At 40.9% G+C, this 72,089-nt stretch overlaps 1 non-coding gene across 1 annotated transcript; it reads right to left on the reverse strand.

Annotated features, from left to right (window-relative positions):
* Nucleotides 1-9,868: 9,868 nt before the first annotated feature.
* Nucleotides 9,869-9,993, reverse strand: LOC118830403. The gene has a single exon (XR_005009046.1). It is a non-coding gene; the product is annotated as a U6atac minor spliceosomal RNA (small nuclear RNA).
* Between the last annotated feature and the right edge of the window lie 62,096 nt (nucleotides 9,994-72,089).

Genomic DNA, 72,089 nt, shown 5'->3' on the forward strand with positions numbered 1-72,089 from the left:
ATACTAATTTGGTAAAATGAGAAAATGCTATTAGCTTTGTCAATATGGGTTGAAATAATAACAATACCAGCAACAATAACTGACTTTAACATAGCACTTTAAGATTTACAAAGTATTGTATATGTATTAACTCCTGCAAAACCTGATCATATTCTTACCTTTCCCTCCCCTGTAGTCCTTTTAATCTTGAAGCCTGTAATTCTAAGTAGAAAAAATTAGTGCCTCAAAGGAATTTTCCTGAATTTTTCAACCACTACTGAAACTACTCTGTTGGCTAAGCGTCCTTTGGGGGCCACTGGGTATAAGTGGGTAGGAACCAGAAGGAAGAATTTCCTTCTCTCCTGTGGCCTGGGCCATGAAATGGAATACTTTTCTCACTATAAAGCAGAGAATCAAATTCAATACCATTTCCTAATTCTAAATAGCATTATTCATTTTGCAAAGACACTCAATAGTTAATTGCTTTCCCTAGGTTTTTGGTGCTTTCCTGATACCTTCAACTGTTTGCCCATAGTTTAAGCCTACAAAAATAACATAGTTAATATTGAGAAGCACTCAGCTCACTGTTTGTGTCCAAAGGAGGCAGCCAAATGTTTTGGGAAGGAGTAGCGGTGTATTCATTTTTTAAGTGGGAACTAGATCCACCCACAAGAAACACTGATCATAAGTTTTCAGCCTTATGATTGGCTGTGAGAAAATGATGACAGCTCAGTGCAGTCTAATGCTGTGTGTGGGGTAAATGCTCATTGAATGAGTTATAGGAGTCTGAAGAGCAAAATCCTGGTGTGTTTGTGGAGCAAAAAGAGTCAACTTACCACATCTAGTTAAGTTACCTTTTGATAATCCTCTTGTTAATAGGAATATTTCTTCAGCTGATGTGGAATTTTTAAAAATCGAGGCCAAATAATTCAATAGGGTTGCAAAATTTTGGCTTCTGAGAATTAATATCTGAGTTTTATATTCTCTCTAGATGCTCTAAAATTTCTGGACATGGGTCAGATGAAATGATTGTGAAAATCACATCCTATATTAAACCTTTGATATCTATGTTTCTACAGTTACAAGGTCTTGTTCAGGCTATACCATATTCCTCTGTAGCAAAAGGAATGAACATTTCCCCATGAGGACATGCCTCATCCACTTGTGTGTTTTTTAGTGCCTAGGACAGTGCCTTGCACATGGTAGGCATTTAACAATGGCTTATTGAATTAAAATAAATTGAAGAGTAGGAAAAAAGCAAAGTTGTCGTTATGCTAGTGTTTAAGCAAAATAGAAAACAATAAAATTTTATAAGAAATAGATTTTTGTATTGAAAGGCTGATGCTTAAAAACAAATCGAGTTCAATTAGAGAAAGGTGCACGAAGACATCTGTGGAGATACTGCAGAAAACTTCTTGGCACTTTCAGTAGTTTTTAGCAAGTTTTTAGTACACTTTTTGGTGTGATGGACCCCTTTGGCCATCTGGTGAAGCTTATCAACCCCTTCTCAGAATGTCATTTAAATGTATAAAATACAATACATAGAATTACAGAGGAAAGTAATTGACATATGCTTATCGAGATATTTTAAAAAAACAAATTCATTAGTCCCAAGTTAGAATCTCAGCTTTAGAGGTCAGTAGCACCCATTATTTGTTGTCCCTAACTTCAGGAAAAAACAAATTGCTTTCCTTCTCCTTAATAATGTTATATTATTAGCACTAAATCTATGCTTATTAGCCATGATTAAGTTGTTTGTTTTTTTTTTTCCTGTCTGACAAAGAAAGAGGAGCGAAATAGCTTGGGAACTCACTGAGCTGTGAAAGACAGAAGAAAAAGGGACACATGACTTGTGCACAATCTCCCTGAGGGGAAGGAAAGAGGTGGTGTGGAAGAAGTAATGGGCCAGAGAATTCCTTGGTCTGTATGCCAAGCAGTGTGGTTGGCCCAGGCCTTGGTTGCTGAAGTGGGTGGGGATGGGTTAGAGATTTGAGGAGAGAGTTGTCAGCATGCAACAGAATGTACTGAAAGATTGAAAGTTCATTGTCCATAACCTGGAGAGTGCCTGTGCTTTTCATTGTCAGAGAAAAGAAAACTTTCATTTAAGAAATGAATATGGACCCTTCCAACTGAAAATATAGTTAGCATATTCCTTAGTGGTTCATTTGGCCATGAGGTAGAAGTGCCTTTACCCTCGGTAGAGTAAGCAAACTTGTGATTTGAAGAAAAATCTACACAAAGCTGTTTTCTTTTTAAGCGAAAGCTGTGTACATACACCATTAAAGATCAAAGCCAAAATACTTCCTCAATCAAAAACAGTGCTAGTCCAAAGCCAATCTTTAATTTTCCAAAACTTAACAGGCAAACATTATAGTAACCAAAACAAAATGAAACAAGAAGCTCCCAATATATACTCCAATGAGTAATCATGTTGGTATTTTACTTCTTAATCCTTTTCATTGAGTCCTGATGGCATTTAAATTAACCCTTTACCCCTCTTAAGGAAAAAGAACTCATGACTAGTTGGTGTTAGACACCGGAAGAGTTAGAACTAAACAGAAAAATTGTGCAGGTACTTCTAACTACCTTCCCTTGTTTATTCATCCCTCTTGTCCTCCAGGTATCACTCAACCTCTGAAAGTAATAGTGGAGTCAAATGGAAATTAAGGGCCTCAATACGCCACCCTTCTCAGCACACCTGCAAGTAGAATGTATCAGTTATGGAGAAAAATATTGGGTAGTAGTAGTGATGGAGACCGTTGAATCCGGGTCCTCATTCATGTCTCTCAACTTGGTGTGAGGTGAAACCACAGAGAGTTGTTTTGGTTTGCATTTCTCTTATTATTAACAAGTTGGAACATCCTTTCATATGGTTGTTAATGGTTTGCAATTCTTTTGAGAATTGCTTATTAATATCCTTTGCCTAATTATCTATTGGACAATGACTTTCAGTCTTACATATTTCTCTCCAACAAGCTTTTATCAAGTGCTCACTGTGCAAGGCACAGACCTACTTGTCCAGTCTTCTCTCTTGACTCTAGTCTCACATCTTCAACTGCCTATTCGATATCCCCAACTGGATGTCCTGTAGGCATCTTAAATTCAACATGTCCAAAACTGAACTTATCATCTCTCCTCTCAAACTCTCCCCTTGTCTCTGCTTTCTCATTACTCTCAAGAGGACTGCTGCTCTCCCAGTTACCCACTCCTCATTATTTTCCACTCCCTCTCCCCAGATCCAATCAGTTGTCAGTTCCTGTCATTTCTAACTTTGGAACATTTCTGATATATGTCTCCTTCTCTCCTCTGACACCGTCAATATCCTGGTACAGGCCCTCATCACCTCGTACTTAGACTGTTTCAATAGCTTGTTGGTTGGTCTCTCTGCTTCAAGTCTTCCCCTCCCCCCAACTCCAATCTCTTCCTCACTCACCTGTCACATTGATCTTTCTAGAGAACAGGCCTGACCATGTTATTTCCTTATTCAATAAACTCCAGTGACTTCCTATCGCCTCCAGGATCAAAAGTGAAATTCACTGTCTTTTAAAGCCATTTACAATCTGGCCCCTCTCCACCTTTCCAGTCTTCTTAATACCGTATTTCCCTTTACATACCCTGTGATCCAGTGACGTAGGTTTCCTTGCTATTCTTCACACAAGACACTTTATCACCAGCTCTGAGTCTTTTCACTGGCTGTCACCTATGCCTGGAACAGTCTTCTGCATCATCATCATCTCCACTTTCTAGGTTCCCTTGCTTCCTTTGGTTTCAGCTAAAATTCTACCTTCTGCATGAAGCTTTTCCCAGTCCTCCTTAATCTATCTTATTTGTACCTTGTTTGTTTACATATTATCTTCCCCCTATTGGACTATGAGCCCCATGAAAGCAGGGAATGGTTTTCTTTTTAAGCTTTCTTCATGTCCCCAGTTTAGCACAATGCCTGGCGCATAGTAGGCACTTAACAAATGCCAGTTGACTGATTAATTTCCTAACTGAGGAAGAGCTGAGTGAGACTCCTACCTTAGATAATTACCTGCTGTAGTGACCTTGGGCAAGGTTTTTAACCTCTTTGGGTCTCAAAGTCATATGCAAAATGGTGATAATTACAGATTTACCTCACAAGATTTTGTGGAAGAAGAAAAGAAATTATGTTTGTAAGGTACTTTATAAGCCTTAGCAGCTGTGGTGTGCTGGAGGTGGCTTCTACTAGAAAGCTGCCTGTTAAATTGTGATCATTTACACCTCAGAATCTCCAAATCAGGACTTAATTTATTGTTTTGTTGATTGTCAAGACTTAAGAGATGGAGAAAATATTAATAATGTACATTAAACTTAAAAGTGTGTTTGTATACATTATACCCTGGAAAATTACTTGGTAAACACCAGTATGCCTCTGACTTAGGGGGCTATATACAAGTGAATTACTAGTATTGTGGCATATTTTGTGTAGGACCAAACATCAGGCCAAATCCTAAAGTAGAAAAAGGATTGTTGCTTTCTCCTTTCCTGGTTCTCTCTATCCTCAGGGCCCTCGCCTGCCAATCCCTCTCTCTCCAAAGTTCACTTGGTTTTCACCTAACTAGAAAACCAAGTTTTTAACTGGATGATATAGTGAGGAATAAAGGGTGATTAATGAAACTGGGGAAGTTGTAAGGAGTGAAGTTAATGATATGTAACAAAGGCATTATCAGGGAGTTTTCCCTAATTTCTACTAAATGCTCGAAGTCCAGGTCAATGCCTTGGATATAATCAGTGTTTGATTCAATATGATCTAGGCTTAAAACCAAAGGAACCAAAAAATAAATGAGGACAATGAAAGGAAGCTTGAGAAAGGGTGAAATTATCAAGTTCTTAGAGAGATGATTTTTTTTTAGGGGGGGAAGTCACTAAAAAAATTAATGGATTCTTAATAACATTTTCTTTTTATTCTTTCCTTTGTAAGACATGTATACCCATTCTGACCATCAAGCACAAGAGGCAATGATTCATAAATCCTAGAAAAGGTGGGCAAAGATCTCCCACCAGCCCTTGGCCTCCGAGCCTTAAAATGAACTTGAAGAGGATAAGTCCAATTCTTACGTGATAACATTAAATATCAGTTCTTCCGCAATATGTCAAACAGGTACTTCTTCCTTTACAGACCATGTAGGCTAGCAGGGACCTCGTAGGCCATAGAGTCCAAGTCCTTCGTCTGAAAAGATGAGGAAAGTGAGGCTCAGACAGAAGTTAGGTGACTTGACCAGGGTCACATCGCTGGGAAGTATCTGAGGGGAAATTTGAACCCAAATTGACTCCAAGTCTAACCTTGTCTCCTTGACCCCATACTGGGCTAGTAGATGTTGTGGGTATGGGGTATTACTGCACAGGTAGAGCTGCTTAATTAGGGCACAGGCCTCCCTAAATCATGGGAGAAGTGAGCGAAGTTTGGGGGTGGGGCCTGGAATTTAAACTTAATGACACTGTCCCTTCAGCCTCCATCGGGAATAGTGCTGCTCACTTGGTCTTGAGCCTGGTCTATCTTTGGACCATGATGAGAGTTGAGGGTGGTAGGTATGAGTTGGTTGAGTGCTAATGAGCCATTTTGTCGAATCTTTATGAAGTCAAGGCACCTACACCTCCTTCCCAATCAGACATATACACATAGTTAAAATTGCTTTCTTGAGTCGAGTCAATAAACATTTATTTAGCACCTAATGTGTGCCAGGTACTGTGCTAAGAGCAGGGGACATGAATATGAAGAAAGAAAGATGGTCCCTTCCCTTAAGGAGCTTACTGTTTAATGGGAAATGTTGTTCAGTCATATCCAATGCTTTGTGACCCCACTGGGGGTTTTCTTGGCCAAGGTACTGGAATGATTTGCAATTTCCTTCTCCAGCTCATTTTACAGATGAGGAAATTGAGGGACGCAGGATTTAGTGACTCGCTGAGGTTTACACAGTAAGGAAGTGTCTGAGGCCAGATTTGAACTCAGAAAGAGTCTTCCTGACTCCAGGCCCAGCACTCTAGCCACTGCACCCCTTAGCTGCCCCAAAGTAATGTATAGAGAAAAGTTAAACAGGGCCTTGTTTTCTCCAGGATTAGGGGACTGAAAAGGCTGGGGGTGAGGTAGGGAGATACCCCACGTGGGAGCACAGTGAAGAAGTCAGTCAGAGAAGTCCTAAAATAATGCAACCAGGCGAGAAATAATGATATGTCCGAGTCCCTCAGAGGAATGGGGAAATCTTGGGTTTGTGATATAAAGAAGCTCAGTGTCCTTCCAACGACTTCCTTTGGGGCAGGGTCAACCCATGGGGTACATTGCTCAACTTCCTGCCTGGTGAAAAGTTCATAGGATCATAGACTCAGAGACCTCTGAGTGCAACCATGCTCATTTTACACAAGAGGAAACTGAGACCCAGGGAGATTGAGCGGCTTGCCCAAAGTCACACAGACAGTAAACCTCAGAAGTGACATTTGCACCTAGAACCTCTGGCTCTACAACTCATGTTCTTTCCACGGAACCGGGATGCCTTGTGGCATATGCGCCTTTGTTGGAGCTGAGAGAAGCGACCCTTATCCCTGATCTGGGGGAAGCCCTGGCTCTTCAAATGCCTTAGATAGGTGGGTGGGGATCCTGGCTAGAACACCTAGTAGTTGTGTCGATCTGGATCCCGCAGACAGAGACGATGCACGGGAATATTTAGGAACTTGTGGGGGTGGTGGGAGTGGGTGCCTTTGTTTCGAATCCAATCATTAAAAAGGCCCCCAGGCCAAGTAGAACCCCTGGCAGGCTAAAAATAAACCTGGGTTTGCTTTTGCCCGCGCAGACTCTCCCTCCCACAGCAGGCTGGCTGGGCATCCATGGAAAATGAAGTCTCTGAGTGTTGGCAATTCTGCGCCGGACTAGTCCCTGCGCGTCTCGTCTTCCCAGTTCCTACCCCACGGGAAGTCCCAGGAGAGGTGCCTCTCATTTAGGGGCAGTGCTTCGCTGCCAGCTCCCACCTCCGAGCTCCCTTTTAATCCCACCTCCCCAAGATCGAGTCTCCAACGAGGCTGGGCTCTGGAGCTGGGCGCCCGCCAGTCAGTCTGGCCAGAGAGGGAACTATTTTGGGAATTTTTATGATGGAACAATATTTTTTTGGTAAACAAATGGAAAGCTGCTAAATGGGGACGCTCACCCCTAGCTCCTGGTTCACCTCCCTCACTGCTGAGGTGTTACAGTAGCTGCACTGTCCAGCCTGGAGAATACCCCCCTTTCCTGCTACCTCTCTGGGAGGGGCAAGGTAAACAGTCATCAAGCGGGGAGGTGGGAGGGCAGGGCTTCCCTCTCACCTTACCCTCATCTGTCTCTGGACCCCTCAAAAACAGTAGCAATAGAAGAATACTGCCTGTGAAGTCGTTTTCGAAGTCTTGGGTGGTGATGGCTCGGGAACCAAGCGAATTAACTCTTGAGGTGCCTGAAGGTAAACTCAGTCTAGCAATCAATTTTCTTTAAACCACCCACCCTCTCCTCTGAATCATCAGAGACCGAACTGGTGAGGCACAGTATATCATGGTGGCTAGGTAGAGGGATTGATAGATTGGGATGGGGGGAAGAGAGAGACAGAGAGACAGAGAGAGACAGAAAGAGACAGAGAGACAGAGAGAGACAGAGACACAGAGACAGCGAGAGAGACAGAGACAGAGAGAAAGTGAGAAACAGAGAGACAGAGAGAGATAAAGAGAAGAGAGAGAGAGAGAGAGAGAAGGAGGGAAGGAGAGAGAGGGTAGGGGAAAGAGAGAAAGGGAGAGAGAGAGGGAGAGAGGGAGAGAGACAGAGACAGAGAGAGACAGAGAGAAAGGGAGAGAGAGAAAGGAGAAAGAAGGAGAGAGAGACACAGAGACAGGGAGAGAGAGAGAGAAAGAGAGAGAGAGAGAGAGAGAGAGAGAGAGAGAGAGAGACAGAGACAGAGAGAGACAGAGAGAGGCAGAGACTGACCGAGAAAGAGAAGAGAGAGAGTGGGGGGGAGAGAGAGAAAGGGAGAGAGAGTAGAAGGAGAGAGACACACAGAGATAGAGAGAGAGAGAGAGATTGAAATTGAGATTGAATACTTATTAAGCACTTACTCTGTGTCAAGCTGGGGAACCAATCAGAAACTAACAAGAAAACCTTCAAGGAGTTTATTCTAATGAAAGAAGACAAAACAGAAAAAGGAGCTGGATAAGGGAAAGGCGTTAAAGAGGGTACAAGGCTGTTCAAGAAGAGGAGGTGAAGTCCATAACTGAGTTGAGCAGGGAGTGAATGAAGTGAGCGTGGCTGAGACCCCTCATGAAATGGTGGTCCAGGCCAACTGGGAGAGCCTTAGGGCACTGGAACAATAAAAATCCAGAAGTCTCTACCTAATTCCATCACTGGCTTTTGAGCCCTGGTTTGGCACTGCCACTGACCTACCCTGCTCTTCAGTTATCCCATTTGACAAAATTAAATAGTCAATATTGTCTACTTCATAGGGATTCTCTCTCTCTCTCTCTCTCTCTCTGTATATATATACATACATATATATATATATATATATATATATATATATATATATACATATACATAGATCTTATTTGAAAAGATGGTTGATTGAGTATACTTGAGTATGACAGGTACGCAGTGTGGAAAATATTATACTATTTTATATCATTTTTAATTTCAACTAGACCCAGAGCCTGAATTAATGAGTAACTGGATGAAGATCCAGGACCTGGGCTTCTTTGTTCTCTCTAAAAGTTTGCTCAGGAAATACCCTTTCCACTGTCAACAAGGCCAGATACCTGTTAGCCTTTAAGGGATGAGACCCTAAACCCAAGAGAGACTACCTCGCTTAATATTAACTGACCTTTGTCAACATTCTTTCCATTAAGGAAAATCCTCTTCTTGTATCATGGTTAAATATACATGGGGGTCATAAAAAATGAGGTAATACAGGCTTGCTAAGTCTGCTAAAATAGCGTATATAAGTTTTCTCATTCCTTTGTTCAGACAGCCAGAGCCTATGCTCTGACTCCTTGTACGTACAAGTAAGCTAGCCTAGCTATGCTTTAAGGGAAAAATAATAAACAACATGGATTTTTCTATCACCTAGCTCTGTTGTTTCCTTCAACCAAATTTTCAGGTTTAACACCAGGAACACCCTCTGAAAAGGCCACACCCAAGGCTATGATAAGGGGCCAAGTGGTGCCCTGGTCCCAGGGGAAACTAAGAAGAAAATGTGCAATGTGTAAAAACTGGTTACAGGACAAAGACAGTCTTCTGTTCGTTTTTCTATTTGATTATTAGCTAGTCAACATGGCATAAACCCTTGAACTGGAACCATGATTATGGGGGAAAAAGTTTTTACTTGGATTCTAGATCTCCCTAGTGAACTAATGGGGCTAAGGGCCTGGACTTGTGATTCTCAGAAGAGACTGTGGGACGAAGAAACTCCTTTACTGATATAGGCTGGCACCTTCTTGGAAGCCTATAATCTTAGAGCATCAAGAAATTAAGTGACTCACCTAGGGTCACCAAATCAGTATATGCTGAAGGCAGGACTTAATCCCTGGTCTTCTTGGCTTGGAGACCTTTTCTCCATCCACTATCCCACAGCTGCTTATTGTATTTGTCCATCATTCTTGAAGAGGACCAAGACATCAGGGAGATGGTGCCATGACTTAGAGTTGACTTTGATTTGAGTGAGGGAGGGCTGTGCAAGGTCACCAGACTCACTTTCTCCTCCAGAGCCATCTGGGTCCAGTGGCCTGATATTCACCAGGATGACTAGAGATGGCCCAGGATACATTGGGAGACCCTGGCCCATTCAGGCGAAGGTCTTTTCAGGTTCTCCCTTTGAGCGAGGTAATGCCCATTCAGTGAATAGGCCTCTTTAAGAAGAAAGAAAACAAACCAAGCAGCGAACTAGATACCACAGAGTAGGTGCCAATACCTTAACCATCTCTGCATGGCAAAATTCACTAAGACTTCTCCATCCTCATCAAGGGAAGCTGTTAACCTCTCCCCTCATATAACACAACCAGTACCCAGTAGAGAAAATCCATACTCCTGTAAATCCACATTCATATGAAAAGAAAGGCAGTTTAATCTTTAAGCTACTAACTTCCTCCATTCTCCCTTGTGTTCTTTGTAAAGGACATGAATCCTAGGATTCTTGTCCTTTCTAGTAAAGGGACTTTAAGGCATTTAGGTGGTGCAGAAGGTAGAGAGCTAGGCCTGGAGCCACGAAGACCTGGGTTCAAATGTGGCCCCAGATACTGTGTGTCTTAACCTCTGGTTGCCTCAGTTTCTTCACATGTAAAGTGGGGGATAATAATAGCACCTACTTACCAGGGTTGTCATAAGGGTCAAATGAGATAATTTTAAAGTCCTTGGCATATTGCTGTTATTGTCTTTGTTCAGTCATGTCTGTCTTTATGACCCCATTTGGGGTTTTCTCAGCAAAGTTAATGGAGTGGTTTGCCATTTCTTCTCCAGCTCATTTAAGCACTATATAAATGGCAGCTAGGTGGTACAGTGGATAGCATGCAAGGCCGGAGGCAGGAAGACCTGAGTTCAAATCCGGCCCGACACTTACTAGCTGTGTGACCCTGGGCAAGTCATTTAACCCTGTTTGCCTCAGCTTTCTCATCTGTCAAATGAGATGGAGAAGGAAATAGCAAACCACTCTAGTATCTTTGCCAAGAAAATCCCAAATGGGGTCACAAAAAGTCTGACATGATTGAACAACAACATTACTATTATTATTTAAGCAAAGGCTGAGTAAACACTTGAAGCAGAGATGAAATCACCTCTGACGGCCCTCCTAGCTCTGGGATTTTGTGATTCTAGCCGTATGGCTTAGTGGAAGGAGCACTAAATTGGAGGTCAAGAGACGAAGGTCATTGCTGGGTGAGCTTGCAGATTCCACTTAGCCAGTCTAGTGAATTGACTCACCTTACCTGAGTGTATGATGGAAGGCTAGGGCATAGTCCATGCTCTAGGGAGCCTACAGTTTTGGCCTTCTGGAATCTTAAAAACTGTACAGCATAACGTAACTTAAATCCTTTTAATAGATATATGATGTCATTAATGTGAGTATGCCTTTCAGTGATGCAAATTAGAACCCACACATGCCAGCCCCATAAGTTCACCAGAGAATCCACTGAAGTTGCTTGGGAGACTTGCTTTCTCTTAGCAAAGTGAGGATGCCAGTGGACCACCCAGGCTCTTCATCGGTCAGCCTTCAATTTCACCGTCATTTTTCGTTTGATGTTTTCTGACGGCATGCTTAGTTTTGTTCCTCCTTCAGAATTCCCCACTAGTAGTACTGTGTGATAGACTACTCACCCTTAGCATGGGCTGTTCCGTCGTTGTTTGGCAATACTCCTTTTCAGCTTTTTTCAGATTAGCATTTCCATGTCTTATAGCCATACAACAATCGGCCACAGCTGGTCTACCCAGTTCTTTTGTGTTTCATGGATACCGCTGGAGGATGTAAGCTATCCATGGTTATCTCCCACTCTCACCATGTGACCAGCCTGATGTATTTTTTTCTTCTGGTCCTTCATTTCATAGAATCGTAGATTTAGAACTTGAAGGGAATGCTCATTTAACAGATGGGGAAACCAAGGCCCAGAGAAGTTAAGCAATTTGCCTGAGATCATGCGGGTGAAAGATGTAGGATGTGAACCTAATACTCTGATTCCAAAGACAGTTCTCTTGCCATTAGACCATTGCTTCTCTGATCATATCTTCACACTATTTCCTTTGTGCAGTTCTTCACTAGTTATATATTAGGGCCTGATTGTACTCACTATGTGCCTTTCCATTGACTTTTGGGAGATCTTCATTTCAGTTGTTCAGAAACTGTAGGTTTCAATGGATTTCCATCCTAAAACATCACTGGAAGACTTTTGATGCCAGTGGGAGGTGGTCTTATTCCAAGCATAGGTTTACCTAGGAATCCATGACTTCATATCCCTCTCCCTGATCCTCCAGGGCTCAGAAAGCCATCTTTGAACTTCTAGGCCAGCAGAGAGGAGAGGTCTAAAGGGGCACAGATCACCCTTCCAGTATAACTGCTGAGATCTGGCTCAGCAGTCAATTAAGAAAAATCTCACAGCTGATCTGGAGCAGGCAGAGGATCTCTGTGCTTGGACTGAAGTTGGGGTGGTGGTGGAGGATCCCCACATTGCCCATCTCCAAGAGGGCTGTATCACAGTACTCTAAGGTTGATAAGCTCCTTCCTCACAACCACCCCCTGAGGCTGGTAATGTAACTGTCATTAACCCCATTTCACTGGTTCAGAAGCCCAGCCTCAGAGAGGTTAAGTGATTTGTCTAAAGTTATTTTCTCATGCTGGTAAACAATAAATCGCAGGCCTGGGCATGTATACAGGTCTTTGGTCTTCAAGTCCACTGCTCTTCACTGCTCCGTGGTATTTCCATATTACTTCACTATCCATTAATTTGTTGGTCTGATGCTTCTCTTCTGCTGAGGCTTCAGCAGAAAGAATATTGGATTGGGGGATGGAGAACCTGGGCTCAAATTCTAATTACTCCTCTTTGGGCAAGTCGATTAATCTCTCTGGGCCTCAGTTTCCTCATTTGTAAGATAAGGGGGTGTAACAACAATGTTGCTAGCACCTGTTATGGGGGTGAAAGACTCAACAAGACCAACAAGAGCACACAGGAGGGCTGCTAGCACAGGTCCTTTGATCTACTTTTCTAAGGAAAGCAACTTTAAAGGGTTAACAATCTTACTTTAATCAAACATACATATAGCATTCACTTAGTTCAGGGGGAAAAGCCAGCACCCTGTACTTCAGAGCAAATACAAACAGAAGTTACAAACAGATCAACAGACAGGCTTCTATCTGTCTGACCAATTCACAGCATGTACATAGATACTAGAGAGAAGCACCAACCTCTGGGTTTTCAAAGCTGGGAGGGGGTTCTGCTTCAGTGGCTACCCAGAGTCTCATCACCAACACTCTTTCAATGAGTGTGCCCCCAAACAAAATGTCAACCTCAGATCTTATAGACCAGTCTCAGGGCCCTGGGGCATTTGATTACCTCAGTGCTGAGAAGCGCTCCAGAACAAAAGACACAAGGGTCCCACTGTACCTGCCCCATTCAAACAAAGGCAAGACTCGTTAAAGGCACTTGATGGCCTTAGCATTCCAAAAGAGAAGAGAGTAAAAAAGTCCCACCCTAATTACCAAAATAGGGGGTCAGACTAGATGATCTCTAAACTTCCTTCCAGTCCTAATTGAAGGTCCTTTGTATTAGTTATTTTGTTGATACTGTCTCTTTTAGTCTATAAACTGATGGAGGGCAGGGCCAGTGTCTATGTCATTTTTTTGTATGGAGTCTAATATTGTTTCATGTCAAACCAGGCCTTTGATTGAGGAGTAAAAAAAAGGGCTGCCACTCTCTAGGGAAGCCATCCATCATTGAAACTATCTGCTCTAGGCATTTCCCCAGCCGCAATCATTGCTTCCATCAGTTTACGCTCATCCATGTGCCCAGGCAGACCAAAAGATGCAGGAATGTCAATTTATTGTAGCACCATAGATTTAGAACTAGAAGGTGCCTTAGAAACCATCGAGTTCAATTTTCTCTCTTATCTTAAGGATGAGGAAGCAGCAGCCCAGAAAAGTCATATGACTAGCAGAGGTCACACAGGCATCCAGGTGGTGCAGTGGATAGAGGACTGGTCCTAGGGTCAAGAAGACCCGAGTTCAAATCTAGCCTCAGATATTAGCTGGCTGACCCTGGACAAGTCACTTAACTTCTGTTTGCCTCAGTTTCATATTTAAAATGAGGATGAAGAATAGAATCCACTTCACAGGGTTGTTGAGGGGATCGAATGAGGTAACTATAAAGGGCTTACTTAACACAGTGAATGCCTGGCACATAGTAAGCATGATGTAAAAGTTAGCTATTATTATCATTGTTCGTAAATAGCAGAGCTGAGCTTCAAACAAATGTCCTCGGACTTCAGAGATCTTTCAATTCAGTCTGACCTAATTGCATTCAATAAAAATTTATTAAGCCCCTACTAAGTGCAAGGAGGCACTGCGTCAGGTGCTCAGGATACAGAAACAAAAATGAAATCTGCTCTGCCACAGGGGGAAAACGTAGGATACAAAATGGATACACGTAAGTAAATAAAAAGTACATATAAATACTGAAATAAATTAAATTAAAGAAATATAAATAAACTTAAATAAATAAAAAAAAGTAAATAGAAATAAAGAGAAACAGAATAAAGGGGAAGGGAATTAGCATTTATACAGCACCTACTATGTGCCAGACACTGTGCTAATCACTCTGCAAATATTATCTCCTATTCTCACAACAACCCTGCAAGGGAGGTGCGATTATTATCTATCTCTTGATGAAACTGAAGCAGATGGAGGTTAAGTGACTTGCCCAACATCATATGGCTAGGAAATTTGTCCTGAGGTTGGACTTGAACTTGTGTCTATCCGGAATTCCAGGACCAGTGCCCTATCCACCACATCATCTAAGCTGCCTTTTTTGTTGTTTAGCTGTTTCAGTCATGTCTGACTTTCTGTGGACTTATTTGGGGCTTCCTTGGCAAAGATACAGGAGTAGTTCATCATTTCCTTCTCCATCTCATTTTACAGATGAGGAAACTGAGGCAAACAGGGTTAAGTGACTTCTTCAGGGCACACAGCTCGTAAGTGTTTGAGGCCAGATTTGAACTCAGGAAGATGACAGTGACAATAACTAGTGGAAGAATGGATTACAAATGGGGCAGTTTGGTGGCATAGTGGATAGACTACCAGGTTGAGTTCAAATCCAGCCTCAGATACTTACTAGCTGTGTGACCCTGGGCAAGTCACTTAGCTTCTGTCTGCCTCAGTTTCCTCATTTGGAAAATGAGCCGGAGAAGGAAATTGCAAATCCCTCTAGTATCTTTGCCAAGAAAACCCCAAATAGGGTCATAGAGTCAGGACTAAAAAATGACTCAACAACCACAAAAGGATCAGGAAAGGTCTCAGGTGCCATCTGAATTGTGACTCAAAGGAAGCCAGGAATTCTATGAGGTTGTATGTGTGTGCGTGCGCACATGCACATGGGTGTGGGTGAAATCCAGACACAGGGTACCGTATCTATGAAGGCCTAGAAGCAAGAGATGAAACCTTGAGCTTGGGTAGCCTAGCTCCTTGCTGTATTGTCTTGGAGGAGTGGTTTACTTTCTCTGGCTTTCAATCACCTCCACTGCCAAATGGGGATGTGAATATCTGCTTTATCCCCTTGACAAGAATGTTGGGAGGTTGAAATAAAAAAAATTAATCCTAGAGTGCTTTCAAAAACATAAAGTTATGATGAAGAAATCAGTTCAGTGCTGAGATCTCCAGGTTTGAATCCAGAAGACTTGGGTTTGGATTTTAGCTTTGCTCCTTGCTACCCTCATGACCTTGGGCAAGCCATTTAACTACAAATGCAGTTTTTTTCCTCTGTAAAATGGAAGGGCTGAACTTGATGAGAGCCCTTCCATGTCTAAATCTATGATCCTATAAATGTAAGGGTTTATTCTTATTCTGGTTAATGGAATAATTGTTCTTAGTTTCTGCCAGGATTCCCTGTCATTTCCTGTCCACAACCTTAACTGGTCTAGCTGACCCTTGTGGTACCTCAAATGGCCAGGATCTTAAGGAATAATCACCACCGACATTTCAACATCTGCTCAGATGAAAATTTTTTTCTATCCTTAAACACTCCTAGGAAATTAAAGCATGCACAGAGCCTAATTGGACTGGGGTTGAGAATATGATCTAAGTTGAATTGCTTTTATACAAATGTTAAGTAGTGGAACATGCTGAACCTGGTTGAACCTAATTAAAATGCTGTGGCCTGTTTAATGTTTATGTTCAATGTCTGTGAGGTTGGAATGTTTAAGTTTGCATGAAAAATGTGTGCGTGCAAATGAAATAATTGGCAGGAGCTGGGCTACTAATTCAAAAATGAAATGTACTCTAGGATGACAGCATCGTAATAGCTGGCTCAGACTTGCAGTGTGTAATACGCTGATTGCCCTAGCTCAGGCCATGTGCTCACAGGACACATCTCTCTGCCTCCTCCCCCCTTTCTCTTCCCCCACCTCCCTCTCTTCTCCTCATCCTCTACTACACAGATCTACTGATCAAGGTGATTCTGCTTCCTTATTTAACACAGTGATGGGCATATAAAGGCAAACAATGAACATTTTACAGGAAAATCAAAGAATTTCAAGTTGGATGGAATGTCAGGACCAATTTAATCCAACCCATACCTGAAAGCAATCCTTGTTACAACAGACGTAACAAGTGGTCATGTATTCTGTTTTAGGACCTCCAGTTGAGGGGGAGGAATGCACTTCTTCTCTAGGTGACCCATTCTACTTTTGAACATCTCTAATCATTAGGAAGTTTTCCCTGACATCAGACCTAAATCGGTTGCTTTGAAGCTTCTACCTCTTACATGTGTTTCTTTTTTCCTACAACCACACTCCTCCATGTGACGATTCTTTAAATACCTGTACACAACCATCATGGCCTACTTGAAACTTCTCTTCTACAGGGTCAACATTCCCAGTTTCCTTCCCTTAATTTTCAAATGACATGTACTCAAGTCCTCTGGACATCTTCCAGTTTGTTAATGCCCTTCTTAATCTGTGGCACCCTTACCTGAATACCATACTCCAGATGAACAGGACAAAGCGAGGTGGGGTTGCTAACCACTTATCCTTAGAAGGTATACTGAATACTCCAAACACTTAATGTAGTTTTAAGCTATCACAGCTTGAAAAATTTTGTAGCTTTAATAACCTTAAATGGCACTGTGATTTTTGTGACATCCTGTACCTTTCAATGTGTCCAAGATCCATTACCTTCATTAACAGTCACATCACAACTGCCTACTTGTTTTGAGTTTGTGATGTGAATTCGATGGTTCACATGGCATGGTTAGCAAGGTGAAGGGGGTAGAGTTTAGGCAAAAAGTGAATTGAGAGGAAGAAAGGGAACTACCTGAAGGAGCTGATTGAGGTAATATGTCTGAGGACTAAATTGGGTAGGTTCATCTGACTACACTGACAAGCCTCTAGTATGGAAATAGTGAGTTCTCTTTTCCTGGGAAATCGTCAACCAGAAGCTAGATGACTACTAGCCATGGATATTCAAGAAGCTATTTATGCTCAGAAGGGGATAAAATTAGAGGATCTGCAAGGTCTCTTTTGATTTTTGTTAATACTTCAAAAGTGAAAGATCATTTTCCCAGCTCCTTGACAGTCTTTCAAAGGACTGCATTGAAAGGTTCTAAGTTTTGCTTGGCAACCCAGAATTTAGAAAGAGCTCTCTTAATGCTTACTAACTGCAGATTAAACTGATCACCGGTGGAAAGGGGAATCCCTCCTTTTATGAGTCCTTCTTTTCTTTATGCAAAGATGCTTCAGTGGTATTTGCTACTAGACTCAGTGTGTTGAGTATAGTCGAACTAGGTAGAGCTAGGCTTGGGGCAGCTAGGTGTCTCAGGGTTCAGAGTGTTGGGCCTGAAGTCAGTCATCTTCCTGAGTTCAAATCTGGCCTCAGACACTGATAAACTGCATGGTCCTGGGAAAGTCACTTAACTGTTTGCCTCAGTTTCCTCATCTGTAAAATGAGCTGGAGAAGGAAATGGCAAATCACTCCAGTATCCTTGCCAAGAAAACCCCAAATAGGGTCATGAAGAGTTGGAGACAACTGAACAACAAAAGAAATATGCTTGATGGGGCTACAAAACAACAAAGATAATATTGCTAGCATTTATACAGTTCTTTAAGGTTTACAAAGACTTTTATAAGTATTATCTCACTTTAATCTCACAAACAACCCTGAGGGATAGCTGCTATTATTTTTCCTATTTCAGAGATTAGTTAACTGAGGTTAACTGACTTGCCCAGGATCACATAACCACAAAATGTTTGAAGCCGTATTTGAATGCACATCTTTCTGACTCCAGGGCTGGCAGTCTATCCATTGCCCTACCTAAGATGAGATTAGCATAAACTAGTTTTTCTCTAAGTGATTGGTTCAGGCTAAATGCTAGATAGCAGGCCAAGAGGAGGGCATTCATATGTGTACCTTACCTCCTATAGAGATTATATCAGGGCTCTCAATGACCCCTGTTGCCAAGCTCTTCGGGCTTAATTGCCCAATCTAGATCTCCGATAAGGTGATATTCAACATTCAACCAACATTTATGTTATGCCATCTAAGCTTTCTTTGCTCCAAGTTTTTATTTCATTCTAGTGCCTTTCACATTGGCATTTTATTGGCTGTGTTTATTCAAATAACTATAGGTTGTATTTGTCACAATTGGTTAAATGAGATAACGTATGTAAAATGCTTTTCAAACCTTAAAGTGCTGTTGATGTTCAGCCGTTTTTGAGTCCTGTCTGACTCTTTGTGATTCCATAGATCATACTGTCCATAGGGTTTTCTTGGCAAAGATACTGGATTGGTTTACCATTTACTTTTCTAGTGGATTAAGGCAAACAGAGATTAAATGACTGGCCCAGGGACACATGACTAGTAAGTATCTGAAGCTGGATTTGAACTGGTGTTCCTAACTCCAGGCCTAGCACTCTATCTACTGAGCCATTGAGCTGCTTTTAAAGTGCTAACTCAGTGTCAATGAATAACAGTAGTAGTAGTAGTAGTAGTAGTAGTAGTAGTAGTGTTGAGGGTTGGGGAGACGAGCCCCAAGACTGGAGTTCGCAGACAGGGTAGTTGAGGGGGAGTACCCCTTAAAGCACCCAAGTACTGGAGAGAGTCAGGGCCAACTGGAATGAATTCACGGACCCAAGCATTCTTCAAGTCAAGGTGGCAAAGATTCATTATGCTTCACAGTAGGCAAGAATTCTTAGGGAACCTGCAACCTTACAGGGGTGTAAGTAAAGTTTTTATAGGAGATTTTGGGGTGAAACATGTCAATTAATTGTTTTGGGATGGGATTAGGGAGTGGTTAAGGGGTGGTCAGTTCTTAAAGGAACATACACTTTTTGTATCTACTGTGCAGGTATCTTACCCTGAGTTCACTGGGAAATAGCCTAAGAGGGGCCTACCTGGAGGTGTGGTTTTTGCCTTGAAATGTCACTAAGTCAACTAATGGTCAGAGTTGACCAGAAATATCCAGGCTGCTTCCATCAAATGTCTTGTTAGACAAGATAAATGTAAGGGAGTATACATATGTCTGGGTCTAGCATGCACATGATAGGCCAGTGAGTAGTGAATGTCTTTATGACCCCTTACATGGCCATTTCAGCATGTAAACAGGGAGTCAGACCAATAAATTCTATGGCTAGAATTGAGGCACTTACTCTTTCTTCAACATTGTTCAAGGAGGACTGGCACCTCTTGTATGACAGCTTGCCAAGGACAGCTACAGCTGTCCACTGTATCAAGAAGAGAGATAAGTGTTTTGCTAGGGCATGCTGTCCTGTTTTGCTAGAGAGAAACTGCTAGGGTTAGTGTTTTGAGGCTAGGGAGAGATGTGATTTTAGAGCTGGATGTGGTTTTGGAATTGGGGTCTAGTAGCAGGCACCCAAGCAGAAGCTAAGGAGAAATGTGATGTTAGAATTAGGGTCCAAGCACAAGTACCTAAGCACCCCCATCATTAGTAGTAGTAGTAGTAGTGGTAGTGGTAGTAGTGGTAGTTGTAGTGGTAGTGGTGGTGGTGGTGGTGGTGGTGGTAGTAGCAGTAGCAGTAGTGATGATGATGATGATGATTATATAATCGATATCATATCACCTGTCTTTTCAATGGGTGAGAGAGGGATTGGAGGGAGGGAGAGAATTTGGAACTCAATTTTTTAAAAAAGTATGTTAAAAATAAATAAAGAATAATTTTTTAAAAGTAGTAGTGATGATGATAATTTCTGTTTGTAGCAGCTCTAGTAAGAGCACAGAAAAAATAGAACAAATTACTTGTCAAGATCTCTTGAACTTCCTTGAGTTAAAGGAAGAGGAAATGACCTCAGAAAGGTTGACTCAGATACCCAGCAAGATGGAACCTGTGGCACCTGGTTCATTACTGGCCATTTCTTTATTGGTGTTAGATGTTTCAGGTTCACCAATACCCATCAAACATGGCTGAAGACATGCTAGACCTATTAAGGGAACACAGACAGGATGTACCCTGCTAGCTTCCATTCCTAGAGGAAGGACTAAGAGCAGCACGCAAGAAGCTGCTCTCAGGGGGAAGTGTCCTTAAGGATCCCAGTCTCTGCTCATCCCAATTGACTCTCAATCATCTTCTTTGTTTTTGCTCCTCATCTTTGTATTGTAAAGGCTGAAGGAGAGCTCAATGCTAGAGATGCTGGCTGCTTCTCTAATACTGGGTCCACTGGCTGCACAGAGCCTTGGTGTGGGCAGAAATGCTATCATATTCTTCTGGCTGAAAAGCTATTCCTACTCCCTCCCCACTTCCAGAAATCAGCTTCATTGCTTTCCTCACTGGGCTTACAATTACCTTGTTTGAGGCCTATGAGGCAGATTGTTAATTCAATAAGGCTGAGTACCTGGGACAGCCACAAAATTGAATGATTTCCAGCCCACAGGCCAGGACTGTTCATAATGCCAGGTCACTTGGCAGAATTTCCATATGGGCAGCCTGCTCCCTCTCTGTCTCTGATTTTTTAGAATGCAGAGAGAGCCATTTCTCTCACAGTCAAGTTGGCCTCACCCATAGGTGAGGGGAGAGCAGCTACTTACTTCCTTGATATAAATTGAGGGATAACCTTTTCTGTCATCTCCTATTTCCAACTAGTTTTTAACAGATTTATTACTTTGGGTTAAGGTACTGGTTTGATGAAAACACAAATAATAATAATATGATAATGATAGCTAACATTTTCACTGTTTTAAGATTTACAAAGCACTTTACATATATCAAATAATTTCATACAGCTAGGAATGGCGAAACATTCATGTTATTTGTTAGCCATTGACATTTTAGGATGAATTCATTTCTTGGCTCTTTCCTAATGTTGCTAGCTAGCCATAGGTAGGCCGTTCGAATGGTTTGGAAAAATGTAAGAGAAGGGAGAGCATGAGGAATTGGGGAAAGATGTAGGTAGAATGCTATAACCATGGAGGGCACTGGTACAGAATGATAATTAGCCATTTCTTTTCTTGGAGCAAGTGGTTGGGATAGGCATAGGTGGGTTCACCTGGTGTACAGCACTGGGACCCCGTGAAATTTCTGTTATTGTTTGTGCTTTGTTTTCAAAGAGGACCAGTGCTTGGCAAGCTGTCATACAAGAGGTGCCAGTCCTCCTTGAACAATGTTGAAGAAAGAGTAAGTGCCTCAAGAAGAAGTGTTATTATTGTCACTATGGAAGGGGAGTAGAATGGGATTAATATAATATCTCCCAAAATGGTGATGTTGATGCCCTCTCAATTTCTTGCCGCATTGGAAAGGACCAAATACCTTGCCTTAGAGCTCTGGCTAGGTGTCTGGGAAATAGAATTTGGCACAAAGTAGGCATGAGCCACTGAAAGTGGTGGAGAGAGGGCCCCTGGAAGAGTACCTTGCAATGTTGCTGGGGGTCAACTTTGCCCATAGCCAGCGCCTAGTCCAAGGATTCCCAATCTGGGAAATGTCACCAAGGGTACAAGAAGCTTGTCAACTTGTCAGTTATATCATCTTATTAAAGTACTCCAGAAACTCCAAATTGATTTCTAGTCAATTATTTTATTTCTCATTTACATATTCATGGCAAACTCTAGCATTTATTTCTTTTTATGTTAAATAGCAGGCATTGGGAAGGTTTAATGAAAATTGAGGGTTGCAGCAATGGAAGGAGTTGGAGAACCACTGCCCTAAGCAAATGCCTGACAGCCCTCTCAGGGTGACTTGACAGGCAACAGCCAACATGCTTGGGCACTGCCCACTCTGCTTAACCACTCTCATTCTGTAGCAGATTGGAGGAGAGGAGAAAATGGAATGAAAGCCGTACAGGCTTTGATGTGTGATCCTACAATACTCAGGAGGGAACCCATGCTTCTTGAGGGGTGGGCTCTTTGATTGCAGGGTCACCCTCCTTTCACATTTTCTCCCAGGCCAGATTCATGCCTGGGGCTGCTTTTTCTTTCTGACCCTACTCCTTGGAGCAGTGCCTATGGCCAAACCCCAAAGAAGGGAAAGTTGGTCACCCTGGGAATTGGATGTTGATTCACTTTCTCTAGGAGGTCTAAATTCATCCCCAGGACCTTGACTGAAGGGCCCCAAAGAGAAAGGCTGGCCAGAAGTGTCCCTCTTCTGGATTTCAACCCTCTGGAAGGTTGTACAGTTGCCACAGACATCTTGGCCTTGCTCCACTCAAAGAGAGTTAGGGAGCTGTGAAAAATGACAAGCTTGGAGCCAATGCATTTTTTAGTAGACCATACAGCCTATTAAAGGTTGAATTCCTTCTAGTGGTCACATCCTGGATTAGCTGGTTTGGAGGCAGACAAAGGTCCTTTTGTGGAAAGTGGAACCTGGCGGAGAAGGGGAAGCTATGTTCCTAATGTGGCCAACCCAACTTCCGGCTTATATCAATAAATTTCTCCATGGCCCTTTTAAAATAAAGCATCATTAATGTACAGCCACAGTGCTAAAAGGAGTTGTAGGCTGCACTTTCTCTGGTACTTTTAACTCTTGGACTAGATCAACTCTAGGCAAAGCCATAGAGAGGCCAACATTTGCTTCTGGTGCCTTCTAACTCTTATTTTTGAGTTCATTTCCCCATCCCTCTAGGACCCCAGGATTTTCATAGTGCCCAGTCCACTCCCACAGCAATATGTTTGATACATGTGTTCACACAGCAACTTTTGTGACTTAGTTTAAGGTAATCTTCAATACAAAAGAATGAATCACTAATGGTAAAATCGAAGGCATTCAAGTGAAGGCAGGCAGTGGGGCTTTCTTGATACTCCTCAAATTGTACTTTGTAGAGAAGATTGCCTTCTCTTCCTGAATATCAAGCTGGTTATGCTCTTACAGATAATCTTTCATTTTGTCCTCCTATTCCTCCATGAAGAATGGAGGAATCAGTTCAAGCTATCAAGCATATTCAGTTCAGTTCAATTCAATTCAATGGGTGCTTGTTAAATGCCTGCTATGTGCCAGGCACCGAGGATCCAAGGACAAAAACCCCCAGTAGTCCTTGTACTCAAAAACAGGCATTTTACTGGCTGGGTGGAAGAGATGACTGATAGCAACATGTAAGTAAAAACAAAAATATTCAAAATAAATAAAATAATAATTTTGGGGAGAGTCTAACACCCGGAGGCATCAGAAAGTGCCTCATACGAGAGGTGGCGATCAGCTGTGAGCCTTGCAGAGAACTAAGGAGTCCGAGAGGCAGAGATGAGAAGTAAGAGCGTTCCAGGGGATGGGGTTAGCTTGTGCAAAGGCAGGGAGCTAGAGTTAGAACCTCTGGTGAACTTGGGTTAATGGACCTGTGTTGGAAGATCTTATTTATGTGGTATCAGGGAACTGAATCATTTTGGAAGTCAGCATGAACAGGAGAACATTTGAATAGAAGAGTGTCTGGGGGTTTCCTAGAGAAAGTACATCTGGGTCACGCAGCTAACTTCCCCACTGAAGATCTAGCTGAATTGGTGAGCAGGGGGGCAGGTGATGGCCGGCACTCCTATATGGGCACCTTTAACCCTTAGTCTGGGCTAGCTGTAGGCAAAGTTATGGAATCATTTGTTCTGAGTGCCTACCGACTCTTCTTTTAGAGCCCTTTCTTCCACATGATCGATGGCTTTATATCAGGCTATCTATCTGTCTATCTATCTATCTATCTATCTGTCCATCTGTCCATCCGTCTGTCTGTCTGTCTATCCATCAATCTCTCTATGCACACAGATACATATATATATATATACATATATATATATATATATATATATACATGTGTGTGTTGAATCAATAGGTGACTCCTCTTGAATTTCATGGATTTATCACATGGGCCTCTCAGATGCACACCTACTCATCCTTTACAGGTAATTTGGCAGCTGTAAGTCTTAAGACAGTTTCTAGAACTCAGATCTCATGTTTTCCTCTTCAACATGCAACCCAATACTTTCTGTCTGGGTCATTTCTGGGGATAGGAGTCATATACACTAAGATTACACCATTTTAAGAGGTAATGGCTTATCACTAATTAGGTACAGATTGACTGGATTGATCAGGCAGCAATTAAAGTGAACTAGACAGACCATAGTTTTGAGCCTTCTAGTGATTCGGGTGGTAATTAAATAGTGGACGTTTAAATATTGCTTTGAGGTTTTCAACAAGTTACTACATTTGAAGCTCTCTGTAATATTGTGAGGTAGACACTCTAAGTATTATTATCCCCATTTTACAGGTAGAACTGGGGGCACCTTTCTTTGACATGTGGGTCCTCTAAAATAGCTATCTTAGATTCAGTGAGGCCTCTACCATTAGTAATCCATACCATTATGTTGAGCAATACCTTCTCATCCTGGTCTTCCCTTGTTAAAGTACAGATACCTTTGGAATATAAAAAATTAAATTATAAATATTAAATGTATATCTTTAGAGTATAAAAATTAAAAATCATAGCTCACAAGCTTCCACCCATGTGTTTGCATTTTTCTAGTTAGCCAGAAGACACAATTAGTTCAAAGCGAAGGCATTCAATAAAATAGCATAGTAAGTAACAAAAGAACATCTAATACTTCCCCTATTTCCATAAAACTGGTGTGTATTCTCCTACAAATATATAGAACATAATCAGGAAAAGTAGTCATTCATAGGAATCACATATGAAGGGGACACAAATAGGGAATGTGTGCGACTCAGACACACCAATGGAGGGTCAACTCACACCTTTATACTGAAAGGACCACTTATATCTTCAAGTGATGTCATCACGATGTTCTCACTGAGTCTGCTTCCTGCCTACTGTAACATTTCTGGTGGGTACACTGGTCTTACGGTGACCGACGCTGAGCATTGCTTTCCTCTGTCTCTTACACAGGCAGGCTGAAAATTCTTTAGTCATATCACCATACCCAGTTAATAAAGTCCAGGAAAAGATACCCCAAGCTAAAATTACTTCTTTTCTTTTTGGTCTCATGTCTTGGGCTAGGAGCCTTTGTCCCAGACAACTCTCTGACTTAGGGTTAGAAATTCCAGAGCTCCTCTCTGGCTTGGCATGGAAATGAATCTGAGCCAGAATAAAGGCAAGCAGAGGAAGCAAGGTCATTATTTCCCAGCCAGAATCATTGCCTTTATTATATAAATCTGTAAGCAGCAAAATCCCCTACCTTTGGTGCAATATTTTGGTAGGAAGGCAGGTGATAAGCGTTTACTAAGTGATTATTATGTGTTCGGGACTGTGATAAGCGGACAATACAAATAAAAGCAAAAATAAACAAGCATTTAATAAGTGCCAGGCACTGTGCAAAACACTTTACAGATTTTTTCTCATTTGATTCTCACAACAATCCTGAAAGGTAGGTGCTATCATTGTCTTCATTTTATAGTCAAGGAAGCTGAGGCAGGCAAAAGTTGTATGACTTACCCAGGGTCACAGCTATTAAATATCTACGGTTAGATTTGAACTCAAGTTTTCTTTGATTTCTTGTCTAGCATTCTACCCACTGCACCACCTAGCTTCCTCTAACGTCCTAGTGAGGGAAGACAAAATACGAAAAGGAGCTAGAAATGGGAAGATATATAGGGAGGGGAGAAAGTACCCACAGAGGGGCACGGTGGCAGTCTGAAGAGCAAGAAACACAGCTGGGTGGGGAATGAAGTATGGGTGGCTTAGGTCCATCCTCAAAATGAAAGCCCTGAAATAAACTCACTAATGGGAGAAGGAGGCTGGCATAGTAGGAGGATGTTCTGGGCTAAGAAGGCAACTGAGGAATGGTGGCAAAGTCTGGATTTTCAGATACTTGGCTGAGAGGGGAATAATGGCTGGGAAAGCTTTGTGTGTCCCTATATACAAATAAGGAAGCTAAGGCTTACAAAAAAGTAAGCAAATTGCCTATTCTATATCTAAGAAGTATAAGTGGCAGGACCTAGTTTCTTCGAACTCCAAGTCTAATGGTCTTTCTACTATACCATATAGCCCTTGGCATAAGCAAACACTCAGTGAAATATGAGTCACTGGCTTATAGACTTGCCAAGTTTGATCAGGCACAACCTTATTTCATCACCATCTCTATTGAAGTGCAAATAAGGTAGATTTTTGTTATCCCCAAGGTCTACCCTGGCAGCAAGTCAGGTACCTCATGGAAGTGCATTAACTCTTACCAACCATTATTCACTAAGCTATTTCTACACCACAGCAATGGGGCCATCTCTAGTCATCCTGATCTATATCTTGCCACTGGACCCAGATGGCTCCAGAGGAGAAAGTGAGGTGATGACCTTGCACAGCAATTCCTCGCTTAAATCCAATTCACTTGCAAGTCATGGCATCATCTTTCTGATGTCATAGTCCTCTTCCAGAATGAAGGACAAATAACAGCATCACAGCAAGAGAATAATTCCAGAACCAGCACGAAGGTTTCAGAGATTCTAGACGGAGCATGGGTGACCTACGACCTAACTCCTCAAGGGGAGAGAATTTTGAGTAAAAGGTACTATATGACTGCCTGTTTCAGCTTTCAACACTCTCATTCATGTGTATCTTTTTCCTTTCCCTTCCCCTGCTCCCTCACCCTTGGCAGAAGAACAGGGTCTAGCAACTTGACCCTTACTTTCTAAAAGGTTGTCAACTCTTGTTCTATGCAACAGTGCTGAGGTGTCACCATTAGGTAGGACAGTGATCCATCTGCCCACAAATGTAGAAACAGCAGCCATGACAAATCTACAGGTAGTCTGAAAGCGAGTAAGGAAACAGCCCCAGTTAGAGATTGAGTGTTAAATGGTTTCCTAACTGGGATTCCTCAGCACTTTCACTGCCAACCAAAGATATACATTAAAACTCCCCAGATGCCCAAGTCAAATTGGAAAGAGTATCTTACTCTATCCCAACATCCTCACCCCACCAAAAGCTGGGCCTCTTTTAATGGGGTAGCTGCACTTGGGGGCCATTATCAGTCATCCTGACCTGTATCTTGCCACTGGACTCCATTGGCGCTGAGGCTGATGACTTTGCACAGTTCTGCCTCACTTAAATCCAAATCACTTGCAAATCAAGACATCACCCTCCTGATGTCATCGGTCCTCTGAGAATGAAAGATGAACAACAAACAACAAGCTACACCTAATTATTTAAATACTGGAAGGACCAGAAAAATAACTCAAAGGATCAAGCTATATCAATTAGTGCAATGCATTTCTTTTTTAATCCTTAAAGAAAGTAGAGATAGTAGGAAGAAAATTTTTATTTCAAAATTTTAAGAATGTATCAGTTGATGTTCTTGGATCTAGTGTTAATTCAGTTGCTGCTACCTGCCAGCATAGCCCTTGGTTAAAGGGAAAAACACAATAAGATTGGACCAGTTGTGTTGTCTACATGGCAGCAAATTAAATGAGTTTAAGTGACTTCCAGGATGATATAACTAGTGCCTGAGTTGGGATCTGAGCCTAGATCTTCTTGACTCCAAGCCTGACATGCTATCCAGTAAGTCAAGGCTGGCTTGCTTGAAGTGAATCATAAAACTTAGAATTGAGGAGGACCCTAGGACCAGAAGAATCAGACTTTAGGAAACTATCAGGGCTTGAAATGCTGGGGGTCAAGTTGGTAGAATTTGGGAAAGGAGAGAGTATTCAAGGGAACTGAGAAATGGAATTTGCTCAGGAATGGAAACCCATGGACTAGTGAGGGGAATAGTAAGGCTCAAACCAGAACGCAAGGATTTTGAGGTCATGGAGAGGGGAAAATAACCTGGAGTCTGGGTTTTGGGGCAGATGGAAGGAAAGTGCTAACTAGGTGAAGGATTGGTCCCTGAGCATATAAGCATGTGGGTGGGAATAGAATGAAAGCCCCCCCCCCTTTTTTTAAAGAAAGAAAGTAATGCATAGACTTTGGATGTTTTTGTTGGCAACATCCCTGTAACCTCACCTCATTAGACTACATCATGAATTTATTAACACATTAGATATTACACCTTCATCTGCACAGCCACATCTCTCAAGACACCTCTGGGATCTTGGGGAATCAAGTTCTGTTCATTTAAGGAGAAAACTGTAACAGCCCACAGATTTTCAGGGCAAATCAGAGCTGTGAGGAGGTCCTCCTCAGGGGCCCAAGATCTCCAAGGATTGGGTTAGGGACATGACCCAGTCTCATTAATACAGGAAGGAATATGTTCCAAACTTGGGGGAAATTTTATATGAAGACTGGTTTCAGTTTTAAGTTTCTAATGTAAGATTACTTTCTTTAAAAAAAAATAATAAGGGAAAGAAAATTGGAGTCTAATCTAATTCAGAACCTTTACAGTCAATACTTTTGAATGAAAACCATGTACAGTAAAACTTTGACTACCTGGAAACCTCAGGGAAAACACCATTCTGGATAACTGGATAAATGAGTTTACCTGTTTAAATATCAACATTTTTGTTCTTTTGAGCACTTAAAATTGAATTCTTTCTAAAATATATCACATATTTCCCTGCATTTTAAAAAGCAAACCGAACGTAACATTTTCTTGATGACTTAGGTAATCCTTGTGAAACTTATTATATTGGACTTTAATACATTGAAGCCCTTAGGGCCTTTTGAATTGTGTAAAGCTTTTTTGTGGACCAGGACCGCTGTGCTTTATGACTTCTCCGTCTGGTTTCTATAGTTTTTTTGGTTTCCTCCATCGTCGTCAGTAGTTACTTCTCACTATTATTAGTATCTGGTCCCGTAGTTACCTCTATCTTCCCATCTATTTTGCTATTTCTAATCTGATTTGGCCTTGGAAATAAGATAATCAAGTTTGTTAGAATTGTTCATAAAGTAAGGATAAAGAGGCCTTTTGGGTTTTCCCCTTTGTTCTTGGCAATGTTCCCAATAGTTGAGGTGTTACTGTTCTTTACCTAGAAGAGCTGATACTTATTTTAAGCAAAATCAAACTTCTTTTTGAATATCTGCTTTCATGATTATTTCCATTCCAAACACGGACAATAGATTACTACTAAGGCTTAACTGGCAAAATCACTTTAATGCTAAAGTGATGGGCTTGATTTCTCATTTCACTCTTAGTGTGCCAGTAAAAAGTACTTTTGTGGAAGCAGAAGGAATAACCTTTTTTGGCCCCGTCCCATTTCCCAAGTGTAGCCCCAAGTCTGTCTGTAGCTGGAGAAGGAACTGACTGCCCCTTAAAGCAGCATTTTGGTAGAAGAGCCGCGGATGCTCATCTGAATATTTAAGGCAAGGCTCTTCAACCTTTTAAAGTTTCTGTGCAGCCTTAACAAGGGAACGTGAGGGAAGGGAGATGATAAGGGTAAACGCTGAAGTTGAGGAGAAGAGTAGCTATGTGCCCCTCTTATCTTTTCTCCTCTGGGAATTCTAGCAAATCAAGCATAATGGAAACAGATGGTAATGGTGGCAAGGTGAAGACACCTCTCAGAGGCATAAGAAGGTGGAAAAACATGCCTATAGGACCCCTGGTGGACTGTAAGCCCCCTCTCTGGATCCACTTCTGCTCCAGCCTCATCATATAGAATAATAACTGATATTTCTATTCAGATATATAAGGGACTTTCCTCAGAACAACTTTGGGGTAAGTAAAGTAAGTAGTATTTGTCCCATTTTACAGGTGAACGAACTGAGTCTAGTTAAATGATTTGCATGGGGCCATATGGTGTGTAGATCTCAAAGCCAGCCTTGGGATTCAGGTTTTCTCACTGGACATCTGGGGCTTTCCTACTCAATATGCCATAACTTGCTTTTAGGTGTTGCTTTCATCAATAAAGCATTAGATACCCTACTTAAGCATCGATTTGGTGTTGTGCTGTATGTATACTCTGTGTATGGAACAATCAATAGACAGAAGTAAGTGTGCCATGTGGTAAGGAAAGGAGATGGAAGCCAGGGTTAAGGTCACTTGTGGATAATAAACAGATTAAGGGGTTTGGGATGAGTTTCATGAATATCCAACCTGGATCAGGAGCAGTGATGACCAGGAATCCTTTGTGGAAGAAACAGACTGAGTATTGAGAAAACATCTCCTCCCCAGAAAGAGAACCATAGATATCAAAGAAATAAAGCTACAGGATTGTATAAATAGAGACTCTCAGTCTGGTAAGGCCTTACCAATCTTGAAAGAGACCTCCACTATTTTTAGAGATCTCATGCTCCACTAGGGTATTCTGATAAGATTAACTACAGCGAAAACATCCCTTTTGCTACAAACTTGATCTTCGGCAACTCCTGAGACCACAGAATTGACAAGTTTCAACCTAAGGTTAACCCATTCTCCCCTAAATCATCTGACATCCTGTCCCTTTGATACAACCTCCCAAATAAGGGAGTGGCTGAGTAGCCTCCTTATAGACTCCTTTTCCATGTAAAATGTCAGCTCTAAGACTGTACAAAACCATGCACGTGTATCTCCCAGAACATTGTCCTCCATTTGGCAACTGCTCATGAGCTGATGGTAATTAAACTTTGATCTTCTAGCCTCACCACCTGATTTATTGACTTCCAGTCAAATGGACCAAGATGGGAGGAATTATTCTCCAGGAAGGTCTTGGGACTTCTGGGTTGAGGAATTCCTGAACACTTAGACACTGAAAAGGGCCAGTCTGACATATCCTAGAAGCTCTGAATCTCCTACTCACTGTAGACGAATCATGTTTGTTCCTTTAACATGACCCTGCAGAGCTGTAGGAAGAAAATTGCTGCAGAGGGAGAGTTGGGGGTGTGGGTGGGGAATGGATTCCCCCCCTTCCCCCCACCTATTGAGCCCTAAAAGGCTGTGTCTGTATGTCAGATCCACAAGTTTTGAGGTCAGCAGCCCTAAAGAATATTTTTTTTTCAGGACTGGCTCCTTAAGTAGCTTGGTATTGGATGATTTCTGCCCTAACTGGCTTTGCATCTTTGGGGAAGGTGTCTAGCTAGGGCAGAGTAAGGATAGGGAAGATACTAGCATGTGGCTATCTGGTGGTGAGCAAGTAAGTGTCACATCAATTCTCTTCACTGGAACATTGTGGAGATTAGTCTTTTTTTTTTTTATTCTTAAAGCAATTTAGAAAGTTCTCTCAAGATAGGTATCCTATACTTCTCTGGGTCAGGGACTCCCTAGCATTTAGTTGTTTGTTATCAAGGCTCCCTATCTTTGTTAAATTGAGTTGACTACAACAAGGCTTCACTGATATTTTTTCATAAAACCTCTGCAAGAAAGATCTGACCCATCATTATTTTTACCTGTAATGTTGAGCCACATTGTCTTAAACATTGCATCAAGGGGCAACCTCCTTCTCTCATGTTAGAGAGTGAGTCTGCCAGGGAGGGCTACTAACCTGAATTTCAAGGGCCACTAAAACTATTGCTCATGTGCCCCCACCAATGTCTTTATCTTCAGTAGTCAGCCGGAGGACACAATTAGTTTAGAACAAAGGCATTTCATGAAATGACATGGTAAGAAAAGTAGCAATAATACCTTTTTTCTGTAAACCTTGGTCACATTCTCTTACAAATAGACATACTACCTCTGGGAAGAGTGGACATACATAGAGAACACACATAAGGAGGCATACATAGAGAGACATGGTGTCCATGACACAAATAGAGGACATGTATGACCTGGGCACATGCACTGAGGGACACTGATGCTTCTTGGTTGCTGCTGTTTTCTAATGATGTTATTACTCTGTATCTATTGGGTCTGCTTCCAATTGGTCTTCACCAAAGGATGCTCCACTGAACATACTGTCTCTACCAGATGTAGCCAGTTGGGGCATCCTTCGGTATATGGCTTTGAAGCTTCTCAATGTTTCCGGCTTTTGGCTTCAGCTTAAATATTTGGCTCTCACCTGCCTCCTGGGTTTGTCATGAGGGCTAAAGGAGGACTTAGCAGGCCTAATAAATGTTTGTACCCTCCATCTCCATCATGTGATTTCTTCTTTATGAGGAGAGTGGGTAATGCAATACTCTTTTAATTCAAAATCCGGAGGCTAAAAAAAATCATTCTTTGAGAACATCAATTGCCCCAGCCATGGGCAAAAGCCTTCCCTGGGGGAAAAACCTTTTCTGCTTTTTTTCCTTTAGAGAGTGATGGGTCTTGTTCTTTTCAGAGTCTACGCTACTGATGCCTTTCTTCTCCAAAAGTCAATTCTCAGCCCTAGGTACCAAGTTCTTTTGAACAAAAAAGAGAGACATTTCTAGTGTAGCTAGTGACCTCAGGCTCAGATCTATCATTTTTTTGAACTAAACTTCCTGACACAGAGTCTTCGATCTCTGATCTATGACGATGCTTCCTGATACTAATCTTGATTATACCTGGCTATTATCCACTTAGTCCAATAACTACCAAAAAGCTTTGGGGTCCTCTAATTTTTTTTCAACTCCTAGCCCCTTCTATTCTTTCATGTAGATGAATTTTGAAGGGAAGGTGGTGAGGAAGGTCCAAAGATAAAGCTAAGCCCAGGAGTCAAGGTTATTGTCTCTCCTGCTGGACTGGCCACATTCCTGGCCTTTCATATGTAGATATGGCCAGGAAAGCCTCTTCTAAGGCTTTCCCAGCTCCAATTATTTCCCAGCACTGTGGGTTAACTCTTTCAGGGTTAACTCAGGGATGCACCATTTAGGAAATTACTAACGTTCAGAGTCCAACAAACTAACTTCACAGGCTGAAAGAGGCTTTTGTGGAATCATAGAATATTAGCACGAGAAGAACCAAAGGCATCAGCTAATTCAATCCATTCATTTTGCAAACGGGAAAACTGTTACGAGAGAAGTAAAGTGACCAGCTTAATGTCACATAGCCCAAAGCAGAGCCCAGGTCTCCTGTCACTCCAACATTTGTTCTTTCTTTAAAAAAAAATTATTGATGCCTTTTGTTTGTATCACATTAATTTCCTCACATTCTCTCTCTCCCATTGAATCCTTTCTTGTAACAACAACAACAAAAGTGAAGCAAAACTGACCTGCAAAGGGCCGGTAACTAATAACACGTGCAACATTCCGTACCCTTAGCTCTTTACCATGAGGAGGGAAATGACTTTCATCATTTGTTACCAAGAACCAAGATTGGTTGAAGTGTTTAGTGTTGACTGTCTTTGGTGCATTCATTTACATTTTTATAATCATTATTTCTATTGTTCTTTGGTTCTACTTACTTCACTTTGCCTCAGTTTATCTGAATATCCCTATTTTTCCTTGAATTCTTCATATTTTTTTTTCTCGTGGTACAATAAGATTCCATCAATTCATGTACCACAATTCGCCCAGCCATTCCCCAATCAATGAGCCCCCTCTGTTTCTAATTATTTGATACACAAAAATAGTTGATTTGAATATATATGTGTGTAGTTATATATATATATATGTATTATATATATACACACACACATATACACAACTCCCTACATATACATACACGTGTATCTGTGTATATATGTGTGTGTGTCTGTATACATGTATATAGGTATGTATGTATTTGTATATATAGATGTGCACACATATACACGCATAGCTACATATAGATATACACAGATATACACACAGACATGTATATATGTCTTTGTGTACATATGTATATGTTTAGATATAGATATATGCATATACCTACATATATGTCTATGTATGTGTGTATACATTTGTATATATAGATATACACACATGTGTGTGTATGTGTGTTGGTATATAGATATGTATGTGTGTGTATAGATACAGATATACACACATATACACACCTACCTACATGTACATGTAGGTATGTGTTTGTATAGCTATATATCTATATCTCACACACATAAATGCACCCACCCAGCTACCCACACACACTGGCTATTCCTTGTGCCTGGAATTCCTTCTCTTCTCACTTTTGCTTCTGTATCTATATTCCTACATATATAAATACACATGGATATGTATATACATATATGTGTGTGTATATATGTGCTTATGTATTCTGGGGATACAAGGAAATGCAAAAACAGTCCTTGCCATCCAGGAGCTAGGGATGACAACATACACAATTCCTGGGAGAGAAAGGGTCATAAATGATACAGATATATATATGTGTGTATGTGTGTGCATATATATACACACACATACATATATAAATGACAGAAATATATATTCTAAATATATACACACACATTGAGATAGATTGAGATGGATATAAACAGGTCATCTATGTTTTATTGTGGTACTGCTGGGTCAAATGGTGCAGATAGTTTAGTGACTTTTGTCACATCATTCCAAAGTGCTTTCCAGAATAGTTAGATCAATTCAAAGCTCCACCAAAGGTGTGCTAGTGTCTGCTTTCCTGCTCTCCCTCCAATATTGACAATTTCCAGTTTTTGTCTCCTTTGCCAATTTGCTGGGTACAAGTGAAACCTGAGAGTTATTTACATTTGCACTCCAATTTTCTCTCCAGCACATCTTGAATCTGCAGTTTGAGCTTTCCAAAGTCCTTAACCTTTCCCTGTAAAATACTTATAGGAAGAATCTCCTGAAATTTATTTACAGAGAGAATCTGGCTCATTAGGATGGGGTTTTTTGGATGAGGAAAGAATAGCAGAGCACGAGGTAAAATTCGTTGCAATTAATGTTATGGCAGTGAAACATTCGTATTTAACCCTTGCCTTTAATGGTGGCCTGAGTTGCAAACCTACTTAATTTGTATGCATCAGAGAATTCATCACCCTTTCCTCTTCCCTTCCCTTCTCACTAATAACACCTCATTGTGATCAAACTATCATTACTGGAACAATGGGAGAAGGCCTTTGGGTGACATTTGCACATCAGGCGTAGCCTGAGTTTCTAGGGACTTCAGGCCACTGCTAATCTCTGCATCCCTCCAGAGAATCAAGTTCCTAGTTATTTCCAGTGGGGTCCCATCCTGGCCAGCATCGTAAAAAAATAATTAGTAAGTGTTCACAAGGTTTGTTGTATACACGTAACAGCACACATGATCCATGAGTGGGGGCCCATAATTGAACAGTAGGAGAATGATGGATTGCTGGATTGCCTTTGGAAAATTATGTCATGTCTCTAAATTTTTCTTTGAAATAAAGGCTCATTTTTTAAAAATTATTTTTTTTTCTGGTGAGAAGCTATGTGCTATTTTTAGGTCAACAAGCATGTATTAAGACCTTAATTTAGAAAGGCCAACATCACCCACTGCTTCCTGGGACATTGCCAGTCATCCTGACTTCTGTCTTGCCATTAGACTTTGATGACTCTGGAGAAGAGAGGTTGATGACTTTGCGAAGCTCTGCTGCACTGAAATCCAGTTCATGTGAAAGCCAAGACATCACTCTCATGATGTAGTTGGTCCTCCTCTAGAATGAAGGATGACCAATAACAAGTACTTATTATTAGTCAGGTGCATCATGCTAAGCTCAGTAGATACAGTGCAGGTTTTAGAATCAGGAAGACTCATCTTCTTGAGTTCAAATCTGGCCTCAGACACTTACTAGCTGTGTGACCCTGGGCAAATCTCTTAACCCTGTTTGCCTCAGTTTCCTCATTTGTAAAATGAGCTGGAGAAGGAAATAGCAAACTACTGTTGTATCTTTGCCAAGAAAACCCCAAATGGGGTCATGAAGAGTCAGACATGACTGAAAATGACTCAACACACACAATACACATGCTAAACCCACAGTGGGGATACAAGGAAATGCAAAAACAGTCCCTGCCCTCCAGGAGTTTACCATCTAATGTGGATGACAATATACAAACAACTACGTGCAAACAAGATGTATATACAGGATAAAGAAGAGATAATCTCTAATGAAGGTACTGACATTAAGGAGGACTGAGAAAGACTGCTTTTTTCTTTCAAGGGAAAAGACAAAGTTTATTAAGGGTTTGCCATAATGGGTTGTCTTAAGAAATCCCAGCCTTTGTGACGCCTGTTTTACGAGCGGGCCAAATTCAATCTACTGAGCTAGATTGAATCTGAGCGCCTTCATATAGGCAAGATGAGATTTATATACACAAAGATTGTGGGAGGGATTGAGGGGTGGTCTGGGGTGACTAGAGGAGGGGTTTAGGGAGGGTCTTGAGGAGGAGCTTGATGGGACCAGGATGAGGTCAGACTCCAGGGGAACCAAGAGAATGGGATTAAGGGTGGGAAGTAGCTGGACAATAAGGGGCAAGGCTAGGTAGAGATTTGGGCCTAATGATAATGTAAGGTTATAGCCTCAGGCCAAGGCCAGATCAAGTGGGAAGATTCAAGGACAGTTCAAGGGGGTTCCCAAAGACCATGCCCTCATCATTCCCCCTCAACTAGAACCCAAATTCTTTTGGGGTCCAAGGGATTCCCACAGTTTAAATCCCATCATTCCCCCCTCAAACAAATGGGACCCAAATTCTTTTGGGGTCAGGGACCAAGGTCTCAGCTTCTGAAATTGCTTCCTGCTGGCAAGGGGTGTAGAGCTGGCCCTGCCTCGATGGGTCCAGTTCAAGCGGTACATAGTCTGAGTAGTCATCTGGAAGTTGATGGCTTGGATCCTGGAGGAGATAAACCTGGCAAGGAGGTTAAGCAACCAAGCACCAAACAGGCATAGTGATGCTCAGCTGCTCCTACAGCTGGGTCTGGACCACAATTCCTCTGTGGATGTGAATCATAGGTTATACCCCATATACTCTGAAGCTACAGGTCACCCAAACTGGGGATGGAAAGGAGAAATGTGGACATAGGAAGCCTGTGGTGCACCACAAATGAAGAAATGCACATAAGTAGCATGGAGCATTTCATCTGGAGATGAATGACTGGAAAAGAAAGAGGTAACTTCTGCTGTTAATGGATGACCCACATCTCTCCTTGGTATCTCTGCCATGTCACAAGATTGGGGAAGACCTTTAGCACACTAGGTAGATCTCTTGCGGAGGACTTCTGGAAGGACATGGCAGAGCATTAGCCAGGATTAGAAGGAATGGAAGGCCAGTGATTCCCATCATTTGAGAGGGCATCCAGATGAGGTCGCAGGTCTATCTTGAAGTATGGTGGTGTCCGCATGCAAGCCACCCAGGCGAGGTCCTGGATGAGGCAAATGAAGCTGGGGCTGTTAATGCCCAAACGTCAGTAGTAGGCAGGTGGTAGATCCAAGATGAGAACCCAGGACTGGAGAAGGCCATGAGGATTATCAGGGAATGGGGCCATAGCCACACCATGATGCAGAACCCAGGAACAGGATACACAAGAAGACTAATGATCTAAGTCAACAACTAGATAGATTTGTGTCAAAGGAGACACAAATGCCAAAGGGAAGAACATAGCTAGGGTGGTCAATAGTTGAGACAAAGAGTAATGGAAACAGGGTTGTTGTGTGAAATGACTGCTGACAGGATTTGTCATCTTCTCTGCTCTCAAGAATGGGGCAGTGAGGTGGTGTAGTGGATAGCGTGCCAGGCCTAGAGTCACGAAGACTCATCTTCATGAGTTCAAATCTGGCCTTGGACATTTACTAACTGTGTGACCCTGGGCAAGTCACTTAACCCTGTTTGCCTCAGTTTCCTCATCTGTAAAATGAGCTGGAGAAGGAAATGGCAAATTAATCCAGTATCTTTGCCAAGAAAACCCCAAACGGGGTCACGAAGAGTTGGACATGACTGAACAACTGCTCTCAAAAAGCTACAGTTTTGATCAGGATCCAAGACATAGAAACACTAAGTATAGAAGGATTGTAGGCCTGGGTAGGCTGTAACACTTTATGAAGGATCTCATTTAAAAGTTATTTAAGGAATATCATCAGGAAGATCATAGAATGGCAGATATAAAGCTTCAAAGGACTTTGGAGTCCATCTAGTCTAACTCCTTAATTTTACGGATGAGGAAACTGAGGCCCAATAAGGTAACGTCACATAGGCAGTGTTATAGGTAGAGTTTGAACCCAGGTATCTTGACTCCAGAGCCTATTCTACCATGCTGTCTCTGCTATGAATGAGTGAAAAAAGTGGGCTGGCTATGTTGTAAGAGAAAGGGGTAACTGAAGGACAACCCACAGACTCCAACGATTTTACTGCGAGGATAAAAAATCCAGAGGAAACCATATAAAGGAATACAAAGTTGTGTCATGGAAAGACTGCTGGATTTGGCATCTGGTTTTGAATCCCAGCTCTATACTTACTACCTTTGCGACCCTGGACGCCTCTCTGGATCTCAGTTTCCTCATCTGTAAAACGACAGAATTGGACTAGTTGACCTTTAAGGTCCCTTCCGGTTGAAAAATTATGATACTAAATGTCAAAATAAGTAGTTAAATGTGGTAAGTTCGGAAAAGGAGGGTAGAAAGAAGGGGGGAGTCTTTATCCTCTAGGCTGGAGCTATTGGGGGAAAATTTCCGGAACTGAATGAAAACCCTTTCAGTCCAGGGGCCCCTCAAGGCAATTTTGACACCTATGTTTGCGAGGCATTGACAGACAGAGGCTTGTAGAGACCCAGACCCGGAAACACTAGAAAGTGGGAAGTGTGGTTAGCATATATGCGCCTAGAGTCCTACCCACCGCAAGCTCCCAGCAAAGCCTTCGCCTCTAATGGTTTCAGGCTTTGTTTTCTCAGACCGGGGCAATCATTTATTAATCTCTTGTTTCACCAGCAGCCTCCACAGCTGCAGTCATAACTTACAGCTTCCTATAAGGAAGCAGGTGTTGGCAGTCTCGAGTGCCCGACGCCCAGGAACAAGCCTTGGCGACCCAGTGGTAGCTTGGAGTTAAGTAATCCTAGCGATCTAGGTCATTCCCAAGTTTACTAGGGAAGTGTGCGAGCTCTCCTGCGAGATTAGTAATAGCCAGTCACCTTTCCTTGCCTCAGAACCTCTGGCTCTCATCCCTTCTTTCTCACCCGTCTGGTCTTGCGTCTGGAAGGAACTTTGCTAACTTTCTTTTCTAAAATAAGGCAATTTCAGGGACCACACCTTCTTTGAAGGATATCCCAGCTATGTTGCTCGGAAGGATTAACTCCTCACCTTTCTGCCAATACTAAGGTGCCATTTCACTGACAGGTTAATTCCTCAACTCCCTTCAGCAAAGGGAGGTTTTCCCCTCAGTATTTAACTATGCCTAGTCATTAAGGATTGGGAACAGGCTGGAAGGTTGGGGGAAAGAAGGGAGGGCGTTGAAACTATTTTCCCAATCTTTATAAATATGCTTATAACAATTAATTTATATAATAATATACTATATAATATAATAATTTATATAATAATAACATATAACTAAAGTGGCCTTCATGCTGTTCCTCAGGTGGAATATTCTGTCTCCCATCTCCATTCCTCTGCGCAGGCCATTCCCCCGTACCTGGAATGCTCTTCTTCTTCTTCTTCACTTCTACCTCGTACAATCTCCCATTTCCTTCCAATCACAGCTCCAGCATCACCTTTTTCATTAAGCCTCTCCTAATACCCCAGCGGCTGTGTTCTGCCCATCACTTAGTATTTATTTTGCATGTATGTATACAAAACACATATTTGTACACATGTGTGGGTACTGCACAATACATGTATATGGGTGCATGCACATGCAGGAAAATGTGTGTGCACGTGTGTGTATACACGCATGTACACTTATAGGTATATATCATACACATGTGGCTATGTGCACAATACATGTGTGTATTGTACACATGTGTGCACATATGTGTGTATTGTGCATGAATTTGGTCTCCTCCAACAGATCGTAAGCTCCTTGAGGACAAGGACAGTCTCACTTTTGTCGCTGTAGCCCCATCATGTATCACAATACCCAACACGTAGTAGGTGTTTAATAAACACGTCTTGATTCACCGATGGATGGATTGGTTGTCCCACTAAAAGGGCTCTTCTGTGTTCCTTGCCTACTTCTGTTTCTGTTCTTCCTCCTTTTCTCATCTTTCTCCTCTTTTCCCAAGACAGGATTCAGCAACGGGTTTCCCTTCTGGGCTCCTGGCAGGAGCCTCGCGGCTCCCCTCTGGCCTGTGCTTCTCCGAAGGCCTCTCTCTCATCTGCCTGAGTGTTATGTTGTTGTTTTCTCCCCGTCGCTATGGGCAGAGATTAAAGACACTGAGCCAGGGATTGAGGGCGGGCAGAAGGAGTGAGAGGAGGAGGGAAGAGCCAGACAGAAGGAGAAAACCCTAATTGGGGAGACTGTGAAGGGGAAGGAAACAAGCAGAGAAGCAGACTGAGGGTGGTAAAGAAAAATTGATTTTTTTTTTTCAAAATACACAGGCAGAAGTGGTTTTTTCTTTTTCCCCTTCAGAGATAATTCTCTTAAAGCTCAGCCTACAGCTAAGGAAGTGAACTTTCACTTCTATGGCCACATGTAGCCAATCGCTAACCTCCAAGCCGAATATAGAAGGCTCTCGATAATTCACATCATGTGGGGGCAACACGACTGCAAATAAGTGACATTGTGATCTAATGGGAAAAGGGTTGAGATTTAAGGGCTTTGGATTTTCTGTTCCTGATTCCATCTGTGCCTCCTAAATTTCTCTCTGCTCTGTGACTCAGTTTTTCTCTCTGTAATAGGTAGTAACATTTTTGTAAAAGGTAGTCTATCTTTGCTAAAATGCTTTGTGCTTAGGATCTGAGTGTTGGCAAACCCTGGGAATCCTATTTAGAATATGTAAAATATAATAATGCTTAATTATATAGAAATAAAATATAATTATAAAATATAACAACAACAACAACGTGTGGTTCAAAGGAAAGCTCACTGACTTTGGAGTCAGAAGACTTAGGTTTAAATCCTATGTTTGATACTTGCTGCCTGTTGGACTTTAGGCAAGTCACTCTTCCCTGAGCCTTACTGTTCTCGTCTATAAAATGAGAGAAAAGGGTCTTTTAAAAAAAGCTTTTAGTTTTTTAAAAGCTTCAGAGCTTTTAGCTCTGGGGGTATAATCTAAAGATTTGAAAGCAACCAGAAATACAAAAAAAGCTCTGTTCTTGTCTAAGATTTTTTTTAAAGCATTTAACCATAATTTTGGGACTTTAGAATCAAGATATTGCAAGGAAAAAATCTAACAATCCAAACAGAACATTTCAACCTATTTTCAGTTTGAACACTACTCATGAATATAGTTGGTGCACAAAACCACAGTGATTGTTTTGGAGACAAAAGACCTGGATTCAAATTCCAATTCATCTACTCATTACTTGTGTAGCAAGCCACTTCTCTGGGTCTTACTTTTTTCATCTGAAGGGGATGACCAGTTTGAATAGAAGGTTTCTTCTAGATTTAAATCTATGATCCTAATGAAATTTTGGGGGAAAGAGGAGAGAGATACAGAAACAGAAATAGAGACAAAGACAGAGAAAAGGAGAAAGGGAGGGAGAGAGAAAGAGAGTTTAAGGGGACAGTAAGACAAAGGGAAAGATTTTTTGCTTTATTTTTTAGGAAAAGAAGGCTTAAGCAGAGGAGAAAAAAAGGAGACTGAGATATTGATGTTCACAACACAAATAAGAAAAGGAGGTAATTGATGGAGGAAGGCTAGAGGAATTGCGTTGAAATTTTAAAATTTTTAAATTTTTTCTTAATGTATGGGATGAAACAAACATTTCCATAACAGTATAATAAGAAATGATTGCACATGAAACTGCCAATCTATTATGTACAACCTGCTATTCCATTTAAATATGTAATAAAGTTATCATGTAAATTCCTTTTTTTCTTCCCTCCCCTCCACAATGGCTAACGTGTGTGTGTGTGTATGTGTGTGTGTGTATGTAAAATAATTTTATACATACTTCTATTTATTAGTTCTTTCTCTGGATGCAGATAGCATCTTCCTTCATATGTCCCTTGTAGTTAATCTGGGTTAATAGTCAAAATTACTTATTTGCTTAAAGTCACTCTTAAAACAACATTGCTATTACTGTAAACAATGTTCTCTTGGTTCTGCTAATTTTACTCTTCATTATTTCATGCAAGTCTCTCCATGTTTTTCTAAGATCATCAAACTCATCCTTTCTTTTCTTTCATTAGGATCATAGATTTAAATCTAGAAGAGACCTTCTATTCAAACTGGTCGCATCCCCTTCAGATGAAGAAAATAAGACCTGGAGAAGTGGCTTGCTACACAAGTAATGAGTAGATGAATTGGAATTTGAATCCAGGTCCTTTGTCTCCAAAACAACCTCTGTGGTTTTGTTGCACCAAGGATAGACTATATTCATGAGTAGTGTTCAAACTGAAAATAGGTTCAAATGTTCTGTTTTGATAGTTAGATTATTCCCTGCAGTATCTTAATTCTAAAATCCAAGACTTACGGTTAAATGCATTTATAAAAAAGAAATTGATGAAGAAGAAATTTCTTCTCACACTAGTATTCTGTCACGATCATATACCACAATATTATGTTTGGTTCTGGGTGCCACATTTTAGAAGAGACATTGACAAGCTGGACAGCATCCAGAGCAGAGTAGTCAGGATGAAAAGGTGAGTCGATGCCATATCGTTTGAGGATTGCCTGAAGGAACGAAGTAAGGATGCTTAGCCTAGAGAAGAGTAGATTTGGTGGTAGTCGGGGGGAGGGATTGGGGGAGTATTCTGAAATATTAAAATAATTGTGGAAAAGGTGTTAAACTTGACCAGTGGGTGGGCATTTCAGGAAGGCAAGCTTAGGTTAGCATAAAGAAAAACTTCCTTATACTTAAGGCTGCAGACAAATAGAATAGTTACTTCAAGTGTTTAAGTGTAACTTATTATATTTGTGTAGCATCGAAATCTGTCCTTAGAATTATGGAACTGTACAAAGTTTGAGTTGGACAGCATGTCAGAGGCCATCAGTCCTCCATCTAATCTACCCAAATCATGAATCTTATCTAGGGCATCTTCTCTGCTTAACTATGTCCTTCAAGGTTGTAAACTGATCCTTCTTTCTTTTCCTTATTCCCCTCCCCCTAATAGCAGAATCCAAAGAACAAGCAGATTCTGCTGTAATAGTGAAGTGAATCTGTGGGGACAGTTAGCATGTACGACCTATTATTTCTCAATTCTCTATAACCAGCTTTATTGCTTTAAAATGAGGGCTTTCAGGGATTGGACTCTATGGCCTCGAAGGTCCTATCTACCTCTAAAACTAGAATCTATGTTGTACTAGAACTGGTTTGATTGAAAAGAAGCTGGTGCCCACTGCTGGGTAAATATTCCAAGGAGATCAAAGTCAGAAAAGAGGGGAGCAGAGAACAGGAGAAGGAAAAAGATTGAAGAGAAAGGAGGGAAAGGGATGAAGATTTATATAGTGCCTACTGTGTGCTGGCATTAAGTGCTTTAAAAAACCCAAATATTACCTTATTTAATTCTCATATCTACTAAAATATTCATGGCAGCTCTTTCTGTGACAGCAAAGTGGAACTAAAATAGATGCCCACTAATTGGGGATCTGAATTCTTTCCCTTTCTCTTACAGCCTCCTTAAACTCTCTTTCTCTCTCCCTCCCTTTCTCCTTTTCTCTGTCTTTGTCTCTATTTCTGTTTCTATATCTGTCTTTCTCCTCTTTCCCCCAAAAGGTGAATTATAGCAAAACTGTAGCAGACAATTCAAATGGGATGTTACTGTATCATAAGAAATAGTGAATATGAAGAAATTAGAGAGGCATGAGAAGACTTGTATGAACTGATGCAGAGTGAAGTAAGCAGAAGCTGTAAAACAATATACACAATGACTAAAACAATACAAATGGAAAGAACCAAAACCCCCAAGTGAACACACTGTATAATTATAATGACCCAGTTAGTGTTCAGAGACGAGATGAGAAAATGCACTTCATTTCAGGCTTTGCAGAGATGAGGGAGACAGACAGACAGATACAGAATGAGAGAGACAGAGACAGAGACAGAGAGACATATAGAGAGACTGAGACAGAGACAAACAGACAGAGAGAGACAGAGAGAGACACACAGAGAGAGGCAGAGACAGACAGAGAAAGAGACAGAGAGAGACATACAGAGAGACAGAGACAGAGAGAGAGAAATAGAGAGAGAGAGAGAGAGAGAGAGAGAGAGAGAGAGAGAAGGAGAGCTTGAGGTTGAGGGGAGAGCAGGATGAAGGGAAAGGTTTCTTGTTCTGTTTTTTTAGGATGTTGTTGTTTTTGAGTCCTTTCAGCTGTGTCTGTCCCTTTGTGACCCCATTTGTTGTTTTCTTGGCAAAGATACAGAAGTGATTTACCATTTCCTTCTCATTTTGCAGACGAAGAAACTGAGGCAAACAGGGTTAAGTGACTTGCCCAGGGTCACACGATTAGTGTGTGAAGCCAGATTTAAACTCAGGAAGATGAGTCTTCCTGACTCCAGGCCCAGAACTCTGTCCACTGTGCCACCTAGTTGCCTTTTTTTTTTTAGAATAGGAAAGGCTTAAGCAGAGGAGAAAGAATAAGTGGAGAATGAGATATTAATGTTGAAGACACAAATAAGAAAAGGGGAATAATTGATGGAGGAAGCCTAGAAAAATTGTGTTGAAATTAGAATATTATGTTCAGTTCTGAGCACCACCTTTTAGAAGGGACCTTGACAAGCTGGAGTACCTCCAGAGGAGGGTAATTAGAATGAAAAGGCAAATTGAAAGCACACTGTTTGAAGATCGAAGAAACAAATATAGATCAGATATGGAACTTCACATATATTATCAGACTCTGTTAATGTGCTGCTTAGTTTTTTCCAGACAGATTTTTTTTATGTTTTCTTTTTGTAAAAAATTCTTTGTTAGAAGCTACAGAACTTCCCACTGGGGAATTGAAAGTCTGCGGCTTCCTGTCAGTTTCCTAAACAATATTAGATACCTACGTCTAGGATGGTGAAATGTCTCAATTTCATCCCATATAAAAATTAGCTAAAGGAACTCTGGATGCTTCTCCTCAAGAAGGGAAAACTTGTGGGTGTGGGGAAGGGAAGATATGATAGTCGTCTTCAGGTTCTTGAAAAATTGTCATGTGAAAGAGGGATTGACTTTGTTCTGTTAGATCCTAGAGGGCAGAAGCAAAAGCAATGGTATAAATTGCAAACAGAAAAATTTTAAATTTAGGATTGATGTCAGAAGAAAAAAGATCTTCCCTTACACAATGATTTTGGTGTCAATTTCAGTTGTGTCCAACTCTTCATGACCCCATTTGGGGCCTGGAGTCAGGAAGGCTCATCTTCCTGAGTTCAAATCTGGTCTCAGACACGTGTTAGCGATGTGACCCTGGGCAAGTCACTTAACCTTGTTTGCCTCAGTTTCCTCATCTGTCAAATGAGCTGGAGAAGGAAATGGCAAACCACTCCATATTTTTGCCAGGAAAACCCCAAATAGGATCATGAGGAATTGAACATGACTCAAATGACTGAACAACAACAATCCCTATATAAGTATCCTTGCTGGCCACATATTGACCTAGTTTTAATATGTAATATTATCTATATTTTTATTTATTTTGTTAAATATTTCCCAATTGGGGCAGCTAGGTGGTGCAATGAGTAAAGCACTGGCCCTGGAATCAGGAGGACCTGAGTGCAAATCTGACCTCAGACACTTGACACACTTACTAGCTGTGTGACCTTGGGCAAGTCACTTAACCCCAGTTGCCCTGCCTTCCCCCTGCAAAACAAACAAACAAAGGAATGAACAATGAATGAATGAATGAATGAATGAATAAATAAATAAATAAATAAATAAATATTTCCCAGTTGCATTTTATCCTGGTTTAGGCCATGAGACAGAATATCGTAAGCCTCATGGCAGCGTGTATGATGCCTCTCATGCAGACCACTGGGATTCCTGATCACTTATCTCATGGACCCCTGGATTATGCTGTGGCCCCTGAAAGACTTGGTTGAGCTGGGATTTCTGGTGGATCCAACAACCCTTTGCAAAAAACTTCTGCAAAGCCTAGCCCATTCCAACTTCTTTTACTTCAAGGTCAGGGAGGTAATGGAGTGAGATGGTGACCCAACTCCTTTTTACTCATATGCTGCTACTCTTTTCCCAATCCCACCCACCGTGGTAGAGAAACAGAGCATCGAGAATGGGTAGGAAGATGAAAGGACGTTTACAAAGATGAGCAGGAAGCTACCCAGGTGAACACAGAGTAGCTTGGAAGCATATGTGCCATCTTCAAGCCCAGGATGGACATGCTGTGATTGTCTAAATCTGTTTCTGTTATCAAGTTAAAAACAAAACCAAAGCCCCTTCCTGGGTGATGGGGGCCCATGGGGCTCGGGTGGCAGGCAGTGACATCAAGAAGACAGGATCTCATCTAGCTACAGAGAGGAGGAATGGGAGGAGAGCTTCAAAGAATCCAGACAAATCCAAGAGGAAAAACCCCAACCAAAGGTGAATGTCAGCAAGTAAGTTGTGTGTGTACCTGTGAAGATGTGACTTTTTCTGTATTGGTGCCTCAGGCAAAGGCACAGAGCACACTTGGCTTTGAGCCGGTTCGATAAGGAATTCACACACTCCCTGGAGGGGAAGGACGGTAGGAGTGAATATATGGCGAACTATCAGAGTCAGCAGGGCAGCTCACAGGCTGTGGCCTCCTGGGGACCAGCCTCACTATCAAAGGCTGATCTTTCCCCAGAAGGGACAATATCAGTCCTTCCTTCCCAGCCTCCAAATTAGCGCATTAAGCCACTTTGCTCAAGGGCATGTTTTCTGTGCCAGATCTGCCACAGTCTCCAGTGCAAAGCTGTTTGATTGTGATAGCAAGGAAGACAGTCTCTGTCTTTAAAGGAGTTTACATTCTAATGGCACAGACAACACTCAAAGGGAGCTGGAGGGAGGGTGATGGTGAGGGGGGTCACATGGGGGCAATACACCGGATGTTCACTGAAATGCTGCCCTTGAGGCCTGTGATGAAGGACCAGGTAATAGCTGAACTATCGATCACTCGACAAACATTTAAATATTTGCTATATGTCACAACAATCCTAACAGTTGTTCAGTAGTGTCCAACTCTCTGTGACTGCATTTGGGGTCGTCTTGGCAAAGATGCTGGAATGGGTTTGCCATAGCCTTCTCCAGCTCATTTTACAGATGAGGAAACTGAGGCAAACGGTGAAGTGACTTTCCCAGGGTCACACAGCTAAGTGTATGAGGCCAGATTTGAACTCAGGAAGATGAGTCTTTCTGACTCCAGGCTTGGCACTCTATGCACAGTACCACATAGCTGCCCTAACTTTAAATTTGCAAGGTACTTTACAAATATTACTTCATTCCTCACAACTCTTGCAGATAGATACATTATTATTCTCATTTTACAGATGAGGAAACTGAGGCAATTAGATGGGAAGTGACTTACCCAGGGTCAAAAGACTAGGAAGCATCTGAGGCTGGAGTCTTTCTGACTCTACTTTATCTACTGTGACACAAAGCTGAAACAATCCTTGCTCTCAAGGTGAGCTTTTGCCTTATTTTGTTGGGGGTTAGGGCTCCAAGTCACTTTCTTCCTATCTCCTCTTGGGTTTTCTTTTAGTTTTGCATTAGGATGGTCCTACTTTCTGACCACTTTCATTGCTGGGCCCCCTGGCTCTGATAAGGGAGCTTTTGTCTTACCTTGCCAGGTCTCAGTCCTGTAGGACACTTTCTGCTTTCTCCTCTTGGGTACTTCCTTTCTCTCCCCATTTTCCCTACCTTAGAAAAACCCTTTATGTGTTTTGTTTCCTCATTATACTATAATCTCATTAAGAGCCAGGAGTGCTTATTTGCTTTTATTGCTTTATTCCTATCCCTTAGCACAGTGTTTGACACATAATAAGTACTTAAGAAATACTTTTCTTCCTTCCTTCATTCCCTCCCTCCTTCCTTCCTTCCTTCCTTCCTTCCTTCCTTCCTTCCTTCCTTCCTTCCTTCCTTCCTTCTTTCCTTCTTTCCTTCCCTCCTTCTTTCCTTTTTCCTTTCTCTCCCTTTCTTCCAACCTTCTTTCCTTCCTTCCTTCCTTCCTTCCTTCCTTCCTTCCTTCCTTCCTCTCTCTTCCTTCCTTCCTCTATTCCTTCTTTCCTTCCTTTCTCTCCCTTTTTTCCAACCTTCTTTCCTTCCTTCTTTCTTCTTTCCCTCCTTCCTTCCTTCCTTCCTTCCTCTTTCCTTCCTTCATTCCTTCCTTCCTCCTTCCTTCCTTCCTCCCTCTTCCTTCCTTCCTTCCTTTCTTCCTTTCTCTCCCTTTCTTCTTTCCTTCCTTCCTTCTTTCCTTCCTCCCTCTCCTCTCTTTCCTTCTTTCCTTCCTCTCCTTTCTTTTTTTCTTCCTTCCTTCCTTCCTTTCTTCCTTCCCTCCCTCCCTCCCTCCTTCCTTCCTTCCTTCCTCCCTCTCCCTTCCTTTCTTCCTTTCTCTCCCTTTCTTCCAACCTTCTTTCCTTCCTCTATTCCTTTTTTCTTTCCTTCCTTCCTTCCTTAATCCCTTCCCTCCTTCCTTCCTTTCTCTCCCTTTCTTCCAACCTTCTTTCCTTCCTTCCTTTCTTCCTCCCACTCCTTTCTTTCTTTTCTTCCTTCCTTCCTCTCCCTTCCTTCCATCCTTCTTTCCTTCCTTCCTTCCTTTCTCCATCTCCCTTCCTTCCTCCCTCTCCTTTCTTTTTTCTTCCTTCCTTCTTTCCTTCCTTCCTTCTTTCCTTTGTTCCTTTGTTCCTTCCTTCTCCTTTCTTTTTTCTTCCTTCCTTCCTTCCTTCCTTCCTTCCTTCCTCCCTCTCCCTTCCTTCCTTCCTTTCTCTCCCTTTCTTCCAACCTTCTTTCCTTCCTTCCTTCCTTCTTTCCTTCCTCTCCCTTCCTTCCTTCCCTCCTCCCTTCTTTCCTTCATCTCTCCCTTCTTCCTCCTTCCTTCCTTCCTTCCTTCCTTCCTTCCTTCCTTCCTTCCTTCCTTCCTTCCTTCCTTCCTTTCTTTCCTATCCATTCCTCTATCTATCTATCTATCTATCTATCTATCTATGTATCTATCTAATCTACCTAGGGATCAGTAATCATAACTATAACTTCCTTATGGTACTACCAGTAATAAGCTCCTATGGATGAGGTATCAGGTGGTATTGACTTATATTGACTTCTGTACTCTAGCAGGCAGTGTTATTCTAAGTCATAGAATTATATATTATGAAGTCCTGGGTAAGAAAATGAAGATCTTGGGGTCACAGGTGGCATTTTCACCATCCCTCATGATTGAAGGTGAGGGCTTCTAAAGGGAAGGGTGCATTCAGGAAGAGAATAGCTGATTAAGAAAATAGTGTCTCTTGCAGTTTCGTGTACAATGCTCTTGTTCTGTTTTATAACAAAGGAAATGCTCATTTTATTTGGTATTTTCTAAGTTCAATTTTTTAAAGAAAAAGTAAAGAAGATAGTATCTTAGGATGAGGGTTAGATCTCTTGACTCTGGCTTAAGATGTAGTAATAATGGGGGAAGGATGAAGTGATGCTTGTAAAAGTATATTTTGTGATGAAAAATTCAGAAAGTCCATGAAGACTAATGCACAACTTTCCTTTGAAGGAAGGAAAACCTTAAGAACAACATATAAGACCATAAAATTCAAATGAAGACAACATTAAAAGGCAACTAGCAAAACTCAAGTCAAATAAAATGGACATCTTCACCCCTCCCAATCGTTGAAGTTAATGTGCACATTCTTTCTGCTAAAAGCGAAACAAAACACAACAGATAAACAGCCCAGTAAGCATCATGGGAGCTGATGAGACTACCAAGGGAGAGAGTGCAAAGAAAAAAGGTCCAGGGATAGAACTCTGGTGTACCTCCTGGGTAGGATGGGGAACAAGCATGATCCTCCAACAGATGCTGAGCAGAAAGGACCAGATAGGAGAAAAAACAGGAGAGAGCAATATCATGAAAATTCAATGAGGAGAGGGTGGCTCGGAGGAGGAAGAGTGGTTAAAAACAATAGCCAATAATGTGACAGAAAAGGAAAATGACAAATGTTGGAGGGGGTGTGGGAACATTGAGACATTAATGTACTGTTGGCAAAGTTTTTTGCTGACTCAACCATTCTATAGAGCAATTTGGGAATCATGCCCAAAGGGCTGTAAAACTGCACATACCCTTTCACCAAGCAATACCACTACTAGGGCTATACCCCAAAAACAACCAAAAAGGAAAAGGACCTATATGCACAAAAATATTTGTAGCAGGTCTTTTAGTGGTGGCAAATAATTGGAAATTGAAGGGATGCCCATCAACTGGGAAATGGCTGAACAAATTGTCATATATGATTGTGATGGAATACTGTTGTTCTATAAGAAATAATGAGCAGGATGCTTTCAGAAGAACCTAGAGAGACTTACATGAACTGATGCAAAGTGAAATGAGCAGAACCAGGAGAACATTGTAATCAACTATAGCAATATTCTATGATGATCCACTATGAATAACTTCACCATTCTCAGCAATATAGTGATCCAAGACAATTCTGAAGGATTTATGATGAAAAATGCTATCAGTCTCCAGAGAAAGAACTCATGGAGTCTGAATACAGATAGAAGCATACTTTTTCTTGGCTTTCTTTATTTTTCTTGTGTATTTTTTGTCTGTTTTCTTTCAAGACTTGACTAACATGGAAATGTTTTGCATGACGGCATATGTATAACTTATATCAAATTACTTGCCCTCTCAGTTTGGGGGGAAAGGAGGGGAGACAATTTGAAGCTCAAAAATTTTTTAAAACAAATGTTAAAATTTGTTTTTATGTGTAATTGGGGAAAAATAAAATATTAAGATTTATGTGGAGCTTTATAGTTTGTAAAATACTTTATATATGATCTTATATGACCCTCACAACAGCCTTGTGAGGCAGATCCTATTATTAACTCCATCTTACAGATGAGGAAATTGAAATTGACAGAGGCCATGTGACCTGCCCAAGGTCACATAGCTCATAAATGTCTGAGGTTGGGTTTGAACTTAGGCCTTCCCAACTCCCGGCACAGTGCATTATCCAATATGGTAGCTAATCGTAAACTTGGCATAAGGTCATGATAAAGCAATAGTGGGGAACTGGGGTTATGCTGGTAAATGTTTAACCACTAGCTCTCTAGAAAAGAAAAAAAGTATGCACAACACTTTTAATTTTAATCTGAATTATTAATATTTTCCCCATCACTTTTAAAAATCTAGACAATCAACAAAACAGTAAATCAAGCCTTCATTTATAGCATTTACCAATTTCTGAGATGTAAATATTCCCGTTGAAAGGTTAACAATTGGCTCTCAAAAGCTAGTAGGAGCTGGTTCAGTGCACTCTTATGAGATGAAAACATTAATTTTCTGGACATCTGCTGGAGCTCTCTCTCTGTTAAAACCAAGGCATATAATCAATCCTTGACTTGCCTTAAAGATCATTAAATTCTTTAAAAGGTAGAGAAAAAAATGAGAATTGTTATTCTGGACCTGCCGTTGTCCAGGAAGGAAGACCTGGCACCTAGAGTAGAAATGATAGGGACATTCAGAGGAAGTGAAGGTTCTATTTTAGTCATCACAGGGAAGAAGAAAGCCAGGCACAGTCTGAAACATGCCTCCCCCCAACCTCCTGATTTGGGAAAATGGATTTCAATGAATTTAGAGAAAACAGATATTGGAATCCATGGCTTTAAATGCTGTGGGGGGAACTGGCCCAAGAGGTATGGGATGAGATATCCTTAAAAATGAAAAATTTAAGTTATGGTTACAAATGATTCTTCAAAGAATAAAAAATTACTATTTGAAAAAAATACAAATACATCAATCTTATATTTCAAAAAGACATGTATAGTGGAATATTACTGTGCTATAAAAAATGATCAAGTTGATTTTAGAAAAACATGGGAAAAAAAGAAGAGAAAACATGGAAAGACTTGCATGAAATAATGCAGAGTTAAACGAGTAGAACCAAGAGACCATTGTATACAGTAATAGCAATATTGTTCAAGGACTAATTATAAATGACTAAGCTATTCTGAGTAATATGAATATTCAAATCAACTACAATAGAATTCTGAAGGAAAATGCTATCTACCTCCAGAGGAAGAACTGATATATGGAACTATGTATTGTATAGTTTCACATATAGATCTGTGTCAACTATTGGCCTTGGGTTAAGGGTAGGGGAGGGAAGGAAACAGATTGAAACCCAAATGTAACAAAAAAAAGACTAAAAAAACAACAAAAAGATATATGGAATGATGTAAGCAAGGGTGGTAACTAATGTAAAGTATTATCCTTTTCCTATGTGGATATTTTGGTTGCAGACAAGAAGCATTACTGTAAGGAAAACTGAAAAAATCACCTTGAGAAGAAACAGCCTTTCAAATAAAATGAAGAGAGATCCACAGCTTGTTTGAGGACCTGAAAAAGAATTGACCCTCACATAAATGTATTGAGAGGAGCTGTTTAGAGGAAGAGCAATGATTGAAGTAGCATGGCTGTAGAACACTGTGTTCCCTTAGCTCATTTGCATGTGACTATTTTCAGAGTTGTGAAGGTTATAATTGAGAAGTTATAAATCAAGTAATTGTTTGGGGAGCATGGGAATATAAGGACTTCTGGGGGGGCGTTCTATTTGACAGAAAGGTGGAATTGTTCAATTTCACATCTTAAGTTAGAGATGGGTCACTCTTATGAATAGGCACTCATTTGAGGCATGAAAAGTGATAGAAGAATAAAAGGAGAGAAGAGGAAAAGGAGAAAAAGAGGAGAAGAAGAAAAAAGAAGAATAAGGAAAAAAGAGTAGAAAAAGAAAAAAGAAAATAAAAAGAGGATGAAAATAGAAGTAGGAGAGAAAGCCAAGCATAGGAAGAGTCAGGTACAGAAGTTGAGAGAAACTGCTTCCCGAAGGTAGAAAATAGAGATAGGCTATGTAGCTTCTGAAAGTTAATTGGAAGAGACCCTCAATCCTGCTGTTGTGTGGACTATCTGTCTGGACCTGCTGTCTGGGCCTATTGTTCTTAAGTGCCATCAACAGCCAGAGGGAAAGAAAACCTTTCAGGGTTGCATGTGTGGTCCTCTACTTTTCTCTCTGGTTTCAGAGAAAAACTGAGGAAAAGACAGATTTTACATTTGCTTTGCTGTGAGAAGAAGCTGGCTTTTCTGAAAGCTGAGTGGATGAAACAATTCCTTGTTATTTGAATAGTTGATTGGGGAAAGGTTACGTGGCTCTATTGCTCTATAGCTTGAGAAAGAGAAACTTCTCAGGGCCCCTAAAAGAATCTGAGGAGCTTGAGAGATCTTTGGTTTAAGGGCACTGCTTACTGCTGATAGAACCAACACTTTCTTTTTTTAATATTTAATTTTTTTACTTTTAGTTTACAACACTTAGTTCCAAGAACCAACACTTTCTCAGCAACCTGCCAAAAGTATCTATGTGCTAAAAGAACTCATCATTCAATTACTGAAATGTTTTGCATGATTACACATGTATAACCTATATTGAATTGCTTGCCTTCTCAATGGGGGGTGAAGGTGGCGAGGGAGGAAGGGAGAGAATTTGGAACTCAAAGTTTTAAGAACAAATGTTAAAAATTGTTTTTGCGTGTAACTGGGGAGAAATAAAACACTAAATAAGAAATAAACAAACAAAAAAAGAGCCTGTCATTGTTTAAGCAGCCTGAGAGAGGCAAAGAAATGGCTTTACCCAATTGGAGATCTGGAGATCCAGGAAGAGAGCAGATACCACATGGTATAGATTGTTCTCTAAAGAGACCCGGGACATCAAGATTTAATATCCACAGTCCTGAGATGCTTTGTGCATGTGGGATTCCCTACTCATTTGTCTCCCTGGTATATTTCTCTGTGTGCCCACTCTCCTCTTCATGGACACCATGTTGGAGAATGTGATCCATGATCAGAGTATTATATTTTTAAAAGTAATTCCTACTTTTGCTTTCTATTTAGCAATGCTATGATTATCCCTGGTCTTGTCTTCTATTGAATAAATGTTTTGATTATTTTTGCCTCATTTTAGTAAATGTTTTATGTTTAAGAATCAATGGTGTCACTCTGACTGATTTTATATAAATAGAAAGGATACTAGTGGGGTTTAGGAGCTACAGAGTGAACAGTAAGAGTGTATCCTCCACTCTACTCTGTTTCAGGGTTATCCCTCAAAGATGTTAAATAGTAGCTGAGTGGCTGTGGCTAGCCTTGTTCCACCCCCAATCTGGAAAAGAAAACCCAGACTTGTCAGTGGGAGGACAGGTTGGGATGAGTGAGGATAGAGAGAGAGAGAAAGAGAGAGAGAGAGAGAGAGAGAGAGAGAGAGAGAGAAACAGAGAGACAGAGACAGAGAGACAGAGACAAACAGAGATGAGACACACTCACACACACAAAAGAGAAAGAATGTGTGTGGGCCGTGTCAGGTGCCAGACAGAGACAGACAGAGACAGAGAGAGAGAGACAGGCAAACAGAGACAGACAGAGAGACAGGGGGAGAGACAGAGAGAAACAGACAGACAGAGACAGACAGAGAGACAGAGGGGGACAGAGAGAGACAGAGACAGAGAGAGAGAGACACAGAGAGAGAGACAGAGACAAAGACAGAGAGAGAGAGACTGAGACAGAGAGACAGAGACAGAAACAAAGACAGAGAGACAGAGACAGAGATGAGAGACACATACAACCACCATTCACACACACACACACACACACACACACACACACACACACACACTCAAAAGAGAAAGAATGTATGTGGGCCATGTCAGGTGCCAGACCAGAGGGCTTGACTCCCTATGTGGATGAGTTTGTGGCCATGTCTGGGTTATACAAGTATGGACATAAAATAGTGGCATGCTCTTATAAAAGGACTTAAGCTCAGAATAAACTGGTGTTGGCAATGAATTCCAAAAGCAATCAAAATGCCTTTTTTTAAAAAAAAAAAAGTTGTGTTGGGTAGAAGAGAGAAGTTAAATAAGGAATAGAAACATTGTTTGGGGTAGATGAGATGATGGCAGTATGATACTGAGAAGGCAGAATTACTTGACTTTTATTTTGCTTCCATTTTGGCTACAAAAGGAAGCAATCTTTGGATTGGAAACTGGTGAATGAAAAGGGATTCATTAAGTGCTTACTCTGTGCCACACACTGGGTCAAGTGCTGAGATACCAAAAAAAAGAAAATAGAAGATAGTTCCTGCCCTCAAGAAGCTTACCTTTTACTAGGCAACACACTTATTGGGGAGCGGTGGTCAAGGAGGCATATTTTGATCAGAGAAGTCACAGGAATAGTGAGTAGAGTCATGGGGAAACTGATTGACACATTTCCAGATGTAACTGGGGTGTCTGCTTGGAGAGATGTAGTCTAAGAGTAGAAGCTTGGCTCCTCCTTTCCCCTGCCAAAGAGAGAAGGTATGATCAACAGAGACATCAGAGGGAGAGATAGAAAAAGGCAAATCCACTAGAAAAGTAGTGAGGAATGCCCAGGATTTCACGGACACAGCAACACAGAGAGATCACAGCTGTGAATTTGTGAGTTTGGCTAGAGGCAAAGGACACTACCACTGGCCGTAGCCGTATCTTCTGCATATAGCAGCCTATGGGAAAGTCATAGCTAAAAGAATAGGAGATGGAGGATTTGAGGCAGCAACCCAGGTAAACTCTCCCAACATTCCCTTCTTGACAACTTTTAAATAACACCTCAAATCAAATTCTGGAGCAGTGGAGCCAACAAAAAGTCAGGGTGAAACATTTTTCCAATTTAAGACAACTTAGGAGGGCAGCAGGAAATGTCTGTGACACCAGGGTGGGGGCCAGCCTGGAGCAACAATGGGCAACAGCAGCTTTGGGAGCTCTCAGCCCAGAGACAATAAGGGGTGGGGGTCAGACAACTGGTCAGAAAGAGATTGCAGAGGATCCTTTGCTGGCACTGGGTGCAGCTGGTGCTGATTGGCACCTCTATTGCTCATATGCAGTTCTGGGTGATAGTTCCAGGGTGAAGAACAGCTCTTGTGGCTGGTCACAAGGGAGTAAGGGCCCCCTGGTCACAGTTCCAGGGCAGAGAGAAATTCTATAGCTTGTGTCTGCAGCAGAACAGGGGCCTTTCCTGGGTAAAGATCAAAGTACAGATCAGGAGAACAGTGACCACACCTCTCTCCTGATCACACCACCTTGGAAACACCCAAAACTTGCAGACCCCTGGAACTAGCTCTGAAAATAGCATGCATGTGCATGCACGCGCTCGCGCACACACACACACACACCCACACCCACACCCACACACACAGTGTGTAATCTTTCAGGGGAAAATGAATATTTAATGAAATAGAGGACTTTCAAGCATTCCTGATGAAAAGACCAGAGCTGAATAGAAAATTTGACATTCAAACACAAGACTCAAGAGAAGCATAAAAAGGTAAACATGAAAGAGAAATCATAAGGGACTCAATAAGGTTAAATTCTTTACATTCCTGTATGGGAAAATGATACCTGTAACTCCTAAGAATTTTTTCATTATTAGGGCAGTTAGAAGGGGTATATAACTCTGATGGGCTGGTCACGTTATTTGAATGCCAAATTTACATTTACCTAAAAGACTATTTTTACAGAGAACTGACACAAGGTAAGTGTTCATATGGAAGTTAGAAGAAGTGATAGAAGGTCTCCTGAAGAACTTTGAAATAGATTGTGAGACATGGGAGACACTGGCATAGAACCACACCCAACAAGGCAGGCCCACATCAAAGAAGGCACTATGGTCTACAAGCAAAGCAGAATTACAATAACTCAAAAGATGTGAGATGCACAAATTTAGAGACATCTCCATTCCAAATGTTCATGCAGACTATTTGTGCCTGACCTGTGATAGAGCCTTTCAAGTTCATCGCGGTCCGATCAGCCATTGCTGGACATGCTGTACATGGAACCCAACATAGTGATATCATTTTATTCCTCTTAGATTACAGACAACAACCACCATAGACAGGGGACATGGGTGTGAGTTGATTATATTGGAATGATATAAAAAAACCTGAAGAAGTTAAAAATAGGGATGCATTAGGAGGAGAGGGAAGAGAGAGGAAGAATGGGGGAAATTATCTCACATAAATGAAGCACATAAGGAAAAACCTTTACAGTACAGGGGAAGATAAGGGTGGGTGGAGGGCAATACTTGAACCTCACTCAATTGGTTCAAAGAGGGAAGAATACACATACACACACATACACACATTCAAATTTATCTTACCCAACAGGGAAGTAGGAGCACAAGGGATAAGAGAAAGGGGGGGAGGTGATAAAAGGGAAGGAGTTTTAAAGGACTCAGAGGTCAGAAGCCAAACAAACTTTTGAGGAAGGATTGGATAAAAAGGGAGAGAGAAAGATAAACAGAAGAAAATAGGATGGAGGGAAATGCACAGTAATCATAACTGTGAATGTGAATATGATGAGCTAACCCATAAAACAGAAGTGGATAGCAGAATATATTAGAAGCCAGAATCCAAGAAAATGATGTCTTATAAACATTTGAAACAGAAAGACACACAGAGTTAAAATGAAGGGCTGGAGCAGAATCTATTATGCTTTAGATGAACTAAAAAAAAAGGCAGGGGTAGCAATCATGATCTCAGACAAAGCAAAAGCAAGAATAGACCTAACTAAAAGAGAAGCAGGGAAATTACATTTTCCTAAAAGACACCATAGACAATGAAGTTTCATCAAAAAATTTTATAGCAATTTTCTCTGACAAAGTCATCGTTTCTCAAATATGTAGGGAATTAAGTCAAATTTATAAAAATAAGAGCCATTACCTAATTGATAAATGGTCTGGGGATATGAATAAGCATTTCTCAGAAGAAGTACTCAAAATTATCTATAGTGAAATGAAAAAATGCCCTAAATCACTATTGATTAGAGAAATGAAAATTAAAACCACTCTGAGGTACCACATCACACCAATCAGAAATGACAAATGCTGGAGAGAATGTGGAAAAGTAGGGACACTAATGAGCTGTTGGTGGAGTTGTAAACTGGTTGAACCATTCTCTGGAGAATAATTTGGAGCTATGCCCAAAGGGCTATAGAGCTGTACATATTCTTTGACCCAGCAATACCACCAATAGGTCTGTATCTGAAGGAGATCAAATACAGAGGAAAAGGATCTGTATGTACAAAGATCTTTTGTATGTAGCAGCTCTTTTTGTGGTGGCAAAGAATTGGAAACAGGGGATCTCCATCAATTTGGGAATGGTTGAACAAGTGGTGGCATATGATTGTGATGGAACACTATTGTGCCATAAGAGATAACAAGGGGAGTAGTTTTAGAAAAGTCTAGGAAGGCCTATATGAACAGATGCAAAGTGAAATGAGCAGAACTAGGAGATCGTTGTATGCAGTGATGGCAATACTGTAATGATGATTAACTGTTAAAGACTTAACTGCTCTGATCATTATAATGATCTAAGACAATTAGGAAGTACTCATGATGAAATTGCTATCCATTTCCAGAGAGAGAGTCTATGAGCCCTGAATGCAAATTGAAGTATAATTTTCTCTCCTTTTAAATTTTTCTTGTCTTTTTTTGAAACAAGGCTAATATGGAAATATGTTTTATATGATTTCATACGTATGATGGGCATCATGATGCTTGTATTCTAGGTAGATGGGGGAAAAGCTGGAAGAAGGGAAAGAATTTGGAACTCAAAATTTTAAAAATACTCATAAATTTAAAAAAGAATGAGAGACAGATACACAAAGAGACATACAGAGAGATAGAGACAGAGACACAGAAAGACAGAGACAGAGACATAAACTCAGCAGCGCTGCTATGCTGGTCATGGGATAAGACAACAAGAGAAGAAACTGTAGTTGAGAAATGTAGGCCCACTAGGAGCCCATGCAGAGTGACGGAGTAGCTGATCCCGTTTCCTGAGAACCCTAGTGGTAAAATGTCTACTTCCTTCTTTCTTATCTTGTTCCGGCCCCCTCCCATTGAGTCAATACACCCCATTCTGTAGTTCTTTGAAAGTTTCAATTTCCATATTGCTATTGTCATGCGTTCTCACAAGGAACTTGTTTGTCTACATCATTCAACGTGTGCATGCGTATCCTTGGGGAAAGAGTAAAAGAAGCTAAGTAAGAAGCTATTGTTAGCTATCCACATGCAGAGAAGGAAAACTTTGCTAAATTTCTAGGGGTGCCAGCTGGGGGCTCAAACTAATCAACAAGATTCCATTGAAAGCATAAATTAAACTTGTCAAAAGCAGAGATCAAAATGAATCTAGTTTATCTATAGATTCCCCCAGGCACAACTGAGTTAAATAATGACATCGGGGGAAAACATCTTGGTAAGTTAGGAACAGGAGTCACTTTCCACAGAGGCAGTTGTCTTAGGTACTGTAGAGTTCCTGAGGTTACTGAGAAGCTTAAGAAAGCCTTCTGCCTTTTCAGGAAAGAGTTGAAACCCCTCTGCTGAAGGGAATAGTAAGAAACAGAGTGGTTTCACCCATACAAGAGTAGAGACCGTGCAAAAGGAAGTAGTTAGTTTTCTTGACAAGCCAAATCCCAGTCACTAGCATACAGAAATAACAGTACTGATTTGATTGCTATTCTCAGAGCTAGAGATGGAAAGATAGGAGGGAAGAGAAAGTGTAGGCATGGCGTAAAGATGGCCTTGGGAGCAGAGTGGTGATTCTGGGCTAGATGTGAATGATCACCAAGCAGAAGCCCAGGGTCCCGGGTGGGAGCTGTCTAGGATGAAAGAGAATTACTTAAAATGGCCAAAGAGGTGGAACTAGTTGAATGATCAGAATATCAACCTAGAAAGAGATCTCTTAGCAATCTGTTCTTAGCTCTGTGCTGTTGACCGTTGTTATCGCATCTTAATTGAAGGAAGGCATAGATGACTGGCTTCTCAAATTCACAAATTACATAAAACTGGGAAACAGAGAAGTAGCATGTTATAGCAGGATGTATTCTGGTCCTACAGTAGGGAGACCTGATTAGCTCCAACACTGATTAGCCGGATGTGTCTGTCATTGTCAAGATAGATATCTTTCTCAGGGTCCAAGGGGTAGAGAGATTCCCTATAGGTAATGATGTTCTGAGATGTTCTTCTTTGTGAATGATATTAACATTATACAGTCACCTCAACAATATCCATAATTACTCAAAAAAGATTGGCCTAGATTTAGGTATAAAGGCCGATACTATAAGTAATTTGGGAGAGCAAGGAATAGTTTGCCTGTCAGATTTATGGAGAAGAGGAGAATTTATGACCAAACAAGAGACAGAGAGTGTTACAAAATGCAAAATGGATAATTTTGATTATGTCAAATTGAAAAGTTTTGTACAAACAAAGCCAATGCAACTAAGATTAGGAGGGAAGCAGAAAATTGGGAAAGAATTTTTATAACCAGTGTCTCTGACAAAGGCCTCATTTCTAAAATATACAGGGATCTGAGTCAAATTTATAGGAATACAAGTCATTCCCCAATTGATAAATGGTCAAAGGATATGAACAGGCAGTTTTCATAAGAAGAAATCAAAGATATCTATAGTCATATAAAAATGTTCTAAATCACTATTGATTAGAGAAATGCAAATCAAAAAAGATTGACCTAACAATCCATATAGAAAAAATTAAATGGAGGGAAAATATCTGTCATCCAGACTATGACACCTAGTTGGCTGGCCAGTCCATTGAGTTTGTCTAAAAGTATATTAATCGAAAAGTATTTATTAAATGCCTACTATGTGCCAGACATTGTACTAGACAGGGCAATGAGGGAAAGTGATACAAAGACAAAAAAGAAAATAGTTCCCTTTCCTTAAGAAGTTTCCATTCTATTGGGAAGAAACAATTTAAGTAAATAAAAAATATAGAGTAATTTTTTTGAAGGTAGGAAAGTGCTGATAGCTGAAGAGATCAAGAAAGGCTTCCTGTAGGTGGTGAACCTTGAGCTGATCCTTGAAAAGAGCTAGTGATTCTAAGAGGAGGAGGTAAGAAGGGAGATCGTGACAGGCAAGGGAAAACCTCTTGGAAACAGGAAATGGGAGGTCATGGATGGCAAAACCAGTAGGCCAGTATAGCTGGAAGGTAGAGTTATGAGTGGGAGTGATGTTAAATATTTGGAAATATAGATGAGCCAAATCTGAAGGATTTTAAATGCCAAATGGAGGAATCTTTATTTTATCTTAGAGGAAATAGATAATCACTGAAGCTTTTTGAGCATTTAAATGACATTCAATTACAATTCAATGTAGTTCAGTAAATATTTATTAAGCTCCTACTATGTGCTAAGCACTGCAAATACAAATCTAAAAAAAGATAGTCTCTGCTCTCAAAGAGTCTAATGGGAGAAGACAATACATAAAAGGAAGGTTAAAAAAGTGTATTTCAGGGAAGGCATTCAGCTCTGGGGCATGATGATGGAGTTTACAGCTGGTGGGAAAGGCCTGGGCTTGGAACCCTCTTTAAATGGAGGCTTAGGGAGGAGATTTTTACTTTGCCCTTCAGTCTTCTAGTCAGAGGGGCAGAGGCTCTCAAAGGGTGCTGATGAGATGGGAGTACCAAAGCTGAAACAATATCTAGGATGATGAGTTTCTTAAGCTTTTCCCAGGGGCATGATCGTGGAGCTGAATCCAAGGAGCTAGCTGATGGGAGATGGCTGCACTCTGAGCCTTTAGTGATAACACTTGTGATTTAGGAATATCCATTTAGCATCCATGTGGAGAATGAATTAGAGGGGATTGAAGTCGGGGATATCAATTAGGAGACTATTTCAGTGATTAAGGTAAGATGTGATGAGAGCCTAAAGCAGAGTGGTGGCTGTATGGGCGGAGGGAAGGGAATAGATCCATGAGATGTTTTAGAGGTAGAATTGATGAGACTTGGCAACTGATTGAATATAGGGAAAGAAAGAAAGGGAAGAGTGAGGATGACCGAGTTTGTGACTGTGGGTGACTGAGAGGATGGTGATGTCCTCAACAGACATGGGGAAGTTAAGAAGATGGATGAGTTTAGGAAAAAAGATAATGAATTTTTTCTTTCTGAAATGCTGAGTTTGAGATGCCTATGGGAGATCCACGGGGAAATGCCAAGTAGTCAATAGATGAATTAGGACTAGAGCTCAGGAGACAGATAAGGACTGGGTGGATATGTAGTTTTGTTAGTTACCTGAATAGAGATAATTAACATCCTAACCTGCATCTTGAAAGAAACATTCATCTTGTTAAAAACATAAATGTTTCCTTGTTGATGCTGTATGGTTGTAAAGAATCAAAATTTAGGTGACCCATAGGAATAAGCCTTTATTAAGCACCTATTATGTGCCAAGCTCTGTGCTAAATGCTTCAGAAATTCTATTTCATTTGACCTCACAACAACCTTCTGAAGGAGGTGATATTATCATCCTCATTTTTGGGGTTAAAGATATAGAAGCTGATTCTGGGCTAAGAATTCACTATTTCACAGAAACTGCTGGGAAAATTGGAAAATGGTAGGGCAGAAACTGGGCATAGACCAATATCTTACACCATATACCAAAAAAAAGTCAAAATGGGTTTATGATTTAGGAATAAAGGCTGATACGATAAGAAAATTGGGAGAGCAAAGAATAGTTTACCTATCAGATTTGTGGAAAAGAAAAGAATTCATGACACAACAAGGGATAGAGAGCATTACAAAATGCAAAATGGATAATTTTGATTATGTTAAATTGAAATGTTTTTATATAAAAAAAGCCAACGCAACAAAGATTAGGAGGGAAGCAGAAAATTGGAAGAAAATCTTTACAACCAGTGTCTCTGATAAAGGCCTCATCTCTAAAATATACAGGGAACTGAGCCAAATATATGGGAATACAAGTCATTCCCCAGTTGAGAAATGGTCAAAGGATATGAACAGGAAGTTTTCAGAGGAAGAAATTAAAGATATCTGTAGGCATATGAAAAAATGCTCGAAATCACTATTGATTAGAGAAATGCAAATCAAAACAACTCTTAGGTACCATATCTCTCCTGTCAGATTGGCTAAAATGACAAAACAGGAAAATGATAAATGCTGGAGAGGATGTGGGAAAATTGGAACATTGTTACATTGCTTGTGGAGTTGTGAACTGATCCAGCCATTCTGGAGAGCAATTTGGAACCATGCCCAAAGGGCTATAGAAATGTTCATACCCTTTGACCCAGCAATACCACTTCTAGGATTGTATCCCAAAGAGATCACACAAGTGGGAAAAGGACCCATATGTACAAAAATATTTATAGCAGCTCTTTTTGTAGTAGCTAAGAATTGGAAATCAAGGGGATGCCCATCAACTGGGGAATGGCTGAACAAGTTGTGGTATATGAAGATAATGTCATACTATTGTGCTATAAGAAATGGGGATGACACAGACAACCTGGAAAAACCTATAGGATATAATGCTGAGTGAGCGGAGCAGAGCCAGGAGAACATTATATACAACCACAGATATGTGGATTCTGTGAGGACTAACCCTGATAGACTTTGCTCTTCTCAGCAACACAAGGTGCAAAGACAACTCCAAAGGACCCACGATGGAGAATGCTACCTACATCCAGAGAAAGAACTATGAAGTATGAATGCAGATTGAGGCACACTTTATGCTCACCTTTTTTTCCCTTTTTTTCTCTCTTTTGTTTTTGTTTTTGGGGTTTTTTTTTGGTTCTGTTTCTTCTTTCTCATGATTCATTCCATTGGTCATAATTCTTCTTCGCAACTTGACTAGTTCAAATAAGTTCAAAGCAAAGTTATACATAGAAGACATATCGGATTCCATGCCATCTTGGGGAGGGAGGTGGGAGTGGGGAAGAAAATCTGGAATTCAAAATTATGTAGAACCGAGTGTTGTAAACTAAAAATAAAAAAAATTTAAAAAATAAAGTACATTTAAATGGAAAATAAAAAAAGTCATCAAGGCCACAGCTAGGAAGTATCTGAAGCTAGATTTGAACTCAGGTCTTCCTGATTCCAATCCTAGTATTGTATCTACTAGCTGCTTCTATATTAGTGGGGACAAGTAAATTGTAGCTTATTTTCAGTAATGACATATATGCAAAAAGGGTATGGACGGTGAGGTGGTGCAGTAGATAAGAGTGCTGGCCTGGAGTCAGGAAGAGCTGAGTTCAAATCCCACCTTAGACATTGAGTAGCTGTGTGACCCTTGGCAAGTCACTTAACCCCTGTTTGCCTCAGTTTCCTCAGGTGTAAAGTGGGGATAATAATAGCACCTACCTCCCAGGGTAGATATGAGGATTAAACGAGATAATATTTCTATAGCATGGCATATATGGCATATAGTAAATCCTATATAAATGTTAGCTGTTGTTATTATTATTATGAGAAAAGGAAGTAACCTGAACAGGTGGAGAGAGAAAAGGATAATAGATGGTGCCCATGAAATGTTAGATAGACATAAGGCAAGGCCTCCAGCAGGTTAGGTGGATCTTCCACGGAGGCTCAAAGGAGCTGCATTGAAATTTTAGTTCCACCTACTTACTACATGTTTGATGTAGGGCAAATCACCTAATCTTTCTGGGCCTCAGCTCATTCATCTGTAAAATGAAGAAGTGAGATCAGATGACTGAAACAACTAAACAAAAACAAACCCATAGTATAGGTCCCCTAGCAGCTGCATATTGACTTAGTTTTAAAATGTGATGTTATCTATATTTTATTGGATTTTTATTTTGTTAAATATTCCTAATTATATCTTAATTTGGTTCTGGCAGCATGTGGGAGTGTTGGGCCTCATATCTGAAACCTCTGATCTATGGAACCATATTCTTATTGTTCTGAATAGAGTGTCATGGATGGTTTGAGATTCAATTCTGATGGAGGGAATAAACACACACACACACACACACACACACACACACACACACACACATATGGAATCACAACTCCAGCGATATACTAAAGCATTCGGTTTGGGGTCCCACATTGTAGGAAAGTCATTGATAACCTGAAGTATATCAAGAGGAGGGTAAGTAATTAGTATGATGAGAGGTCTGGAAACCAAGTCAGAGATGGATCATAGTGATTATAGATTTGGATTTAGGGATGCTTAGCTCTGAGAAAGAGGAGCATGTTGCCTTGGAATATTTGAAGGGTTATTATATGAAAGACTCATTCTGCTTGGCCAGAGAGGGAAAGACTTGGATCAAGATAGAAAAGTTGCAGACAGATTTCAGCTCAATGTCATGAAAGACTTTCCAACAATTAACGCTGCCCTAAAAGTAGCATGGGTGGTATCAAGAGGTAGTTGGTTGATAATCACTGAAGATCTTTGAGCAGAGACTAGATAATCCCTTTTGGGGGTGGGGTTTGTAGAATTATGAACACCTGGCCTCAGACATTTACTACCTCTGTGATTCTGGACCAATCACCTAACCTTTCTCTGCCTCAGTTTTTTCAACTGTAAAAAATGGAGGGCAGCTAGGTGGTGCAATGGATAGAGTACTGGGACTGGAGTCAGGAGAACTCGTCCATCTGAGTTCAAATCTGGCCTCATACACGTACTAGCTGTGTGACCCTGGGCAAATCATTCAACCCTGTTTGCCTCCGTTTCCTCATCTGTAAAATGAGCTGGAGAAGGAAATGGCAAAGCGCTCCAGCATCTCTGCCAAGAAAACCCCCAAACCCTTTAGCTTCACATTTAAAACCCGTCACATCTTGCCTCCAATCTGTCTTTCCAAACTTTCTCTACATATTCCATGTATGCTATGGTCCAGCCAAATTAACCTACTGGTCCCCAAACTGGTAATTATTTCCTCTCTTTATGCTTTTGTACAGGCTGTCCCCTAAACCTAGAATTTGCTCACTCCTCTCCTCTGTTCCTTAGAAACATAAGGGGACGTGCATCCCAAGCATGTAAAGACTCCCCACCCCTCTACCCACTCCCCATCATAGAATGGGGGTTGAGAACAATTTGTTCCAATGGCTGCGAAGGTGGCTAAAGCAGGCATTGCAGAGTGATTAGCAGAGGTTCCCAAGCTTATTTGGCCTACTGCTCCCTTTTCAAAAAAAAAATTACTTAGTGCCCCCTGGAAATCTACTTTCTTTAAACCTCGAATGGTATTTTTTTTTTTGAAATTTGCACCATTTAAAAAATATATAAAATATTATTTTAAAAAATGATATATTTAAAATTTAATAATTTATTGTAAATTGTAGTTTTTCCTGCATTGAAATTTTGATGATGCAATATTGCATCATGTAACCAGATAGTATCATATTGTAAACAAGTCATTACATGCATATATTCCTGCTGGTGCATGCTGGACTTCCCAACAATGTAGGACATATTAGCCTGCCAACACTTGCTTGTTAAGACCTATCAGTGGACTTGACCACTGATGGGTTGTAACTTGCATTTTGTGTGTTTATTTGGAAAATAATGTAATCACTATGCCTTTAACTCTGTTACACAACAGATGAAACATGTATGAACATTTTTTCAAAATTTTCTTCTCTTCTTTCCTTATGCTTCCACTGCCACCTTATTTTTATTCAATACCCCCCAATTGTACCTAAGGCTACTACCACCCCCCTGGATCATTTTGGTGCTCCCTGGCAGTGATTTTGCCCACTTTTGGAACCTATGGATTAGAGCTTGGTCAGGAGTCAAAGACTTCATCCCAGGCCATCACCAGTCATCTTGACTTTTGTCCTGCTACTGGACTTTAATGACTCTGGAAGGGAGAGCAAGGCTGATGACTTTGTGTAATTCTGCTTCACTTAAATCCAATTCATGCACAAGTTAAGACATATCCATTTTCCTGACCCCCACTTGCTCCTTGGATTTACTTATTTGACATAGACATAAAAAAGCTTTTGACAAAATCTAACACCCATTTAAACAAAAAAAATTAAAAAGCACAGGAATAAATGGTCCTTCCTTTAATATGATAAAGAGTATATATCCATCTGAAAGCAAGAGATAGCAGTTTCTATAATATAGAAACTCTGGAGGCCTTTTCAATAAATTTCAAGATGAAATAAGGATGTCTGTTGTCACCATTATTATTATACAGTGTTCTAGGAATGACAATATGAGAAAAAGAAAGAAATTGAGGGATAAACTTAAGCAAGGAGAAACAAAATTATTTGTCCCAGATATAAGCTCTACAGGCCATTCATCAAAATGTAAGCCATATTGTTGGCAATGGGCATTCATTATCCACTTGGTTTTTTCTGTGTGTATCATCAGACCCAACTATTTTGAGTAATTATGGATCTCTTCCAGGATGCCCTGGAACATGAGATTATTAGAACAATGTAATCTACAAAGAGGAGCCTCTGGAGGATTCACCATCTCTTTCCCTTCTGGATGCTCACAATAGCTCATCCTCCCAAGTGGCCACCAGGGAAGGGAAGGGCCCAATGCTCTTTCAATTTTGCCATACTGCCTCGGAATTAAAATGCAAAAAACTCTTCAAAGTATAACCCATTCCCTAGCTATCATCTAACTGTTCAGTGGGCTTTCCTTTAATAACTCACTCCTTTGAAAACAGGACGCAAAATACATCAGGAGAGGGAAAGGAAATATGATGTCAAAGACAAACTGTGACTCCTTTACCATCTTACTTAGAGCTAGCCCCTCTACCTTCCAAGCTTTCAAGACAACTTGGACTTGGAGCCAGTAAAACTTGGGTTCAAATCTCATCTCAGTCACTATCTGTGTGAGCCTGGGCAAATTATTTAACTTTTCTCAGACCCAGCTTTTTCATTATAAAATAGTGAAAAGGAATATCTATAACAGTTACCTTACAGGGTTGTTGTCAGGATCAAATGAGATAATGTACATAAAGTGTTTTTAAAGCACTCTCTAAATATCCATTCTTATTATTCTTATTTAGAGAGTCCAGAGTTTCCAATCTGACTCCAGTGGAATCATCAAACTTGCAGAGAATAATAGATAAAAGGGAACCACCATATCAGGAAGCTATTTCTGGATATGAATTATGCCAAGAACTCTTTCATTCCCACTTTAGTATGTTGTAATATATTCTAATCAGATTTCAAAAGAGAGGGAGGGGGAGAGCAGCTTAATGTGCTTTATGGTGCGGTTGACTTGCTCCTGTTTTTCTCTCCTGTCTGTGCTTGCCGATTCTCTCATATTTTATTCTCATCTAACCATGTGGCCCCTGGCTTTTATGCCCTAGAATGGCATTGCCTTTATTCTGTATGTTTAATGTCTAATTCTCATTAGCTTATAGAACTTGTCCAATGGTTACTCAAGTGTGCTGGGATCCAAATTTTATTAGCTAAACTTTCCACTCTGTTGTCATGGCAACTTCACATTGAGACAATGAGATGTAAATCTGGGTGTTCCTTAAGGCAAGCTGATAACTTCCAGGCGGAGATGTTGATTTAAGAGTGCATTGGGAGGAACAGAGGATTAGGGGCACTATTGAATTAGTACTGGCTTTGACACCTTAGTCCTTCAGGATTCACACCTCACACCTGGAATCAATGTTTTCATTTCTGACTTAAAGCAGAAGTTGCTTTCTTTGCTGTCAGTGCCCCTTTAAACACACTCCTTCCCTTTAAGATAGGGGCCATGAAGCGAATCTTGGGGATCGAGTGGAATGCCCAGACAATGTGATCCCCGCCCTGAAGGTACAGTCAGTTCAGGTCACCCTGGCTCTCATTCTCTTGCTGGTTCCTCGTTGATTAGAAGTTTTGGAGGGGGAAACGGGGAGACATATCTGTGTTTCAGCTGGTCTCAGTGACTTTTGAGGGTCTTTTCCAACTCTGAAAGTTGGACTTTCCGGCTGCCCAGAAAAATTGCCAAGGAAGAGAATTAACCAGAGAAGGAGGGAAATTGGTTACATATGAGAAATCATAATGCAGATCCAATGAGGAAATAGACTAGGCAGCAAAGAAATCCATCGTGTAGCCCAGTATCTCCCCTTTATTAACACAGACTTTTCTAAAATATGTTAGGAAGAATGGCAAAGAGTATAAATGTGAAATGAGACCCCTGTCAACACTGTATTTATTTTACATGGGTCGAGTGGGGGGGAGGGGAAGGGAATAGGCATGTAGATAGGAACTACCATGTGCCAGGCACTGTGCTAAGTGCTTTATAAACATTTTCTTATTCTGTGCTCACAACGACCCTGGGAGTTAAGTGCTGTCATTACCCTATTTTACAGTTGAGGAAACTCAGGAAGGCCTCAGTTCAAATCCAGTCCTAGACATGGACCATGGGCTGTGTGACCATGGGCAAGTCACTTATCTCTCTTTGTCTCAGTTTCCTCAACTGTAAAATGTAGACTAGCACCTTCCTCTCAGGGATGTTTTGAGGATAGAATGAGATGATATTTATAGAGCACTTAGCCCAGTGCTTTTCTTATATAGCATTAGCTTTTATGTTTACCACACCATACTTCTGGCTCAGATTGAACTTGTAGAGCATTAAAACCCTCAGATCTTTTTCAGTCAATCCACCATCCAGTCATATCTCCCCCATTTTGTACTTTACGATAAGTGACTGAGGGTAGATTTGAACTCATACCTTCCTGATTCCAGGTTCAAAGTGTTACCTAGCTGGCTCTGAATTGAATATAGTGGGTATTTAATTCGTAGTTGTTTAATTATTTATTTTAATAAATTTAAATAAATAATATAAAATAAATAAATAAATGATTTATTTTAATAAACATATTTATTACTGGTAGGACAGTTTAAGTAATTTTTCAATATCATATTTTCGGGATGAAAGAAGGTATATATGTATGTATTATTAAATGATACTTTGATCTGTGACTTTACTGCTATAGGCATTTCCTTCACACATGCATGTTGAAACCCCTCTGGCCCTTCTCCTTTGTGACTCCTGTTCAAATATCAAGCAAATGTTGAACATCTACTCAATAGGTTTCCCTTGTTCTTTTTGTATTTGAGGATATATATAAAAATGTCACTTGGATAGTCTGTCTTCTCTGATTTTTATTACATGACAGTCCCTGTTCCCCCACTTCTCACCTGGACATGTGTATCTTCAAAACATCTAGCACTAACTTCTTACATGGAAGTCTTTTTCTAAAGCTTCATTGGGGGTGGAGATTAACCAGGTCAAAAAGGTAGTTCATGATGCATGACTGGAGATCAAGAGAGACACTGGGGTTAGGGACATAGATCTGGGAGCCATCTCTACAGGGATGATTGTTGAACCCATGGGAGCTGAAGAGGTCATCAAGAGAAACAATGTAGGAAGAAAATAAAAGAGACTTTTGAGGGGAGGGGGCAGAATCTTGGGGGACACCCACAGGTAGGGGGTATGACATGGATGATGAATCAAAAAAGGAGTCTGAGAAGAAGGAGTCAGGTAGGTAGGAAGAGAATGAAAACTCAAAGAGAAGAGTGTATATAAGAGGAGAGGTGGGTCAACTTTATAAAATGCTATAGTTAGGTCAAGGAGGATGAGATTCAAGAAGAGACCATTAGATCTGGCAATTAGGAAAGAGTTGTTTCAATTGAATAACGAGTCTGGAAGGCAGATTACTATCAGCAAAGAGGAAAGCAAAAGGAAAGGAAGTGGAGGCACCAAGTATAGACAGCTTTTTGAGAAGTTTGCTGAGAGAGGGAAGAGAGACATAGGACAATGGTTCTTGGGAATAAAAAGATCTGATAAAGTTTTTTTGTTTCTTAAGAATAAGTAAGACTGGTACTTGTAGGCATTGGGCAAGGAACAATAGATAGGGAAAGATTAAAGAATAGAGATGTAGGGGTGATAGTGGGGTAATTTGAAGGAGAAGACCAGAGGGGATGGTATCAAGGGTGCATGTAGAGTTTGGCCTTGGTGAGAACGGCCATCTTTTCATCAGAGATGAGTAAAGAAGGAAATATTGGGGGATGATATCAAGGAATTATGAGATGAGGAGGAGGGAAGAAGGAGTTCCTGGCAGATAACTTTGTGGTGGCTTGTTTTTGTTTTAGTAAAGAATGAAATGGATGCTTGAGAAAAGATGATAAAGTTTGGAATAGAAGTCTTGGAGAAAAAGAAAATCAATTAGGTTAGAGTGAAAGGATTTACTTACTTCAGTGAGGGGCCCTGTTGGCATGATTCTGTTAGTTCCTCCAACTCTGGTAGTAGATGAGCAGGAATGGAGGAAGTAGATGTTGGGAGCAATCTGAGGTTGAAGTTTGGCATGGTATGGAGCAATGATAAGAAAGGGAGAAAGAGATTCAGGAATAGAAGAGTGTACAATTGAACTGGTTCTCTTAGGGGTAAAGAATAAGACAGGAAGAGAGTATAGCCAGAGAGGATGTGATGACATGGAAAAGTACTGAGGGACAGAGAGATTTCAGGTCATAGTAAGGACAAAGAATAGGATTAGAAAGATTGAGGAAGAGGGAGAGATGGCATGGTAGGAAACTTATTGGACGAATAAATTTTAGAGTTCTTGATCATGAAAGTGGAACACTTGTGGGTCAGGGTAAGATCAAGCGTTTTACCCTTTTCTGTGTGTTTCTGAGGTGGAATGGAGAAAAAATCATGGAAGTTGAGCATATTGAAGAATTAGAAGGTTGGGGCATTTCTAGAAACATTATGTATGTCCAAGTCCCCTTGTATAAAGACAGAGGTTGGGGTATTGAGGAATACAGTGAGCCACACAATGAGAAAGCAAGGAGACTATACTACAGAATGGTAGATAAAGCTGCCATGATCCGGATTGGATTATAAATTCGGATAGAATGAATCCAAAAGGAGGAGAAGCTGCTGAGTGATGGTTGCAGAAGGAGTCTGAAAGTGGCATTTGGGGACAAGGAGTATTCCAATTCCTCCACTGAGACTAGTGAGTCAGGAAATATGAGAGAATGTACAAGCAGTACTTAAGAGAAAAGCCTGGTATATAGTACCATCGAGGAAGAGCCATTCTTTCCAACTTCCCCTCATACTGACTGGCTGGGTCCCTTAGAAGGCAGCTGAATACTCCTTCCCTCAGAGTTCTATGGGGTCAGCTTGAAGGATTGTGGGTGCTTTTCTAATACAGTTGCTCACAAGCCCCCATCTGATGTGCTCCTCATTGATTATTAGCCAGTCAGACCTAATTAGCTTTTAGAAACAACTATTTACTAAGGTAGTATAGTAACATCAGTTGCTACAAAAATATTCCTCCTGTTGCC

This window comes from Trichosurus vulpecula, chromosome 8, assembly GCF_011100635.1.
Source record: "Trichosurus vulpecula isolate mTriVul1 chromosome 8, mTriVul1.pri, whole genome shotgun sequence".
Taxonomy (NCBI): domain Eukaryota; kingdom Metazoa; phylum Chordata; class Mammalia; order Diprotodontia; family Phalangeridae; genus Trichosurus; species Trichosurus vulpecula.